At 35.8% G+C, this 60,948-nt stretch overlaps 3 protein-coding genes across 9 annotated transcripts; 2 read left to right on the forward strand and 1 right to left on the reverse strand.

Annotated features, from left to right (window-relative positions):
- Window positions 1–23,706: 23,706 nt before the first annotated feature.
- On the forward strand, window positions 23,707–28,845 carry Prps (phosphoribosyl pyrophosphate synthetase). 2 transcript variants are annotated; one of them, XM_090173214.1, is made up of 7 exons: window positions 23,707–23,959; window positions 24,289–24,340; window positions 24,766–24,949; window positions 25,025–25,123; window positions 25,476–25,774; window positions 25,831–25,990; window positions 27,468–28,845. In XM_090173214.1, exons 1-7 carry the CDS (start codon window positions 23,797–23,799, stop codon window positions 27,558–27,560), a joined length of 1,050 nt encoding a protein of 349 aa, XP_090029340.1. In that variant the 5' UTR covers window positions 23,707–23,796; the 3' UTR covers window positions 27,561–28,845. The 2 variants fall into 2 exon arrangements, with proteins under 2 accessions (XP_090029340.1, XP_090029339.1); XM_090173213.1 differs by lacking the exon at window positions 27,468–28,845 and adding an exon at window positions 26,791–26,885 and having other exon boundaries at window positions 23,716–23,959.
- Window positions 28,846–29,071: 226 nt separating this feature from the next.
- Window positions 29,072–32,542, reverse strand: Ube3a (ubiquitin protein ligase E3A). The gene is made up of 8 exons (XM_090173212.1): window positions 32,355–32,542; window positions 30,667–32,275; window positions 30,441–30,585; window positions 30,175–30,380; window positions 29,946–30,113; window positions 29,655–29,884; window positions 29,451–29,594; window positions 29,072–29,395 (listed from the first exon to the last, which is right to left on the reverse strand). Exons 1-8 carry the CDS (start codon window positions 32,408–32,410, stop codon window positions 29,275–29,277), a joined length of 2,679 nt encoding a protein of 892 aa, XP_090029338.1. The 5' UTR covers window positions 32,411–32,542; the 3' UTR covers window positions 29,072–29,274.
- Window positions 32,543–32,658: 116 nt separating this feature from the next.
- Window positions 32,659–45,163, forward strand: syd (JNK-interacting protein syd). 6 transcript variants are annotated; one of them, XM_090173207.1, is made up of 24 exons: window positions 32,659–32,896; window positions 33,259–33,306; window positions 33,390–33,838; window positions 33,905–33,975; window positions 34,034–34,530; window positions 34,602–34,693; window positions 36,721–36,762; window positions 37,633–37,650; window positions 38,354–38,411; window positions 38,529–38,585; window positions 38,698–38,842; window positions 38,938–39,128; window positions 40,079–40,249; window positions 40,414–40,711; window positions 40,900–41,061; window positions 41,124–41,307; window positions 41,375–41,906; window positions 41,972–42,039; window positions 42,098–42,246; window positions 42,315–42,486; window positions 42,559–42,672; window positions 42,740–42,928; window positions 42,994–43,161; window positions 43,234–45,163. In XM_090173207.1, the coding sequence occupies exons 3-24, from the start codon at window positions 33,403–33,405 to the stop codon at window positions 43,365–43,367; spliced, it is 3,948 nt and encodes a 1,315-aa protein (XP_090029333.1). In that variant the 5' UTR covers window positions 32,659–32,896; window positions 33,259–33,306; window positions 33,390–33,402; the 3' UTR covers window positions 43,368–45,163. The 6 variants fall into 6 exon arrangements, with proteins under 6 accessions (XP_090029333.1, XP_090029335.1, XP_090029336.1 ...); XM_090173206.1 differs by having other exon boundaries at window positions 32,660–32,896; window positions 33,387–33,838; XM_090173208.1 differs by having other exon boundaries at window positions 32,660–32,896; window positions 33,387–33,838; window positions 38,941–39,128.
- Window positions 45,164–60,948: the final 15,785 nt, after the last annotated feature.

A 60,948-nucleotide genomic window follows, 5' to 3' on the forward strand; every position in this document is an offset into this window, starting at 1 on the left:
TACTTAATTTTAATCTACATTTCGATAGAGCGTAGGTTATTTAACCATTTGATTATGTCTTTAAAGGAGAGAAGGGGGAGGGGAATGGCTAAGTCTAAGAACTGCTCTTGTATCGAGTATAAATCCTCCTAGATCGCGTTGAAAGAGGTTCCGAAATGACTGACAAATCGAAGTGTTAAATTAGTGAAGCCTAAAGAAGAGAACCACCGAAACTTCTATAGTGTGAATGATACTTTACAAGATAAAATTAAGAATTAGAACTATCAAACAGGTCATATTGTATAGAATCACAATTATACTCATAACACAAAGAATACTTGAGAGCTCGAATTTGATCTAACGAATTTCCAATCAGCAAAGGGGATAATGTGCGTTATAAAAATCTAAGACAAGCTTAAAGAGACGAGGATGACTATTTGTATACTTTTGTGGCGGAGGACCTCGTTTTTCCCCAAAAAATGTAAGTTGTATGGCGATAACGAGCCAGTCGTTGGCAAGCCAACCGCTGACGAACCAAACGCTAAGGAACCAACCGCTGAGGAAACCGAACAAGAACAAACTGTTGAATATATTACCTATGTATATATTTTTCTATTTAATTTAACCTATGTATATGTAAAGATTTTTTATACTTAATTTAAACTATATGTATATGTAAAGATTTTTTATATTTAATTTAACCTATGTATATGTAAAGATTTTTTATATTTAATTTAACCTATATGTATATGTAAAGATTTTTATATTTAATTTAAACTATATGTATATGTAAAGATTTTTATATTTAATTTAAACTATATGTAAAGATTTTTATATTTAATTTAAACTATATGTATATGTAAAGATTTTTTATATTTAATTTAACCTATATGTATATGTAAAGATTTTTATACTTAATTTAACCTATATGTATATGTAAAGATTTTTATACTTAATTTAATCTATGTGTATATGTAAAGAGGGGTTATACTATCACCGTGTCGGTCTGTCCTGCGAACGCGTTCGCATTATCCGTGCAAAGGTTAATCATTGCGTACGCAGTTTCTCGAAATTTCTGCGTTCGCAGTTTCTCGAAGGGTTGGAAAAACCACCGTGTGACGGTGAGCGTTAACGGATTGATTTGCAGTTGGGTTTGGTTGTTCTATTTTTCGTCAACGCTCACCGTCGCGAGAGTTTTAATTCAGTTTGATTGGACATTTCGTTATTGTAATGTTTATGTGTAGGTTGTGAATGTTGAGTTCGTGTTGTGCTGGTTGTGGGTGTTGAGTTTGTGTTATGATTGTTGAGTTCGTGTTACGACGGTTGTGGGTATTGAGTTTGTTGTGTTTGTATAGGCGTTTTCTCTCCAACTTTTTCTTAATGACTTTGGGACGGACTGAGTGCTAAGTGTTATGCAACCTCTCAACGTCCAATGGCAGTTTTTCCACCAAATGTACATGGTACTCGTCTCAGAATCAATTTTTGGTGCCGGCCGGGAATCGAACCCGGGTCTGCCTCGTGCAAGAGATGTTACTCTAACCACTCAGCCACCAACGCTTGTTATTTACGGTGTTTTTCTAAAAAACAGCTTTGGCGAATGTCCTTTACAAAGTTATAACGTTAGGTACTATAATTTATTCTACAACATTTTAAATATTTATAAATTATATTAATCTTATATTTAATTAAATATTTATAAATTATATTAATCTTATATTTAATTAAATATTTATAAATTATATTAATCTTATATTTAATTAAATATTTATAAATTATATTAATCTTATATTTAATTAAATATTTATAAATTATATTAATCTTATATTTAATTAAATATTTATAAATTATATTAATCTTATATTTAATTAAATATTTATAAATTATATTAATCTTATATTTAATTAAATATTTATAAATTATATTAATCTTATATTTAATTAAATATTTATAAATTATATTAATCTTATATTTAATTAAATATTTATAAATTATATTAATCTTATATTTAATTAAATATTTATAAATTATATTAATCTTATATTTAATTAAATATTTATAAATTATATTAATCTTATATTTAATTAAATATTTATAAATTATATTAATCTTATATTTAATTAAATATTTATAAATTATATTAATCTTATATTTAATTAAATATTTATAAATTATATTAATCTTATATTTAATTAAATATTTATAAATTATATTAATCTTATATTTAATTAAATATTTATAAATTATATTAATCTTATATTTAATTAAATATTTATAAATTATATTAATCTTATATTTAATTAAATATTTATAAATTATATTAATCTTATATTTAATTAAATATTTATAAATTATATTAATCTTATATTTAATTAAATATTTATAAATTATATTAATCTTATATTTAATTAAATATTTATAAATTATATTAATCTTATATTTAATTAAATATTTATAAATTATATTAATCTTATATTTAATTAAATATTTATAAATTATATTAATCTTATATTTAATTAAATATTTATAAATTATATTAATCTTATATTTAATTAAATATTTATAAATTATATTAATCTTATATTTAATTAAATATTTATAAATTATATTAATCTTATATTTAATTAAATATTTATAAATTATATTAATCTTATATTTAATTAAATATTTATAAATTATATTAATCTTATATTTAAATAAATATTTATAAATTATATTAATCTTATATTTAATTAAATATTTATAAATTATATTAATCTTATATTTAATTAAATATTTATAAATTATATTAATCTTATATTTATAAATTATATTAATCTTATATTTATAAATTATATTAATCTTATATTTATAAATTATATTAATCTTATATTTATAAATTATATTAATCTTATATTTATAAATTATATTAATCTTATATTTATAAATTATATTAATCTTATATTTATAAATTATATTAATCTTATATTTATAAATTATATTAATCTTATATTTATAAATTATATTAATCTTATATTTATAAATTATATTAATCTTATATTTATAAATTATATTAATCTTATATTTATAAATTATATTAATCTTATATTTATAAATTATATTAATCTTATATTTATAAATTATATTAATCTTATATTTATAAATTATATTAATCTTATATTTATAAATTATATTAATCTTATATTTATAAATTATATTAATCTTATATTTATAAATTATATTAATCTTATATTTATAAATTATATTAATCTTATATTTATAAATTATATTAATCTTATATTTATAAATTATATTAATCTTATATTTATAAATTATATTAATCTTATATTTATAAATTATATTAATCTTATATTTATAAATTATATTAATCTTATATGTATGAATTATATTAATCTTATATTTAATTAAATATTTATAAATTATATTAATCTTATATTTAATTAAATATTTATAAATTATATTAATCTTATATTTAATTAAATATTTATAAATTATATTAATCTTATATTTAATTAAATATTTATAAATTATATTAATCTTATATTTAATTAAATATTTATAAATTATATTAATCTTATATTTAATTAAATATTTATAAATTATATTAATCTTATATTTAATTAAATATTTATAAATTATATTAATCTTATATTTAATTAAATATTTATAAATTATATTAATCTTATATTTAATTAAATATTTATAAATTATATTAATCTTATATTTAATTAAATATTTATAAATTATATTAATCTTATATTTAATTAAATATTTATAAATTATATTAATCTTATATTTAATTAAATATTTATAAATTATATTAATCTTATATTTAATTAAATATTTATAAATTATATTAATCTTATATTTAATTAAATATTTATAAATTATATTAATCTTATATTTAATTAAATATTTATAAATTATATTAATCTTATATTTAATTAAATATTTATAAATTATATTAATCTTATATTTAATTAAATATTTATAAATTATATTAATCTTATATTTAATTAAATATTTATAAATTATATTAATCTTATATTTAATTAAATATTTATAAATTATATTAATCTTATATTTAATTAAATATTTATAAATTATATTAATCTTATATTTAATTAAATATTTATAAATTATATTAATCTTATATTTAATTAAATATTTATAAATTATATTAATCTTATATTTAATTAAATATTTATAAATTATATTAATCTTATATTTAATTAAATATTTATAAATTATATTAATCTTATATTTAAATAAATATTTATAAATTATATTAATCTTATATTTAATTAAATATTTATAAATTATATTAATCTTATATTTAATTAAATATTTATAAATTATATTAATCTTATATTTATAAATTATATTAATCTTATATTTATAAATTATATTAATCTTATATTTATAAATTATATTAATCTTATATTTATAAATTATATTAATCTTATATTTATAAATTATATTAATCTTATATTTATAAATTATATTAATCTTATATTTATAAATTATATTAATCTTATATTTATAAATTATATTAATCTTATATTTATAAATTATATTAATCTTATATTTATAAATTATATTAATCTTATATTTATAAATTATATTAATCTTATATTTATAAATTATATTAATCTTATATTTATAAATTATATTAATCTTATATTTATAAATTATATTAATCTTATATTTATAAATTATATTAATCTTATATTTATAAATTATATTAATCTTATATTTATAAATTATATTAATCTTATATTTATAAATTATATTAATCTTATATTTATAAATTATATTAATCTTATATTTATAAATTATATTAATCTTATATTTATAAATTATATTAATCTTATATTTATAAATTATATTAATCTTATATTTATAAATTATATTAATCTTATATTTATAAATTATATTAATCTTATATTTATGAATTATATTAATCTTATATTTAATTAAATATTTATAAATTATATTAATCTTATATTTAATTAAATATTTATAAATTATATTAATCTTATATTTAATTAAATATTTATAAATTATATTAATCTTATATTTAATTAAATATTTATAAATTATATTAATCTTATATTTATTTAAATATTTATAAATTATATTAATCTTATATTTAATTAATTATTTATAAATTATATTAATCTTATATTTAATTAAACATTTTAGTATATTAATGTAAAATTTGATCGTTATTTTTATTTTTTGATACTCTAATATTTTAAACTGGATATAGTATAACGTTACTTCTGCGTATTTCGAATGTGCGTGACGTGGAGGGTATTTTCACGTTTTATTAGGATCAGTTTTTTTAATTTTAAATATCTTTCGTTTTATTTGTATTTTATTTCGTTTTTTCAGTTGTTTATTTTTATCGAGTTGTATACATCGTGCGCTTAAACTTATGTTGGTCTGGTTTTTAACTGGGTCGTCATTACTTCGTTATTTATTTTAAACGTTTTCTCGACTGATTAAGATGTTTAATTTGAAATAAAATGAGCGTTAAAGATGCGGCAAGTATTTCGTAAGCGAGAAAAATACAAATACCCTCTGTAGATATTTCTTTCATTAAAATTGGCTTCGTATTATATTTAACTGATAAACTTGTACCGTAAAGAGGGTTAAATTCAATTGTGCATTGTTTTAGTACGTCTAACTCGCTGTTGTAACTACTTAATTTATAATATTCTGAATAAATTATACTCGGTTGTTTCGTCTCAATTATTTTAATTATAATTAAAATTTTATACCGGGCGGGATTGAACCGGGATTAAGTTTTTAGTAAATAACTCGGAATTGCGGAGATATATCTCTAAGAGTCATCTCGAAAAATTAATACCGCTAGGGACAATTCTTCCGAGGAGAGGTATATTTTGGCTTGCCAACTTGTTAATTTTTGTGAACGTGTTAAAGTCTAAATATTGTACGTATGAAAATCTAAAGGTCAAATCTTGTTTGAGGTTATTTTTTCCATGAAAATGTCCATTTTTGGAAGAACCTTTACCGTGTGTACGTCGTGTTATTTAGCTTATCCGGTTTCACAATAATAACGTCGAAAATTCCTGTTTGTTAATGGTAAGGTGTCGCACTTCTTGCTATAATGAAATTTTCTATTGTTGGGTTTCTAAATTTTTGAAGGAATTTGTTGCTTGATTGCGTTATATTTTTCTTCCGGTTATTTTTTCTTTGAAGCCTGATCGATGGAGTTAATATTATATATTTTCTATTAAGTATTTTCGTTTTGAAGGCTGATCGATAGGGTTAATATTAAATATTTTTATAGGTTATTTTTGCTCTGAAGCGTGATCGATTGAGTTATTTTCTATTTTTCTATTTGTTATTTTTGCTCTGAAGTCTGATTGATTGGGTTATTATCATGAATTTTTCTATGAATTATTTTTGCTCTGAAGTCTGATTGGGTTATTATTATTTATTTTTCTATTAATTATTTTTGCTCAGAAGCCTGATTGATTGGGTTGTTATTATATATTTTTCTATCGGTAATTTTGGCTCCGAAATTTTGTCGATTGGGCTTTTGTATTTTAATTTGTTGATTGTGTTGAGCTTTTGGGCGGTATTGTTAGCATTAAATTATTGTTATTTGTGTGAAATGGTTTAAAGTAGGTTTTTTTGTTGTTATTAAGGAATTGTTTTATGCCACGAGGTTGGTTTTATTGAATTTGGTGTAGTGCTTTTTAAATAATAGTTAGTAAATTTTGAATATTAGATGGCAGGAGACGAGGGTTTATCGAAAGAAGAACTAAGAAAGGGTATCGGTTTTACCCAGGTTATCTTCATCATGGGCGAGTGTTGAAATAAAATGAGCGTTAAACATGCGTCAAGTATTGCTTAAGTGAGAAAACTAATAACAAGTACCCTCTGTAGATATTTCTTTCATTGAAATTGGCTTCGTATTAATTGATAAACTTGTACTGTTAAGAGGGTTAAACTCAATTGTGCATTGTTTAAGTACGTCTAACTCACTGTTGTAACTACTTAGTTTATAATATTCTGAATAAATTAATTTCGGTTGTTTCGTCTCAATTATTTTTATTATAATTAAAATTTTATACCGGGTGGGATCGAACCAGGATTACGTTTTCAGTAAATAACTCTAAATTGCGGTGATATATCATTAAGGGTCATCTCGATAAATTAATTCTTCCGAGGAGAGGTATATTTTGGCTTGCCAACTTGTTTATATTTAATTTAACCTATTTTTTCTATTTAATATATTTTTTGTATTTAATTATACTACAGTTAAACTGTTTACTAACGTCTATTCATTTACACAATTGTCACGTATCCAGCTTTAGCCTTAAAATTCATTTTGGATGTGTTATTCAAAAATGATCTGAAAAATAGTCAATATCATAGGCTGTGTAACGTTTTAATCATTATATTGTAACGTCGGACTCGCGAAGAAAGATGATACTAGCCGTGGACAACTATACAGTATATTTTCAATGGCAAAATCGGTTTTTTCGAAGGTACCTAGCGGAAAAACAAATAATTTTTGTTCAATAATCCAAACGTATATTAGTTCACCGTGGTCGGTAGTACATAATTTGTAAATTTCAACAAAATTGGCCGAAAGTTTTTTTCCATAGGCCATGTCCGGGGTCTTTTTTGTTAAATTCTTAACAAAATTTCGTTAAAACACAAAAAGTAGTTCATTGTTACCTTTTAATAACGCTTAGAAAAAGGATAATTATTCAAAACTCCCGCGGAAACTATATCAAAGTAATAATAAAGCGCCACCGTGTGGAGAACTATCAATCAAACCGGGTAAAAAATATAATATCTTCAATTTTTCGAACTTTAGTCAAATCTCGACGGGTAAAAAAAACACAAAATAACAGTATATAAGGCCGTTGCCGTCAATATAGAAGATTTAGTCTTTCTTAGTTCTTGGCTGTCAGACGAACTACTTCAGGGCGGGGTCCTGGTGTCGGTCAAAAGTTATGAGGTAACTTTGCGGTTTTAATTAGTTTGTTTGGTCTTCGGTCAAGAAAAGAGATAAATTGTGTTTCGCGTTTGGAACGTGAGTGAATGTACTTCAGTGTAAGAACAGTGCGTGTTTAAGACTGAAAGTGTTAAAGTAATTGTGAACTAACTCAAGTCAGCTGTAAGATAAAATTGATTGTTATTATATTTTGAATTGGAATAACCTAATTATACCCTTGAAATTATTAATTCAACCTGTGAGGGTAATTAAGTAGATTGGAAGTAATTAGTAGCGAACAGCTCTCAGCTGTTAATTAAGACAGAGTTTATAGTTAGGTAGTTTGAATTTAGTTAAAATTACTCAGTATAATTTATGATATTTACTTAAGTGTAAGTGTGTTTTGGTTTATTTTTCAATCACGATGAACTAAGACAAATCTAGTCTTAGACACTTGAGTACCAGTTCTGTACAATTACGTAGAAGGGATATATATTGTTGGGTTATTGATGAAAGTTAAATCTAGAACGTTCCATAGACTGTTCTGAATAAAAATAAACATTTATAATTTTACATAATTCTGGTTGCCATTTTATTTTCTAATCACTCGCCCACAACATTACAGTTCTGGCAATCCCGAATCAAATAAATTTTCGATATAACGGCGACGGGAAATTATTCTCGTAAATTTATCGCGCGGCCTTAGGGAATATTCTTTTAACAAAATTTCGATAAACTATCGTTTAATTAAAATCGGCCCGATTCCGTTAAAATTATAAACCAAAAAGCGAACGGTCGTTATAATACCCTCTGTAGATATTTCTTGCATTAAAATTTGCTTTGTATTATATTTAACTGATAAACTTGTTCTGTAAAAAGGGTTTAATTCAATTGTGCATTGATATAGTACGTCTAACTCACTGTTGTAACTACTTAACTTATGATATTCTGAATAAATTAAATTTGGTCGTTTCGTCTCAATTATTTTAAATGAAATAAAATTTTTATACCGGGCGGGATTGAACCGGGATTAAGGTTTTAGTAAATAACTTTGAAATGCGGAAATATCTTTAAGGGTCGTCTCGAGAAATTAATACCACTAGGGACAATTCTTCCGAGGAGAGGTATATTTTGGCTTGCCAACTTGTTAAAGCTGCTAAGCGGAGGGCTGTGAGTTCGAATCTCGGTGAAAATGGTTTTATAAAAATGGGATTTTCTGGTTAAATCCGGTAGGCGATCCTACCTTGTGGTCCCCCTTTTCCCTTCCTTCCCCGAATCGGTCCTATAGCTGGGAGCGGCGGCGGCGGCGTGACCGTCTCCAATACTTCTTTGCCACATGTAGAATTTTCTATGTACGCGGGATTCTACCAGACCGCAGGATAACTTTTTAATTCTAAGCTCGCTACCTATGCTATAATTAGACTATAGTTTTTAATAATTTTATATTTTTATTTTGAGGGACTACTATGAACTACTCGATCGCGAATTACGTTCTATGACTATAACTATACTAAAATGATACTACACGGTTTTAAGTTTTAAAGTTTACTATTTTATTTTTTTGCTCTATGGTTGGGACATTTTGTTGTCCCATTACTATCCGCTCGGACCGCTCCCAGATCTTCTTTCAATATGCCGTATATTTCTCGCACGAAACCCAAGTCATCCTTTTGGCGCGAAAATGGTGGTCAGCGCGCTCGGGAAAACCAGGGCGACTTTGGAAATTTTCCAAAGTGCACCTGTGTTTCCTTCTACAGAGTGCTTGCGAAAATTTGGGGTTTTTTTTAAATTGTCTGTGAACGGATATTGGAATTTTACAAATACAAAATATACAAAACTTGGAAAATACATTAAAAAAAATACTATTACAATACACAAAAAATACTATTACAATACACAAAAAATACTATTACAATACACAAAAAAATACTATTACAATACACTAAAAAAATATTACACATTAAAATTATTCATTTTATACACTATTATTATTAATTAACAATTAACACTTTGGCGCCTCATAGATAAAGGCGTCAGTTTTGGAAACTACGCGGCCAGAAATCTGGGTTCGAATCGCGGGGTCGCCAATTGAAAAAAAGTTAAAAATTTCCGTAATGTATTGAAAATGAATTGTAAATTAAAACATTACTTAAAAAAACACAATTTCCACATGACACGAGGCCACGTGTTTGGTAGAGAATCATAAAGGAAACGAAAAGTATCTCGCATAATAAGCTTGAACCAGGCCCAATGCCTTTTATGATAAATACCGCCAAAGAAAATGAAATAAATTAAAATAAAAGTTTCGCTCTGCTACCTTAAAATAATCTGTTTAAAAATACAGAATGATATAGGCATTTTTCGAAAATACGAACAACGAACAAAATAGTGCTGTTAAATACAAAGTGTTATAACGTAAATAAAAATTCAATGTTTTGTTGTATATAGCCAAATTGGGCTACTATAACGATAAGTTGAAAGACCTGTAGCTGGAATTTTGCCTTTTTAGTTCCACATCGAAATATATATCGAAGTGGGACTATTGCTATGGACGGAATGTCGTTAAGTGTTGTAGTTTGTTTGTTTATTTGTATTTTTGTTTGTCGTGGAAAGTGATGGAGCTGCGAAAAATAATTTATAGCACTGGCGACTCCAGGATTCGAATCCAGATAGCTGCTGGCCGCGTAATTTACAGAACCGACGCCTTTTCCCAATCGAGCCACGCAGTACACTTGAATTTCACGCTTGAACTTTTAGCCTTGAACACTTTTATAGTTTGTATTTGGCTAGTTGAGTTGTCGCAATTTCCGTTCCTTTTTCCGTGTTATTTTACGTATATTTACGGCGTTTAAGGACAAGTGAACCTCAAACTTCGCCTCCCCCCCAACCCAGTGGATTTACACGAAGGGTGACACGGGCTTGGCGGGAAGTTTGAATTACAGTGTGGGGCTACACAACTTTTCCCGATGGCCAGTTTCAGGTCTTTCAGGTAAATTGGGGCACAATTTCGACCCCCCTTTAATAACAATACGTTAAAGTTAACTCTTTAACTTAGGATGGTACTTTTTATATCAAACGATAGAACGCGCAGTGCCGTTAAGTTCCGCCCCCTCCGACCAACCCCCTTAAAGGGAGAGTGACCTAAAAAAACCAGTAGGTTTCATTCGATAGAACTCTTCGACACGCACCCAGTGCCGTTAATTTCCGCCCCCTTAAAGGAAGAGTGACCGAAAAAAACAAGTTGGTCTCATTCGATAGAACTCTTTGACGCGCACGCAGTGCCGTTAATTTCCGCCCCCTCCGACTAACCCCCTTAAAGGGAGAGTGATCGAAAAAAAACAAATTAATAAATTCATGGGTATTTTTTTTATGAATTTGCGAATTTACATGACTTTTGGTGCCTAAACTACCCAAATGTTTGATATAAATTTCCTAAAATAAACCAATTTTAATCCCAGTTTAAGAATTTCTTTAAATCATATTTCCACTAATTTCAATAATTTAAAGGAATTATGTTCGTCGTGTTTTGCTTACCTATTTCACCTTTGATACTTTCCGTCTATCTAACGATAAGAAATCACATGGCCTCAACATCTTTTGTATTGGCTAATTTGGTTTACCCACCCGGATATCCTGAGGGTGGGCGGTGGCCACTCTTTAACATAGAATGGTAAATTATATATCAAACGATAGGAAATCACATGGCCTTAACAGCTTTTGTATTGGTTTGCCCACCCGCGTATCCAGAGGGTGGGCGGTGCGCACTCTTTAACATAGATTAATAAATTATATATCAAACAATAGGAAATCACATGGGCTCAACAGCTTTTGTATTGCTTTGCCCACCCGCGTATCCTGAGGGTGGGTGGCGCCCAAGTTTTAATCCTTCAACTTAGGATGGTATTTTATATATCGAACGATAGGAAATCACATGGCCTCAACAGCTTTTGTATTGGTTTGCCCACCCGCGTATCCTGAGGGTGGGCGGTGCCCACTCTTTAACATATGATGGTAAATTATATATCAAACAATAGGAAATCACATGGGCTCAACAGCTTTTGTATTGCTTTGCCCACCCGCGTATCCTGAGGGTGGGTGGCGCCCAAGTTTTAATCCTTCAACTTTGGATGGTATTTTATATATCGAACGATAGGAAATCACATGGCCTCAACAGCTTTTGTATTGGTTTGCCCACCCGCGTATCCTGAGGGTGGGCGGTGCCCACTCTTTAACATATGATGGTAAATTATATATCAAACAATAGCAAATCGCATGGGCTCAACAGCTTTTATATCAGTTTTCCCACCGGGGTCTCCTGATGGTGGGCGGCATCCACTCTTTAACTTAGGATGGCAATTTATATATCAAACGATAAGAAATCACGTAGCCTCAACAGTTTTTGTATTAGTTTGCCTACCTGTGTTTACTAACAAGGAGACGACCTGAGGTGTTACACACCGATTTTGTTCAAACTCGGGGGATTGGTAGACCTTCATGTAACTTGAAAAATCCTAAAGGGAATTTATTCAATGGGCAACGGTTTTACCATGGCAACGAAAAATGTTTTTGACAACATAAAATGGAAATTTTCCCATTGAAAATAACATAGGATTTGGACCGATTCCTGTGAAAGATTTTAAAAAATTAAAAAAATTTAAAATACCAAAATTATAAAAAAAAAATTTAAAATTGACGAAAAAAATCCAAATTGATCTCATTTTGATCAATTTGAACCAAATGGGTGAAAATGAACCGATATGGCTTAAATAGGAAAAATTTCAATTTTATGTTGTCAAAAACATTTTTCGTTGCCATGGCAAAACCGTTACCCATTGAATAAATTCCCTTTAGGATTTTTCAAGTTACATGAAGGTCTACCAATCCCTCGAGTTTGAACGAAATCGGTGTGTAACACCTCGGGTCGTCTCCTTGTAAATGTGTATGGGTTTGCCCACTCGAATACACTGATTTGGAACTAATATTACGGCTTGGGCCGACTTGTTTACTTTGGCGCCTGCTATAACCAATATCATTTCCCGCGGAGTCTTGTTTCGTTTTATTCTAACCAACGACGTCACCAAGACTCACCAGTGCTTCCACTTGTAGGGAGTTTCTCCTTTTGTAGGGAATTTTCAACTTTAAAAATTAGAAAAGGGATTTTTATTTGAAAAAAGGGAATTTCCCATTTTTCTGGAAAACAATGTAACTTTAAGTTACCACTATTATGAGTGGAATATAGTTCATTGAAAATAAATATAGTCTAGTCTTTTCTCTAACTTGAATGCTTTTTTGACTAGTAAGGGAATCAGCTGCACAGTTCCTATAGCCAGGCTCCCCACCAGCAATAGGCACAAGTAGGCACGTGCCTACATTGGGGGCCTCTACATTTTTGAAACGGTGCCTATTATAACCCTCAATATTTTTAGTTACTAGTTTGTAAAATAAGATTTGATATTTCCATTTTTAGCCTACTGAGAGTAATATAACAGATAGGAAACGAAGAAAATCGAAAGTTAATTTTATCGAAATGTACTATAATTAGAGTACGGTTTGGCACGCTGTCCGTGATTATAGATTTTCCCCTTGAAAAAACTTTTTCTTTTGAATTGACTGATAAGAGATGGTGACGCCGGGAGGGGGAAATACGTCATGCTAGGCCGCAAAGTGCAGGGACACCTGTCTTTTTGCCTCGGTGTCAGTGAGAAGCTACAATACACACAACAAAGACATTTAGTTTCTTGGAATTTGACGACGTCAGTGAAGAGGACCGGAGGGGGGGATTGCCAAAACTGGATTTTTCTCTTTCTCGTCCCAGCAGAGGTAAAGCCCAAGCCTATTGCTTTGATAGGAAGGGGTTATTCTTTCAAATATTGAGGAATTTGGGTTTCCCCTTTTTCCCTCTTTTGCGAAGTCACGTGATTTCAGTGACCATCGAACGGGGTCCGTCAGTGATTAGGGCCTCGCGTTTCGTCAATCGTCATTTCGTTTTCGTCTCCTGAGCAAGATAGTTCTCAATTTCGAGTCTCTTTTGGCCAGAATTTAACTAGATTTAATAGTTGATTTTTCAACAGCCTTTTTCAAGGCTAATAAGCTATTGTAGCTTAATTTTCCAAAGAGCCTTTTTCAAGGCTAATAAGCTATTGTAGCTTAATTTTCCAAAGAGCCTTTTTCAAGGCTAATAAGCTATTTGTAGCTTAATTTTCCAAAGAGCCTTTTTCAAGGCTAATAAGCTATTTGTAGCTTAATTTTCCAAACAGCCTTTTTCAAGGCTAATAAGCTATTGTAGCTTAATTTTCCAAACAGCCTTTTTCAAGGCTAATAAGCTATTGTAGCTTAATTTTCCAAACAGCCTTTTTCAAGGCTAATAAGCTATTTGTAGCTTAATTTTCCAAACAGCCTTTTTCAAGGCTAATAAGCTATTGTAGCTTAATTTTCCAAACAGCCTTTTTCAAGGCTAATAAGCTATTTGTAGCTTAATTTTCCAAACAGCCTTTTTCAAGGCTAATAAGCTATTGTAGCTTAATTTTCCAAACAGCCTTTTTCAAGGCTAATAAGCTATTGTAGCTTAATTTTCCAAACAGCCTTTTTCAAGGCTAATAAGCTATTGTAGCTTAATTTTCCAAACAGCCTTTTTCAAGGCTAATAAGCTATTGTAGCTTAATTTTCCAAACAGCCTTTTTCAAGGCTAATAAGCTATTGTAGCTTAATTTTCCAAACAGCATTTTTCAAGGCTAATAAGCTATTTGTAGCTTAATTTTCCAAACAGCCTTTTTCAAGGCTAATTTGCTATTTATAGCTGATTTTCCCACTGCCTTTTTGAAACCTAATTAGCTATTAAATTTTCATATACTATAGCTCTGCTTTATCCAAACAGTCTTTTCGAGACTACTAAGCTATTACAAGCTTCGTTTAGAATAGGTTTTAAATTAAGTTTTAAAATATGAGCACCCGAAAGTTTTTATCTGGGGCCCAAAAACGCCAGAAGCGCAAGAGAGAAGATGGTGTTGTTAGTAGTCAGAAAGGCGCAATGGAACGTTTTTTGAAATCGTCAGGCAAGAGTCATAATGATAGTCCCGGGGAAAGCTTGGGAAATAAAGAGGGTTTAGAATTCGAAGGTGGTAATATTTCTGAGGTTCTTCCAAACGTCAGTTCTGCTTTAGACATTGCACTAAGTAATGAAGCTGAAATTATTAGAAACACTACTATATCTGCCGATGTGCAAGATTTAACTAATTTAACAGAAGTTCTCTTACACGAATTGGATATTAGTTTAGATAAAGATTGCCTTCCAGTTCAGCCTAAACTCAATCCTTTTCCTAAAACTTTAATGGGTGGTAAAAATCGTGGTTTCATTTCTTCTTGGTACGACAAATATCGAATGCTTCAGTATTCAGTTGCAAAAATGCAGTTTACTGCTTTTGTTGCCGTCATTTTCTAGGCAGTAGAAATACTGGATTTGTGAACGGATTTTCGGATTGGAAAAAATTCGAAGAACATTTCACTTCGAATAAATCTTCCCACCAACTAGCCTATAGAATGTATTTAGACTACACTGAATTAAAATCTCGTGGATCAATAGCGTGTCAGGTTAATGGCCACCATAGACTTGACGTAATTAGAAATAGAGAGGCATTATCTGCACACGTGGAAGTCATAATTTTATGTTCTCAACAAGATTTATCACTTCAGGGGAATACATTTGCCGATAAAATTGGAAACAGAGGAAATTTTATTGAAATTTTAGAACTTCTGAAAAGAAAATGTCCTGATTTGAAAGCCAAATGCGAGAGTATGCCCAATAATGCAAAATATATTCACAGCACTGTATAAAATGAAATAATTGACATTTGTGCAAATTTAGTAAGGAAAATGATTGTCGAAGAGGTCATCGAATCCGATGGGTTTTACTCTGTAATTGCCGATGAAACCCGAGACAATGCAGGGGTGGAGCAGCTAAGCGTTTGTATTCGATATACTAGAATAGAAATAGGTGTTGTAGAAAGATTTCTAGGTTTCACTGATTTACATAAGTTCGATTCTGAGAATATCAGCTTGGCAATTATAAATCTTTTGACAGAGGGTGGTTTAAAACTGGAGAATTGCGTTGGACAGACATATGACGGGGCAAGTGTAATGAGCGGACACGTAAAAGGAGTGAGGGTGAAAGTAGAAGAGGCAGTAGGCGCACATTGTCCGTACGTGCATTGCTACGCGCACCGCTTAAATTTAGTTTTAGTTGACTGTTGCTCCAAAATATTGGCAGTTAGGGAACTACTTGGTTTGGTTCAGGCCATATACAATTTTCAAAGCAATTCGGTTATTATATAGAAGCGAATATTTTGAAAACTCCCAAAAAGATCTGGGCTATGAGATACTTAAAATGCCACAAAGCTGCGACACTCGGTGGTGGAGTAAAAAAAGGTGTTAGTTATTTTAGAAATAGACTCGATTCCGCAGTTTTAACGTTAGAGAATCTAATTGAAAACGGAAAACCAGAGGAAGCTGCTGAGTGTCGTGGGTATATATCCCAATTACATAACTTTAACAACTTAATATTAATTGTCACACTAGACGAAGTATTAGGCGTAACGAATTCCCTGTCGGAATACTTGCAAAGTTCGAAAGTTATTTTAACGGAAGCCGTTGCCATTTGCCAAGCTACCGTTAAGACCTTAGAAGAATGTAGGAACTCGGAACGTTTTGATTTAATTTGGGTAGAAGCTACTAAAATCGCAGAATCTGCTTTTATTGCAATACCTGATCGTAACAGCGAACCGATAGCTTTACGGAAACGTAAAATAATCCCTAACAAGAGATTAAAACATAGTGTAGTAACGAGTACAACGGGTAGCAGGGAAACGGAAGCAAAAACCCTGATTGACCAGTTGAGGTCCACCTATTTCGAATTAGTTGATAAATTTATTTCAGAAATGAAAATTCGACTATTGGAAAACTCTGGCTTATTCAAAGGTATAATGGCGTCTGACCCTAACTCGGAAAACGTTCTTAACGAAAACGATATCGTAACCCATTGTAACACTTATAATCGGTTTCAATTCGACCTGAATTCGTTAAAAAGCCAAATTAAAATAGCCAGAAATTTAATTATCCCCAAGAAATTTACCAGCGTAATCGACTGCTTCCACTATTTAATTAAAATTGAAACACGTCTACGGACAACTATGGGATAATTTAGGCTTTCAAATCTGGCTACACTGTCGATAAATCGTGATTTGTCGAATTGTTTAAAAGAAAACCCAAAGTTAGTAGTCGACGAATTTGGAAAAAAAACTAATCGAAGAGTGTCATTCCTTTATTAAAATGCCTTTAAAAAATTCAATGGGAAAATAGAAATCATGTCCAAATTTAAAACATTTAAATAAAACAAATCCTTGAAACTCGGGAATTTTTTAAATAAACATTATAGATGGGGCCTCTAATTCAGGCTGGGCCTACGTGCATAAAATCCCTGGCGGGGCTACTGCCTATAGCTACTAAACACGTTGTCATTAATTAACCTACACCTGAATCTCATATCCGTCACATTGTTTCGGCGAGCTGTAGCCGTAGCCCCTTTTCAAGCCACGTGGTCTTTAATAATAAAATACATTTATTTAACTCATATTATGTTAGAAATCAGTAGGGAAATTTCTAACATCAAAAGGGAAAAAAAAATGATTTTTTTTGGTTACCTAATCCGGAATTTCAAATTTCGCATAGTGGAAGCACTGGACGTCACCCGACTAGGGGAAACCAAAGATAATTTAAACTCGTACCCTAGATTCGAATACTGAGAGCTTTCCTATTGACGGTTTAGTTACGAAGCGTTTACCCTTTTCCGGCACGTGACCTCAGAAAAATCGGGCTCCATCGGTTGCGGCAAGGATTCTATAAAGAATCCTTGATTGCGGTAAGGCGCAAACCATGGACTAAGAAATTAGTGTTAATGAGTCCATGCGCAAACCATGGAGCGAATTTTTTCTGAGTTCCAGCGGCAAGTGGGTAAACGATAACGGCAACGCGCGAGAGAGTTATTTCGAATCTAGGGTACGAGTTTAAATTATCTTTGGGGAAACGCACCCTCCCGCGCGGTTGCCGAAAACTAGTTTCCCGCCACTTTTATATGCGCCAAACTTATAGTTCCGCTTGTAAAAACCTTGGGAAGTTGGGATTATATAATTTCTTATTTAATCGTGTCACCAATAGAAGGCGCTTACCGCAGTTTTTACGTCACGACTGCTAGATCTTGCATGCATGATTTACGAACCTTGGGTCTTGCTGGTACAAGAGCTCCGTGTAAAATCGGGGGTCTATTTTATTTCATAAGTCTATGCCGGGGGGGGGGGGCAGAATAACGAGAATGAATATTGGTGTATATAGCAATGAGCCTTCACACCAAGCGCACCAGATTCAAAATAAAACAAATGGAAAAATTAACAAACACTAAAAGCGAACAATGCAATAAAATGAACACACAAAACAAAAATTAAAATACGCGACAAATCGAAGAGCAAAACAAACAAAAAAAAAGAAACGAGATAATAATAGTCCGCAGAAAGTTATCAAGTTCGAACAGCGTTGCGAAGTATAGCGCAAGTGGCGGAAATAACGTCTGAAAAGCCGGCGTGGACCGCTTTCAACACACCCGTCAGAGAGACGGGAAGAGCCCTCTTATGGAGACTACTAAGGAGACCTCGCCATGCTGCAACTTGGGATGGACAGGCGAAGAGAATGTGCTCCGCGGTATCTACCGCCCCGCACTTCGAGCAAGAATCCAAGCTACTCAAATTAAAGCGGAAGAGAGTTGCTTTCGTGGGAAGGCGTCCGCAGCCGAGACGCGCCAAAAGAGTGTCATCCCGCCTGGGGAGCTGACGCCGCATAATCTCGCGAGAGCCCGGATTAGGCTTCGCTTCCCTGAGCGCGTAGGAGGTGGCGCGGGTCTGCCAGGAATCCCACCAAGCACTGGTTACCACTTTTCAATTCGGAGAGCGTTGCCGGGAGGAAAAAGTCCACCTTGGAGGGACGCGGAAGACTGGTGACGTCCGCGAGACCGTCCGCCGTTTCATTGCCCACTACGCCGACGTGAGCCGGACACCACAAAAGAGTCACTGGGTAGGAGTACCCGTCGCCTAAGTCATGAAAAGCGGTGATTACCGGATCATTTGAACGCGAATGTAACATCGTGAGCGCGCTTTTGGAGTCGGAGCAGAGGACTATTGAACTTTCCAGATGAGCGGAAGCGTATGAAAGTGCCAATTGAAAGGCCAACAGCTCTATCCTGTTTATGGGATGGCCAGGATCCACCAGAGACCGAGCACCAACCCCGAGAGAAGGAATGGCGAAGGCGGCACCCCCGACTCCCGAGTCCGGGGCGAGAGACCCGTCAGTGTAAATAACCGTCGCGTCTTTGGCGTAGATGTCGAGCGTCGCGAGGAACAACTGTCGTAGCGCGTCCGAGCAGAGGTCACCTTTGCGAGTAGTTAGCCAACGGGAGATGACCGTCACCTTGGGAGGTTCCCAGGGAGGAGTTGACGTGGGAGGAAGATGACCCCTGGAGGAATCAAAGAGCCAGGAGAGATTGTGTTCCCTAGCCAAGTTCCACGCCCGGAGAAGAAAAGGAAGCCGATCCGGGGCGAAGCGATGTTCAATGACCTCCAGTTGAGCCAGGTTGTCCCGCAGAAGAGCGGGATAAAACGTCGGGGTATCCGCTGCGCCACATGGAGCAAGAGTATGGAGGTCCAAAAGAGTGCGACGAAAACTCAGCGGTGGAATTGCGGCCTCAGCTTCCATTAGGACAATGGGTGTAGACCGTGGCACACCAAGGATGACCCGTAGAGCAGCGTTTTGGACTTTGTCCAAAGAGGCGAGCAGAGGAGCGGCTGCGGACGCATAGAGGGGGCTGGAATAATCCAACCGGTCACTGAGACAGTACGCAGAAGATTGAGGCGCTTGAGAGAAGAGAAGGCTAGAGCCTCGACGTGAGGCTTCCATGTGAGTCGGTCGTCGAAAATACCACCGAGGTACCTATACGAGTGGACTTTGGTTAAGGGAGTGCCATCGAGACTGAGAGTGAGATTGCCTGGGATGGTAGTCTCCTTGGAGAAAAGCATAAACTGGCACTTGAGTCGCTGAAAGTTGAGCCCCCAGCGTGCACCGTACTCCGCGATGTGATCAAGCGATTGCTGCATGGAGCCGTATAAGGAGCGAAGGGCTTGGCCACAGACCCAGGCCGCAATATCGTCGGCGAGTTCCCCTTGGGAAACATGTCTCTGGCATAGTTGTGGGATCCCGTCCAACATTACAGTGAAGAGGATGGGGCTGATCGAGCTGCCCTGAGGAACGCCTCTCGTGACGAGGTAAGTGGCTGAGAGCGTACCATTGACCCTGACCTGATAGGTCCTATCCTTGAGGAAGTCTTCCACCCAACGAAGAAGATTGCCGGTAAGACCCCGGTGTTGGAGTTTGTAGAGCAGCGCCTGCTGGTGAACACTGCCAAAAGCGTCTTTCAGATCTAAGAAGACCGCAAGGCAGTGATTGTTCGTAGCGAGAGCGCCTTGGGTTGCCATAGCAAGGCGGATCGCATTGTCGGTCGCTCGACGCCCACGTCGAAAACCCGATTGCTCTGCAGGCAGAACAGCGTTCTGGTCTAGGAACCAGACCAGTCGTCCTAAAACCAGCTTCTCGTAAATTTTGCCGAGATTAGGAAGCAGAGAGATAGCGCGGTAGGACGCGGCATCGAGGGAGGGCTTCCCAGGTTTCAGAATGGGGTGCAAGACAGCATGTTTCCAACGAGAAGGCATGATGCCCTCCGCCCAAAGGCTATTATAGAGCTCAAGGAGTGCCGTTCGAAAAGCCGGGGAGGTGTTGCGAAGGCCGGAGAGGGCCTCGTATAACTCCGCTTCCGAGAAAGGGACATTGTATCTCGCCGGTGGCTGCTCCAAAAGTGGTTCAGGCTGGTATTTTTGTTCCGGGCCGAGCGTTGGCTGAGGATGGATATCCGCTCTAACAGACTGTGCGAGGCACTCTGCGACTTGGGCTTGATCCGTTTCCACCTTGTCTCCTGTGTTCAACGTAATTAGCTTCCGTGGACGCGTGCCGGTCGTGAACCACCGAACTTGAGACCAGACCTGGGTCAAAGGAGTGTGAGCATGTAGTTTATTGCAATAAGTTCTCCAACTGGTACGCTTCGTCTATCTAGTTAGTTTTTTGAAAAGGGCCCTTTCACGTTTGTAAGCGACCTGATCCAATGAATGACTCGAGCGTTGGGCCCTGCGTCGAGCTGCTTTGACAGTCTTGGCCTGCTTCGAGCATGCGGCGTCTCACCAAGGAGGCTGGCGGGTGGGCTGCGGAACCACTTCCCCGCTTAACCGGAATCGTTGCCAGGGCCACTTGAAATATAATAGTTTCAGCCGACTGAGTTGTCAAGGGGCCAGTTGATAGGGAGTCATCCAAAAGAATGCGAAAGCGTTTCCAGTCAGCCGCAGGGTAGTGCCAGTGAGCTGGGCCAGTATGACCGCTATTTGCTTGAGCTTGAACACCCATGTGAATAGGAAGGTGGTCACTGGTGGACCAAGGGAGATGGATAGCCAGGTCGGTACTCGCAAAAGCAAGATCTAGTGCACCATCAGGACCCTTAGTTGGGCGACGAGTCGACTCACCGCTGTTGAGGAGGACCAGATTGTCATGGTCTTCCAGCCAAGTCTGGACGAGGCGGCCCTGTGCGTCTGTCTTGTAGCTGCCCCAGAGAATGTTATGGCCATTGAAATCGCCTAAGATTAAGACAGGAGTGGTTACATCCCGAAGGAGAAGGTCGAAAAACGCCTTAGTGGCTTTACTATGAGGATCATAGATGTTGAAGAGGGTGAACCATCCAACGGAGGAGTGAATCTTCAAGGCTAGAGATTCCACACCGACACAGGCTGGAGAGGGTAGACGGACTACCGGAAGAGACTTGTCGACGAGAGTCGCAACACCACCACGAACTCCGGAAGGCGAAGGGTGATGGACAACCCTGTCCACACGAAAGGGTTCATAACAGCCGAAATGAAGATTGACTGTATCCGTTGGAGATAGAAAAGTTTCTTGAAGCGCGATAATAGTGGGGTGTAAGTCACCGAGAAGGTCAATGAGATCCGGTAATCGAGAACGAACGCCATTGACGTTCCACTGGAGGACGCTAATCATCTCCAGTAGGATGTGAAGTGAAGGCATCCTGAGTGGTAGTGCCCTGACCATAAGGGGGCAATTTGCTGTTGAACTTGTCCACAAATCCGGCGGTAAGAGAAGCCGCAAGGGATTTCAAGACCGACCGTTTGTCCTGGGTGCCCTGGATCTTTTCGTAGGTTTCCACAACGGCAGCCACTATGTGCGCCACCATCAGAGAAATTTCACCAGCTGAAAAAAGACCCAGAGGCGCAGCCGTCTGAACCTCTGGAGCGGACGCAGCCGACGGTGGAGGCCTGCGTGGGGTTTTACTCCTGTGGCGTGACACTACGTGGGCGTATGACTTTTGACGGACGATTGCTCGTGCCTCTCTGAAGGAGACATCCTCTGTGCGGCGGACTTGTAGTACTTTCTGCTCCCGTTTCAGAGAAGGACACTCTGAAGCCTTAGAGCTGTGGGCGCCTTTACAGTTGACACAATATGCCGTCGCTTCACACCTCTGAGTAGGATCATAGACATGATCCTTTCCGCACGTGGCGCAGATCTCGTGAGCCACCTGGGTTCTGCAAGCTGAAGAAATGTGCCCGTAGTGCCGGCACTTGTAACACTGTAGTGGACGAGGGGTGTAATCTAGAACCCCAAAAGCCATGCCATACACGAAGATTTTCCTCGGAACGGATTCCTTGGGAAAGCCGATAAGAAACGTATTGGAACGGCCACCTAGACGGCGGACCGACTTGACCGCTTGCTGCCTGGAGTGTAAGGCCTCCTCAATATCCGCCTTGGTAATGTCCGTCGGGACATGAATAATCTGCCGTAGAGCCACTTCCGATGCCGTCTGGGATCCCGCCACTCCAAATTTGAAATCTCCGAAAGCGGTCGCTGATTTGATAGCCACAGCCTGCTCCTCAGTTTTCGGGAAAACCAGCAGGTCCCCCTGTGGGAGGGGCTGGAAAGTGACCCCTTCGCCGAAAGCACCAACGGTATACACGTGAATTTGTTTTGTACCCAGGCTTGAGAATTTCTCCCCTTCTAAAGACGGCTTCAGGCGGAGGGGGGGAGACACCGGCGAGGGGGAGCCCCGGGCGCCGAAACGTCCTGGAATTCATGGTGGGGGGGGGCATGTACATAGGAATGTTCCCCAACGCTCGGCGAACGCGAACGCTTGGCGTGGTTGATCGGCCGGAAGAGTCATCTTCGGCCAACTCCATACCTTGAGAAACGCCGGCAAATTCCGAGGAAGAAGCCATAGTCCCAAAAGTGGGCGACTAAAACAGGACGGGGAAAGCTAAAAAAAAAAAAAACTAGGGAAGGTAAAAGAAAGACGAAGACAAAAAAGACATGTCCTTCCGCACCAAAAATAACCCGCGCATGAGGAGTATTATATGCCTTCGCTACGATTTTTTTTTTTTTTCAAAATAAGAAAGATATTTATTTGGTGCCTATGACAGCGGGGTCTTCACACTGACATTTCGGTTAAACCACTAGATGTCGTCATCTGGAAATATTATGCATTTTATTGTTTGGTGTTTGACGTCAATCCAATCCAATCATATTGAGTAATTTTTCTGACGTCTTTTATCATTGGTTGATAAACTTTATCGTCTCTCTTTCGTTTCTCGTCCGATGTGGAATTATCAACTGTGCCGTGTTTTCTCCTTGCCCTTTCTTTCTTGATGCATGATCTTCTAGAATTAAACTCAGTTGATTTAGATTTTTCCCGTTTGCCATTAAGAAATACCGATAGAGTTCCTCAAGACAATAACGTAATGCCAAACATAAAAGTTTTTAGTGGTAGTTCGCATCAGGATTTGGCGCAGAAAATCGTAGATAGACTAGGTAAGCAAAGGCTTGTATTCAATTAAAACAATGCAGATTACAGTGGTCCAAAACGTGTTCGGAGACGAGACCCTTGATACTTGTTACAGATCGTTTAGCTATTTTATACGTGATTACTTTGTTATATAAGGACGGTGTATACGTTACTCAGGCTTACGAAACAACATAAACGTGAATTATTTGTAAGTGGTGGACATAAATGGAATTTAGTATGATAAATTTTGTTTACAAAATTTGTATTAGTCTTTCATGCTCAGCAGGGAAGTTTCCAGGCACATTTCTTATTACTAGGCAATTTTTTTTAAAATGCTTCGGCTTTTTTTTTTTAGGAATTGACTTGGGGAAAGTTGTCCTGAAGAAATTTTCTAATCAGGAGACATGGTAAGGATTATTATACCTTAATAACACTATACGTTTCATTGGCCATTATTTTAAAATAAATGACTTAAGTTGTCTCATTTACACGAGACGGTTATATGATAAGAGTATGATTTCAATTGTTAGGGCTTTAGTGTCATCATTACCTTGATTAATTTTTTGACTTTTCCTTTAAATTGTACTTTGACTTGTTAAATGTTTTAGTTTTTTGTACAATAAATTATACCCAAGTATTAAAGATATTGTAAAATAGTGAAGAGTCAGATAAAAATTGATGTGCAAACATTTTGTACAAAAGTGTGAAATGAAATGAAGTATTCAGAGAATAGTCATTTGTTTTAATGGCTGTTGGAAATGTAGTGAGAATTAGGCTTTAACTAATATACTTATTAACTAAACAATATGGTGTAATACAATATTATCATTAGTGTGGAAGTTGGAGAATCAGTCAGAGGTGAAGATGTGTATATCGTTCAAAGTGGTTGTGGTGAAGTTAATGACAATCTTATGGAGTTGCTAATTATGATCAATGCATGTAAAATTGCATCTGCATCAAGAGTTACCGCAGTTATACCTTGTTTTCCTTACGCCAGGCAAGATAAGAAAGATAAGGTATAGCTTTATGTTCAACAAAATTATTTATTGTAAATTTATTGTATTATAAAATATTTCTATTTTTTTTAACAGAGCAGAGCTCCAATTTCAGCCAAATTGGTGGCAAATATGTTATCTGTGGCAGGAGCCGATCATATAATCACTATGGACCTGCATGCTTCCCAAATACAGGTTAAATTCTTTTTAATTATAGTAATTGACTACTTTCCAGATTTTCTTTTCATCACTAAGGCCCTTTAAGCTATCGTCTCTATAGATATTTTAACTGTGCCCTTTGTCATTTCCTCCATTATACAACTTTTCTGAATTATGATTACACTGCTCAGCCATCTTTCTTTACTCTATAATCAATTTATGCAAGTTAACCCATTTCCAACTTCAATCTTTTATCATCCCTGGATTCCCTGCCATCGTTGCCAATGCTTACTTTTATAAGCCTTATGACCTCACTGTCTATAGCCTCTGTTAAGAGACAGTTTTTGGAATATCTTTTCATGTATTTACTTTTATTAATTTTATGCAGGGTTTCTTTGATATTCCTGTTGACAACTTATATGCGGAACCAGCTGTACTTAAATGGATAAGAGAAAACATTCCAGAGTGGCGGAATAGCATTATAGTTTCACCCGATGCGGGTGGTGCCAAAAGAGTTACATCAATTGCTGATCGTTTGAATGTAGAGTTTGCTCTTATTCACAAAGAAAGAAAGAAAGCTAACGAAGTTGCTGCTATGGTTTTGGTTGGTGATGTTAAAGATCGAATAGCCATCCTTGTAGATGATATGGCTGACACATGTGGAACTATATGCCACGCTGCTGAGAAGTAAGTACCCTTATGAAATAACCATATTGAAACATGCTAAATGTTTGAAATTCTAGATTAATGGAAGCAGGTGCTCAGAAAGTTTACTCTATATTAACCCATGGCATCTTTTCTGGCCCAGCCATTTCAAGAATTAACAACGCTTGCTTTGAAGCTGTAGTTGTAACTAACACAATTCCACAAGAACAGCACATGAAGGATTGCCCTCGAATACAGGTTTGTTTGCGGCAATCTTTTTTTCTTGCTATACATCATTTTACATATTTCTGTGTTTGTTTGAGGAAATTTTGTCCGCCTCCTTTATTAATGCATGTGCTTTAATGATTTTTTTTTGAAAAATTTACATCCTTTACGCAAAATATTCTACGCATGAAGGTACCCTTTAAACTCAATTCAGCTCACAAAATATATGAGGATATTCCATACTTTTAAGACAGAAGCAGGATTTGCTTCGTTAATCACCAGTATTACATTATTTTGAAGTTAGTTTATTGCAAATAGCATTATTCAACTTATGGTAAGAACAAATACCAAAGGCAGTCATGGTTTCCTACTTTAAATCAAAGTGCCCTAACAACCATAGCTGTTGCTAACTCTTTGGATGCTAATAGATATTTAAGGAAGATCTGCTTCTCTCCTATTTTTATTTGTTTGAAATAGTGCAAATTCCTGAAAAGTTCTTAGCCGTTTGGGAGGTTTAAAGCATTTCAGTTTGACTGGTTTGTTTTAATTAAGACTGTATACAAAAATATGGCTCACATTGCTGAAATATCATCTGTCTAGACCCTAATTAGACAATCTATAGCATGCTTTTTCTTCAAAATACATTGCATATTGTCTCGCCTATATTAAGTGTTTACCTATCAAATATTTGTTTAATTGTGTATGTCAACCCAGATACCCTGATTTGAAGTTTTTGTTAGTCTAAGATTTAAAACTTTTGCATTAAAGCTAGAATTTTAGCTCCCTTCCCAAACGAAGCAAATCCTGAGAGACAGTTGTCTTTTATCTTTCAGTGCATCGATGTGTCGATGATTCTTGCTGAAGCAATTCGCAGAACTCATAATGGGGAATCCGTCTCTTATCTCTTCAGTAACGTACCTATGTAGTCAGGCACCTATTTGTACCGCCCTATTTTCTGGCATGGTTACCTAGTACATAAAAAATATGTACTGTAAAAATTCTTAGGAAAAAAGCTATTTTTTGCATATTTACTCTCCAAAAAATAACATGCCTATAGCACGTCAATTTTATATAAAAACACTTTCCGGTGCAGCAAAATTGTGGCTAACTGTTTTTCGTTAAAATTTCAATTAAAATTAACTCAGCATGACCAGAAATGTAATTGAATGATTAGTTTCTAGTAATTTTAATCCACTCAATGTCTGGATTGTGATTATAAAATTTTTAATGGCTGCCTTAACAATATGTTAAATGAAGTGTCTTTTAAATTAATTGAAAACACTGATCAGTGTTGCTCACTGAAAATATAAAGGTCTTTTAAATTCGCATCAGTTTGCTAGATGTTTAAATTACTGCATGATCAATATTTAAAACAACCATTGAAGAAAGAAATTTTGACTTGAAAAGCATTGATGTGGAAGAGTATTTTTTATATAAATATATGATTCCCTGGGAATTGTAATTCGGACTGTGTTTACCCTTTCTCCCTCATGGTAAATTGTACCAACAGTGTCTGGAAGTTACTCGCTTTTTCAGCGAAGCTATTAGACGAAATCATAATGGCGAACCATTGGGTCCTATTTTAACTGATATACCCTTCTAGTTCTAGAAAACTGTTTTACAATTTTGATTTGTTTTGCTGTGCATTTGCAGTTACAATTCTGTTCATAACCATAAATGAAACTAAACAAGCAGGATATATACTTCATTTTCTTAGTATAAAATAAAAACAAGTTTTTAAAACTTTCCTAAACATGAAAATTTGCATTCTTGGGGTGTTTGGTTTGGAGATTGGCCATCCGTGTAAGTGAAAGTTTCTAGTCTGATTACCCATTGTGGCCCACATCCCAAGTTGAGGCTTAAAAATTTCAACGAAAATATAGATGAGGAATTGAAACTAGCACTCAGTAAGTTTTAGAACAACTCCTAATAAAATTTCAGCTAAACTAACTTCGTAAGAGATAGTATGGATCACTGCCAACTATCATTAGAAAGCCATCAATGAGTCTTAATATATTAAATATTCATTAAAAGTATTATGCAGATTGTAAGTTATTTAAAAAATCAGGTATTTCTTAATTTGCTCTTTCTAGGAGAGTAGTATCCTAGACAACGTAAGTTTTGAATTTCCTTGATTTATCAATAAATCGCAATCTTCTTTACCTCTTTTGTTTATTAATAGCATTAATCCTTTCTTAAAGTTCAATTTTGCCCTTGGAACTTCTGGTTACTAATATTTAAAAAACACACTAAAGTCATAATATTTCACGAGGAAATTCACCATAACTTATACTGACATAGTTTCTGTTTCTCAACTCTCATTTTCTTTAAAAATACCAAAACACAATTGGCACGTGAACAAATTTCATTAGAATCCAATATATAGTGCCAAAATAATTTGGTATACAGTTACCTTAGCTTTTATTTTAAAGTATATATCCTGTTTAAAGAAGAAAAAAATTGCGATAATTATATGAAATTAGCTGAAAATGGGTGTATTATAATATTGCCTTCTGTAGTACCTGACATAAATTGAGATTATTGACAGTCAAAATTAACTTTAAGGAACTAGTCAAGTTTCGCTGTTACTGTAATTAGTTTTTATAGAAAATTTGCACCCTTTCATTCCTCCAGTAAATTTAATCAGTAAGAAATGATTATAAAAGTTCTACTTAATGTGTAAAAATCATTCCATTCTGTACTATAGCCTGTTACATAATTGAAAACTAGGATAAAATGTAAATTGAAAGTAAAAAAATGTAAAATTCTAATATTATTTGACAATTAAAGTTCCCCATGGGTTTTTATGTAAAATGACCAAGAATTTTTGTATTTTCTTTGGCATAAAAGGTGCCCAGACCCTGTTTTAAAAATTTTAACTTGATGCAAAGTTTTCTTTCAATGTTTTATTTAACACAAACTAGCAACTACATGTACATAATAATATCATAGTAAACAGTAAATTAGTCAGTTTGGCTTAAACAGAAAATGACAATATGCTTAAATGTTAAGCATCAAAAATGAAAACAAACCTTAAGTTTTTTGAGCTATTGCATTGAAACAAAACCTTAGCCTCTCCTTAACTCAAATGTATTAGAATGGAGAAACAATAACTCAAATTGGCGCAAAAAATTTACATTTTCCTTTTTTATTACAACTTCTATATACATTATATAAAGTTTTAATATTACATAGTGCGCATAGAAGTTGCAATAGAAAGGAATTATAACTTCTAGGTACACTATGTAAACTTAAATTTAACCTTTTCTGACGTTTTATTTATCTTATATCCTAAGCCCTATATTAAGTTAACCTTATTACAACATTCCAAATCCTTTGGAATAATTAATAGCCTTTAGTAAACGTTCCTGTAATTTTTCTTTGTCACTGTATTCGGGTAGTAAAAGAACGTTGAAACAGGTATGCGCAGTTGGTAGCCTTAAAAAATAATTTTAATATTTTGCTTAAGAGTTAGTAATTTCGCAAGAATTACCTATCAGAATCGGGACCGCTTCGAGCTATAACCAACTTCAATTTAGCAAGTCCACCAACAGGTGCCCGATCACTGCCGGTGGCGAATTGCAACAACTTTCGTTTTTGTTCTAAGGAAAAGCTGTGAACTAATTCCCAAAATGATCTGTAAACAGGTATAAAATTATAATTGAGTATTTTCAAGGTGTTTTGAGGTGGGACCCACTTTATTATCAGTGTATCTGCAATATATCCACCGTCATACTCAGTAGAATCTTCCAAAGCAGCAAAATCAAAATTTTGACTGCCACAGACTAGCAATTCAATTTCTTCGGGGCGAAAGAGAGCTTTTAAAGGACTATCATCTGTGACCATTTGAAAACCCCTTCGAAATGCTCGGAACTGTCTTTCCACAGACTTATTTAATAAAAAATCGGCGTACATTTCTACAAATTCCTATGAAAGAAGTGCAAGAGGTTGACTTTTGGACAATAGCAACCTTTATGCAGAATTATACTTGTCTATTTTCTTTATTGACTGTGATTTTATCACCATTTTCTTTCAAGTCATAATGCAATACAGTTCCAAATATATCTTGATGAGTTATTTGAAAAGTTTGCATAAAAACATCCTCTATGTCATCTTTGTCATAAAGTAGTAACTGTTCCAGTCCTCTGGCCAAGATCTATAAAAAATCCAATTTGAGACGCCTACCCAACTAATTATTATTATTACAAAAGTCTTACAGGATTCCAGTTGTTCAAATCGTAGCACATTCCCTTCTTTCCCAGTAGTTTTTTGTAAACCACCATTGAGAAATGCACATCAAGTATTACATTGTTGTATATTGCTAAACCTAGGATTATGCCCACAAGAGTAAACTGAGCATCACTTTCAAAAGATGTTGGATTGAACCAATAATTTTGTGTTTCAGGGTTTATAGTGAACATGGCTGAAATTAAATCTTGTATAATATCAAGTGTTCATTGAATCCTAGATTCTGTTGAGTTACCAAAATCAGGATTGAACAATTCTTCAATTATAAGCTGAAAAAACTCCTTGGATATTCCTCCTTCGTCAATGCCCTGCTCATCTTCGAATTCCACTACTAACTGTTTCTTTAAATTTGTAGGATTTTCCATCGCCGCTACTTCCAACTAAATTGAAGAAAGGTAAAATATTTAACATTGATATTGTTGTACAATTGTGTAACTAGGCTAATTTTGGTAGAAATATACCCCCACTAAGGCGTCATCAATGAGATGATCTCTTCTTACACGTAGACGCAAATATGGATTAGGTGGATCTCCACCATGCATGAAACTTTGCAAGACTGACATTCTTCGTTCACTGTACATGGTAATACGATTGTCATAGTATAGTCCCAAAGCTTTTACAGCAGGAGTCAGAATGAAGGCATGATTCATAAATGAAAACTTTCCAGAGTCAGTCTTATAGCAAGAGAAATCGCGGTCCATCTCAATCTGGTCACTTAATGGCTCATTATAAAAATCTTCAAAAGTAATAACGGGTTTGCGACACTTTAAAAGAGCAATTCCTAACTCCTGAAATAAGCTATCTTCTTTAACTTGTTTCGGTTCCTTCGTGTCTACTCCCGAAGCTCCGTGGAAAACGTCAGAAAAACTATCATCTGTACCAACACCATCGTCTAAAATTTCATCAGAGTCCATCACTCCTCCGTAAATACTTGCGCAATACAAGATCTTCATGACTTTGGTAGAGGCTACAATGATTTCTTCATCATTCAGCGAATATTCCTTAGTGAAGCGACCAGTGATGACACGAAGTGTGATCAAGTGATGGAGTATATCAACTTTTTGTTTCAGTTTTTCAGGTGGATACTTTGACCAAACTCTAGCTAGCTTTGCTTGCGCTGGTAAAGGCAAAAGTGTAAACGCTTTGCAATAAGCAGGCAGTGCTACTTCTAGATACTCTGGGCAGTCAAACATGGGTATTTCTAAGATGATAAGAAATACATTAACAAGATCTGGGTCATTCTGAAGACTTTTGTTATAACGCAAGTTAATTTCTAGATGTTGAAATAACATTATGATAGAGTTGATAAGAGCATTTTGAAATTTGTAACCAGGTAAAGAAAAGAGGGAAGTGAATATACGTTGTACAGATTCTATATCAAGAGTAACTTCATCATTTTTCAACGGTTTTGGTTCTTTAATAGGTTCTTGGTCTTCCTTCGAGTCTTCATCTTTATCTTGATCAATTTCCATTGCTCTAATATCTTCTTTAGTTAAATTTTCTTTGGGTTTAAAATAGGAAGAGGGAGTAGGACTATCACTTTTTCGGTGGAAGCTGAGTTTCAATAAATCAAAGTTGGAGAAAACATGGAAGATAGTTGAAGATAGCGATAAATAAGAATCTTCTTCTCGGCAGCGTAATATTAATTTACTAAGAAATTCTTCATTCAGGTAGTTATTTTTATCCATAGCTTCGCCGCTACTTGCGCTTGATGATTGGGATAAATTTTGATTATTTGACAAGGAATCACCCATGTTTAACCTAGATTTTTCATTCTCCAAGTGATTCTTGTTAGGTTTAACCGTGTTTCCTTCAGTCTGAATGTTTAAGAAATCGCTTGTGCCTTCGATAGGACTGTCTACCAAAGCCTTGTCTGCTTTTGAAAGAATTCCCTCGCAGAGGGTTGCATGGCACAGAAAGAGCTGTAAGGCTTCGGCAGCTGCTTCATCTTTAGACAAAGCTCTTTTGCCACTTGCTGCACAAGCATTATTTGTGCAGGCTTTGTTGCCACAACCCTCCGTTAGTTGGAGGAAAAATAAGCCAATTAGCTTTTTAGCAACGGCTCGTTTCCTAATAATAAATTTATAAATTGGTTGAAAATTTATTTGAAAACATTTGGGTAAAATTTGTTTGAAATACAAAGGCTTACCTTGCAACTGTATCAGCTGCATTAATATTGGACTGATCGTCTCTAAGTGAATTCATAGGCTTTTGTAAGTGTTGTTACCTTTAGTAAATGTCCTTTATAAAGTTGTTATGTGATAAAATTTAATATTTAGTTCATATTTTAAGCATCAGTTGCGTTAAGCCTGTGCTTTGCAATTAAATTCCAGTGAGAAGACTTGAATAAAAACTAATTTCATTGGTTGAATTTATTTGGGGTTAAGCATTTGGCCAATCAAGGAACTGAAAATCAATGACACTGTTGACCCCAAATGACCCAAGTCCGACGAGGGTCATATTTTAGATCAATTTACGTCATGAGTCATACGGTTGATAAGTGGTTTTAGGCTCTAAGTTCTTTAAAATTTTATAATTTAGACAATTTTATTTTTAAATTAAACATGTACAGTTTATAAAATTAAAATGAAAGTATATTTGCGAATTTGGGCGCTTATACTGTACAATAAATTCATAGCATAACGGTGAAATTCACCCTAATACAGAAATGGAATTTTTCAAAATACATTGGTAGGCCAAGGCTGTTGGTTTTGTCTTTCTTTTAATCTTATTGTTATAATTAAGCCTTACTCGTAATACAGCTTCCACTTTAATCTAACTTTTTTCTCACATAAGTTTACTCACATTCATAATAATAATATTATAATTTTGTTAATATTTGTCAAGAGATGAACCTTTTGACAATAGTTATCATAGATCAAATCAAGCTATAAATGGATATTAATCGCAGCAAGTCATTAGCTTTACCCAAAGATTTTACTGAATTACTTTAGGCAAATAAAAAGTTTTGAATTGCTTCTAGCAATGAGAAATATTTAGAGCACATCAAAAATCCTTTTCATGGTTGAGTTAACAACAATTTTTCCTCTTAGCCGAAATGTTTGAGTGATCACCGAGTGACGTTACCTTGCTTTAGAAATGTAAGCAGTAATCTCAGATACTTGACCATCTTCTTAAGTCGCTTTGTTTAAAAAAAAAAACAAATGTATTGCTTTTTTAGTAGAATTTTTAAGAAAATGGATTCGGACTTGGGCCTACCTATGGCTGAAACTATTTATGGGACTAGCAATGATGACAATCATGTTATGACAGAGCGAGTCCGAAACTTGGCTGGCAGCATTTATCAAGAATTTGAACGAATGATAAGTCGTTATGATGAAGATGTTGTTAAAGAACTCATGCCGTTGGTTGTTAGTGTATTGGAAAGCCTTGATTTGGCTTGCATGGAAAACCAAGAACATGAAGTTGAGTTAGAGCTATTGCGTGAAGATAATGAACAGTTAGTCACCCAATATGAAAGGGAAAAACAACTTAGGAAAGCATCGGAACAAAAACTGTTTGAAATGGAATATTCCGTTGAAGATGAGAAAACTGATCTACAGGGAAAAGTTGAAAGTATGGAGAGCATTGTTAGAATGTTGGAGCTCAAAGCAAAGAATGCTAGTGATCATGGTAATGTTTTCTTTTTGCATTGAATATTTCTGAAGTATACCAACAATTTAATCTAATTTTAAACAGCTACAAGGTTAGAGGAGAAAGAATCGGAAATGAAAAAAGAATATAACAAACTCCATGAAAGATATACAGAAGTGAGTCTTAAGTCAAGTTTTAAAAATTCAATAGAAATATAATTTTTTTAACTTGTAGCTATTTAAAACACATATGGATTATATGGAACGGTCTAAAATCCTATTTGGCAGCGAACGCTTTGACAGTTTAACAAATAAAGGAAAAATCAACTTAGCATTTCCCTCATTACGCTCTACATCAATCTACTCAGACAAAGCTCCAGAGACACCTGTGAAATCCTTGACTAGTCCTATGGAATTCTCTAGTTTGGCTTCTCCAAATCGAAGTACAGACTCCAATACTAGTCTCAAAAGTGAATTGCAACACGATGCAACTTCTCCAATGAACCCTCCAGATAGTCTCAGTATTAGGGACATTGAACAAGCATCCACCTTAGAAAAAGGTCAATTAACTGATCGTGTAGCCCAACGTGACCGAGGAACTGGTATGGGAGGCTGGGTGGATGGTTTTGGATCTGATTTATCCGAAACCATAGGAACAACGCCTGTTCTGGAGGATGTCGAAGATTTTTCAGAAAGCAGCTTTGGACCAGAACGTTCTACAGTTGTTCAAAAGTCAGTGTAAAAAGTTATCTTATTTTTATTTACTTATTAAATTTTTTGTTCAATTTCTTCTCTTGAAATAGAGAGCAGAGGAGGCCTAATACTTTATATCAAGAGCTCAGCTTCCAAGACTCTGATGTTCTTGGTGAGGTTGATGAGGGTGCTGACATCACTGGTATGAGAATGTTTTTGTTTCATTTTAAACTAACAATATTGCATCATTGCATAAATAGATTAAATCTAGATTTGCTTACAACCATTGGTCTTAGCTGCTTTAACTAATATCTAGACAGAATTGTCTTAAAATTGTTTGAATCTCAATGATATTATTATAACAGTTTTCTCATTTGGATATTACGATATCATAAGAAACTTTAGTTGGGTATAAAAACTTTGAAAGTCCTAAGGTGTGCCACCAGTAATTTTTATGGATGGGCTCTGGTCCAAACCTATGGTTCATTTGTATCTGCTGTTGTATTTATCCTCATAAGAATGCGAAAGTGAGCTGTTGCTCACTAAAGTTTTGTTCCTAATGTACTTGATTTCTTATACTCATCTGAAGTTAGGGATCATACGGGGAACTCTAACCTGACCCATAAAGATGGGTATCCCCGGCTTCTCATTCGCAACCCTGACCGGGTTGAGGTGATCAATTTTGCAAGTTGGATTTAGAAATAATTAAATAAAGTCTTGGGATTTTGCAAAATTTTAATAAAACATTTTTTCCTTCCAATTACATTATTACACTGTAATGTATAATCGCAACTTGTTCAATTGTTCAGTGACAAAACACAGTATAATTCTTCCACATTGAAAGAATGATTACATTCAAAATCTGATATTTCCTATTATCTTGAATGTGCATGAAATAAATCCCATCTCCGAACTGAGGCGGTTTTTCAAGGTTTCTCTCTCCGTCCCTGACCCCAACTAAAATCTTACCATTCTTATCTGAATATTTTATTGAAGCTCTGAACCTACCCCTCATTCCATTGAAATGTTTATTAATGGAAATTTTACAAGGTGCTACGCTGCCCTTAAGACCAAACCATGCCTGTCTGCAAAATGCAGGCTTATTTTAAGCTTTAGTCGAATATACTAAACCAGTAGGAATGCAAAGTCAGTTTTATGACTACCTGTTGAGTAGTTATTTTCCATCACGGAATATCTGGTTAGTGTATTTCTCCAAACTTACAATACACCCTGATGTGGCTACAAAGCATGGGCTGACCCAAGGGGCAACGCAGTGCCCTTTATATTGGCATGCTTATAAAGAGCTATTACTTAGGTAGTGTTTCATGTAACAGAATATTAGTATTATTATGCTGTTACATTAAACGATTGTATGACTATATGTTTATAATAGATTTTCCCAAAGTATTGTACTTACATCTTGCATTACTATGATTGACAAGTACTTTGCTTGGATATGTTTTCTTTTGCTGATGGCAGCATTCAGTGACTAGCTTTCAGTAAAATATTTGGTAAAGAATCATACTTATAGAGCATTCATATTAAAAGGCATATCTTATCAAGGGTTCAAGACTGGGGTGGTTACAACATTAAAAGACGCCGTTTATATTTTCCTGCCACTAGGATAAAAAATACTTACCTTTTTTAGTTATCTCTCATTATTTATTTCTTTAATTTTTAGAAACATTTTGGGGGAAATATTATAAAATTTTGTGATATATAGGAAAAATTTTATCTTTAATAAATAAAATTTTATCAAATGCCGCATAATTAAATTAAGGAGGATATGTTCACCCTGGAGAATATGCGTCTTCTGGTTAGTGAAATATTACCAATTAATTGTGCGCTCTTAATTTCTTTCAACTTGTTATTAGTTACGGAACAATCACGGTTAAGGAAATATAGTTAGCGAAAGGCTTTTGCAGTGTTGTTCTGTTTCATTTTGCATGTTTTTTATTTTACACTAAGCACTGCCTGAAAAACAATGCCTTTTTACACTCTTTTATATTTCTATGAGATTAAATCATAAACGCCACATCCAAGCTGGCCCTTTTAAATAAAAATTTAAGCGGATATTTGCGAAATACCATTAGCTACTATATTTGAGGCCTATTTTTCAAATCTACATTTCAAGTGTTATATCTTTAGAAAGTTCAAAAATTGTAGGGCATGCTAGTGAAAAAATGTTTGAATGCGCTTTTTTCTCTTTCCATTTTTTATTTATTTTAGACAGTGATTCTGAAACTGAAAATGAGTCGAAAGGCGGACGTGGTAGGCTTTTGGCTTTTAACTTTTTGTTTAATTTTTTAGCCTATAATTAAAAATAAGTTTACATTTTTAAAAATTAGTTACTATTTTAGTATTTTTATTCTGTTCTTGTTCAAACCTATCCTAATTTGCATCTACACAGTCTCACTAACATTCTCTAACTATAGCCTATTAACTTTGCATAACTGCAAAAGCCATTAACAATATTAATTTGGTATTTTGTTATATTTTTTGTACCGTAGTGTTTGATGTCTTATTAACTCAATTTGACAACTAATCAAAGTGTTTAATTTTATTTCAAATATCATTACTGGTACTTTTTAACCAAAGCTAATAACAGTGCTTATATTTTGCTACATTACTCAACTTTTGAGGGATTTTCAAAATTTAACTTGTTTTAAATGCATTTATTAATTTAATTCTTTGGATAACAATTTTTAAAGATCATGCAAAAGTATTTTTTTCTTCAAAGTCCTTCAAATGTTGATTTCAGTATATGCGTTTGCCATCACAATAATCTTGAATATATTTTGAGATTTTTGTGATTTCAACAGTATATTGTCAGATATTCTTGATTTTTTATTATTTGGTCTTTGCATATTAAATGTTTTTAAAATGTGTAAATAGAACTTTAAGTAATTTAATCCTTAAAAATAATATTTAGTGAAGCATGACGTAGTTTAACTTTTTTGAATTATGTTTACACATTTTAATATGTTACTAAACTTGGGTTTTTTTAACTACTTTATGTGGGTTTTGTGTTTTTATTATAATTTAATATGGAGGATGATTTTTTTATGGGTTCTTACGCTAATTCGTGTCTTTCCTTTCCTTATTTCCTTCTGTTGCTGCCCACGATATCCTGATACCTAGTTACTGACAACTTTTTTGGTAAGAATTGCTGCTTCCTATCATTTGTTTTTGAAACATTGGCCAATATAAAGCTTTAATAGCTCACCTAGTTTTAACGACTTTTCGTTGCGTTCCTTTAGCCATTATTTAAAAATAGGCTTGGCATGGTATAGAGTAGATCAACCGTATTCACAGATATATATTTTGCTTTTCACTCTTAAAAACAAAACTATTGTACTGGAACTCCTCAAACTTAGGCCTAGCTGCTTAAGCTATATTTCAAAAGCTAATAATTTTACAGAACACTTCTTTTTATAAGAAATATGCAAATTCACATGTCTTTGATTTAAAACTCTTACCAGAACATGATGGAAAAGCAAGATTTATGTCTAGGAAAGAATTCACTTGGTTTATTTAAATTTATATTACTTATTTTTCATAAATAATCTTAAGTGTATTGAAAAAATTTTTGATTATTAGTTTATCTACACCAAGTTAACTCTACCGAAAAAGTGACATGACTTATGTCATTTTTACTTTGAATTGATAAAATACTATATATTTTATTAAAAGTTTATGCAATGTTAGTTTTTCATTAATGAATTTTGTTATGACCCTGCTTGTGTCTTTCATGACGTTACAACTTGTTCCCTGACAAAATTACCCCGAAATGTAACATTGCTTAAGCTAGTTTTATTTTTGTGTATATTTATAATTCTAATATTTTTTCTACAATTAATAGGAATGGGAAAAGAAGTTGAAAATCTTATTATGGAAAACAACGAATTGCTGGCTACAAAGTGCGTCTGCAGTGCTTTGTTTTTACTTCAACTATTTTTGTGCTGAATTGCATGAAGTTTTCTTCCCAGTCCAATATTTCTAAAAAAAAATTAATTTTCCCACCTATACCTTCCTAGGAATGCGTTGAACATAGTCAAGGATGATCTTATTGCTAAAGTAGATGAGCTAACAAGGTATGATCATGTGGCTTTTCGTATTTGAATAACAAACTAATTGTTTATGCGCATCAGCCTTTGTAAATGAAGCTTGTATGACTTTAACGCTTTTTGATATTTTTAATCACAGTGAGCTTGAAATTATGCGCGAGGAAATAAAATCTTTGCAAGCTGTAAAAGAGAAACTGAAGCAACGAGTTGTTGAGTTGGAGGAAGAGGTTCGAAAAACAAAGGAGGATTCCGAGAAAGCCAAAGCTAACAAATCGGATGATGAGGTTTATTTTAGTTTTATCAAGCTTTTTTAAATTGTTGCTTAGGAAATTCTAACGACCATTTGCTTTTCATCTTGCATTTTGACTCTTTGTGTAAGGAGGATGTACCTATGGCTCAGCGCAAGCGTTTTACTCGTGTTGAAATGGCTCGTGTATTGATGGAAAGAAATCAGTACAAAGAACGACTGATGGAGCTGCAAGAAGCAGTGAGGTGGACCGAGATGATTCGCGCATCTCGCAACGACACCACTATTGAAAGCAAGAAGAATAAGTCTTCCATCTGGAAATTGTAATTATACCGTTCTTCATACTTATTGCCAAGCTAACTCTCCAGGTCAAAAATGCTAAATCTTCAAAACAAATAATTGAAGCTGACAATTTTGGTCAAAAAAAAATTTTTTCTCCTGGTTTGGTAAGATATATGCAACGTTAACAACCTTAAATATCCAGCTTTAGGTCGCGTGTATTATGCATAGTCCCATTAATCATTATTCAAATACTGGGTAACCTGCTGAAATTCTTGTTATTGGTCTAACAGCTTGTTAATCACATTGTGCAAAAAAAAAATACACTATTAATAATGCTGGAAAGAGGTTTCTTCATAGGTTCCCTAACAGTGATTCGTTCTCATTTCTATGGCCTAATATTTTTATTTGCTGTGTATGAAGCATTGATTTTCAGAATGAGTTTTAATTTTTTATTTTTAACTTAAATTTGGATGTTTTTAATTGGTTTTTTTGCATGATGTGATAACAGTTATTTCACCTTTAATTAGTTTATTGACTTACTTCCGGTATAAATAACTAACTGCTTGAAAATTTATAATATGCATGCTTAGCTAATATCAGTCATTTAAGATGAATTTCATGTGATTGCACCCTCATTTATTTCAGTTTATTGTAGAATTAAGTCTTTGGTTTGATTATTAATCAAAGATAGACTTTGGTGAAGTTATAAAACAACGTAACTTTCATTGAATCAAAAATTAAGTTTAAATGACAATTTGGATTTTTTCTTGGTTTTGACACCATTTTAGTTCAAAACATAAATGGTCGCTTTTGGTTGTTTCCTAGAAAAAACCAAACTGAAAAGTAAATTTCCAATTTGAATTATAAATTGCTTGATTTTTTTAGCTCAGTTAATATATAGCATGCCAGTTAAACTATTTCCCTATAGGAAAATGGTTTATTTTTTGTTTCTTTGTTTTATGGTTTTGTATTTTCTTCTCTCTCTGTGCAGTTTTAGCAACTTGTTTAGTTCTCCTGAACGACCGCAGAGGAAACCTATGTCAAATTATATTAACGTGCAATTCAATGCACCTACCTCCAATGTAACTCCAGCTTTGGAATCAATGCGGAAGAAACGTCTGGGAGATCGTCACAGGGGCTTTGACTTTTTAGATAGTGACCTGTAAGTTTTAAACGTTATTATGCCCAGTTGACTAGTTTTATGGGGTTCTAGTTAGCGAAGGCATACTAATTTTTAAATATGGATTTGCCTAATACTAAGAAGAGCTTGTTTGATTAAAAGTCAATTTAGGCGTAAAGATTTTCTTTTGCTTTATCCATGCTCAGCGCATCAGAGCGTCTACAACAACAAAGAGCAAAGGAGCGACGGGAACAGTATAAACAAGTCCGAGCTCATGTTCGAAAGGATGATGGACGGATGCAAGCTTACGGTTGGAGTTTACCAACTAAAACAAGCAGCCACTCGCTGCAACCTTCTGCATCCAGTTCTTCGTCTAAAGTTCTTGCAATAGGTGCACCAACTGGTGGTGCTATGACAGTCGCTAAACCAAGTAACACCTCTCAAGTGCCTGTCCCAGTTCCTGTGTATTGTAGACCTTTACTAGAGAAAGATCCTGGAATGAAGGTACGTTACTTAATTTTAGAGCCTTACTTGTCTTTTATAGCTTGATCAGCTTGTAATTGCTTTTTGTTTGTTTTATTGCGCTATGTTTTCAAAATCCAAAGGATTGTGCGGTAATTATGCATAGATTGAATGTTACATTTAATCTTATTTTGCAAATGTATTAAGTTGGTATTACTTATTTTTATCAGATTTGGTGTGCAGCAGGGGTCAATATGACTGGTGGACGAACTTTAGACGGAGGTGAGATTGTCGGAGCAAGTGTATTTTATTCAAGCCCTCCAGCTAAATTATCATCTACGAAAGATGGAGAAAATCTTTCAGAAGTGGATAAATTGGATCAAGAACTGAGGGTTAGTTTTAAATGATAAATTGTAAGTTCTTTGTTAAACATTGTTATTCATAAATATTTTAGGAAAGTGAGCAAGACCGAAAAGAACACGAAGAAATAGAGCAGAATTTATCATCTCTTGTCTGGATCTGCACCAGTACTCATACTAATAGCAAAGTTACCGTTATAGACGCAAACAATCCCGGTGATATTCTAGACTGCTTTCCAATTTGCTCCTCTCATTTACTTTGCATAGCTAGCGTTCCTGGTAAATATCTTTGACCACCATCAAATTGGAAAATTATCTTGGTTTATTCTGTCAATTTTAATTTCAGGTGCAAAGGAAACTGATTATCCCGTTGATGAAGATTTCAAAAATATTGCTTCTCAACCACAAACGGAGGCTGAAGCTGAAAAACCAGAGTCTGACAAAACAAATACATTGAAAGAAACTACCGAAGAGAACAAGGATGAAGCTAAAGATGAAACAGACGAGGGTGGCATGAAAATTGGGAACATCACGTTTGTAAGCTGTGCCACCGGTGGAACCAGTAGACCCCCTTCACCTCCATCTAACCAGGATGGATCAGGGTCAAAAGAAGCTACTGGGGAAGGAGATACTTTTTCCCCAACGTCGCAACAAAAATGGGTTGTAATAAAAGAACCAACCGATCTTGTGAAAGATGGAGTGTCTGAGTTGCCAAAGGATAATCCCTTAGCTTACAATGAGGTTGAAAAAATGTCCAGCGTCTTGCCCACTATGTGGCTTGGGTCTCAAAGTGGTAGTATTTACGTCCATTCATCCTCTGCCCAGTGGAAACGCTGCATACATTCAGTCAAGCTTAAGGATTCCGTGCTTAATATTGTGTTAGTTTTAAAAAAAAAATTGTCTTTGTGTAGTTTGTTATGTTAATGTTATTTTTTTTCTAAAGGCATGTAAAAGGTCGTGTTTTCGCTGCACTCGCTGATGGCACTGTAGCAGTTTTTCATAGAGCTCAAGGTTTGCTTGATAAGGTTAAATTCAAAATTGTTTCATTAATAACAAGCCTACTTTGTAGATGGTCAATGGGATTTAACGAATTACCATATAATTGACCTTGGAAAACCTCACCACTCCATCCGCTGCATGTCAGTTGTTCATGGCAAAGTATGGTGTGGTTACAGAAATCGAATACACGTTATTAACCCTAAACAACTCTCAGTTGAAGTATGTCTTCACTTTTGGTTTCTCAATAATTAGATGGTATAAATATACATGTATTATTAAATTGCCAGAAATCATTCGATGCTCATCCGAGAAAAGAAAGCCAGGTTAGGCAAATGGCCTGGGCTGGAGATGGAGTCTGGGTTTCTATAAGACTTGATAGCACTTTAAGATTATATCATGCCCATACACATCAACATTTACAAGATGTTGACATCGAACCATACGTTAGCAAAATGCTTGGTATATATTATTATATCCTTTAGGATAGCCTACAGCGTTATTTCAAGCTTTAAATTTTACTTATTTATTCAGGTACTGGAAAGCTCGGTTTTTCATTTGTTCGTATTACAGCATTATTAATTTCTTGCAACCGCTTATGGATGGGTACAGGAAATGGTGTTATAATTTCTGTGCCTCTTTCTGAAGGTGCTTTTGTTATTTTTCTGATTCGCAAAATAAGGAATTTTGTGTAACACGTACTTCTTATTACAAGGCAACAAACCGAGTGTTCCTAGCTCAAGTGGCAGTGGCGGTAAGACGCCTGGTGGGGTTGTGAGAGTCTACGCTGATAGCAAAGATAGCGTCACTCCCGGAAGTTTCATTCCATATTGTTCTATGGCTCAAGCTCAGTTGTCTTTCCATGGCCACAGAGACGCTGTCAAATTCTTCGTTTCAGTTCCCGGTTTGTAACTTTAGCTCTGCATGCTTAAGAAAACAGATACAAAATAATTGACATAAAACCTTTAGGAGAGGGGGGAATACCTGCACCATCTGTTGTTATGGGAGAAGAAGGAAAGCCTTCAATTTCTGCTCAGACGCCGGTTCACACATCAAAATCCGAAGGGAAGAAGGAGAAGAAACCGAAATTCATGCTTGTTCTTTCAGGAGGGGAAGGCTACATTGATTTCCGTATTGGTGTGTATCAAATACCTAAATTGACTCTTTAACAACAAAAAAGTTTGATTAATAATTGGAACGTTAAACAAGGTGATGGAGAAGAGGAAGATCCAGATGTGGGTAATGTTCCGCTTCCAACAGCAATTGACAAAAAACCAACTTCGGGACTATCTAAAGGTGAACGAAGCCATCTTATAGTGTGGCAAGTAGCTAATTGCGATTGAACTTAAAATTTAATATGTATAACAAATTACATGCTTAAGCCTATACGCCGCCTCTCAAAAGTTGACAGTGAGCATTTTTTGAAAACAAAAGCGCAGTGTTAATAAATGTACGTCTAAATAGTACGCATTGTATAAACTAAAAAAAAAGAACTTTGAGATAAAAACAGAAACCCGAATGTAAAGATCTCTCATTTGTATACTACATATTTATTGACTTTAAACACTGGAAATATTCCGTGTATTCTTGTAAATGGTTTTCTCTTCCACTCTCCCATATTCAACCTGGCGTAAACATTTTCAAAAATGTTTTACGCGTAATTAGAAATAATATACTATATAATAAGAGAGATTATTTTTTAAGTTATTACTATTCTTGTTAATAGTCATGTGTTTTCTAAGTAAAATTAACTTTAATTTGCTGTAATTTGCAGTAATGTTGTAAACACTTAAGGTTTCTGTTTAAATTTGAACAGTTTTGACAGCTGTAAAGGTTTCTAAACTTTTTTTATGACTGAAACAGTTAATGATTTAGACCACATTTTTGAAAAAGTTTATATACCCATTTATAAGGCAGTTATTACCTTAAAATTGTATAAATTATTTATAATTTTGATTAACAACCATTAATTTAAATTGCAACTTATGCAGTAATTAATTAATGCTAAAGTATGTTCCATGGTCAAAGATGAGTGTTTGCACAGTTTATCATTTTTCAGTTCATACCATCTTTACCACCCAATATCAGTTTCTTGTGAATTTTCGTTTGTCACTAACTGGCAAGTAGAAAGAGCATTTTTGTTTTTTGGGTTAACCGAACATACTATACTGTTGATTAATTCACGCAGCAAAGGTAGTCTTAACAAAAATAGTCCATAGGGAGGACATCACTTTCATACTCTTTAAGGTGGCTGTTTTTTGTATACATTTTTAATACCACGTGAAATATTTTAAATAGGTTTATTTTTCATGGAATATTTTTTCCCCCTATTTAATTAATGCAAATTTTTGCATATTTATATATGTTTTTCTTTATGAAAACAGTAGACTGAAAATCGTTACTTAAGATTAACCCAATTTCCGACTTTTTTTTAATGTGAAAAACAGGTCAGAAATTGCATTTCAATTAAATAATCATTTTGTATAAATTTGCCGATTTGGTCACATTTTAAAGGTTTAGTTGTGTTCACTTTTGATAAATGAGTGTTTTTAGTTTATAGGTTATTTTATGTAAACTTTTTTGCTTATGTTGTTTCAAGCCTGTTTTTCACTTAAAAATATGACAGCAAAATGGGGCAAAAAAAGATTATAAGTAAAATGTGTCAAATATAGTTTTTGATACTTAGCTTTTAGGCATTGGTTTTTAATTTCCTAAAAATCAAGCTTTTGGCATTATTGAAACCAACTGTAAAAATGTACAGTACTGTTGTATCTTTACGTTGTACATGTTTATTTTTTTTTAAGTTTAGGTTAAATGCAATACATATGTTTTTGCATACTTTTGAGCTTCAAGAAGGGGAGTGAATATTTTAATTTGTTTATTTTGAAAACTGAAAAAATACTTTAGAAATTCACCAAGATTGATAAAATAATAGTCTAGTCAGATTTGAAAAACCTTTTAATTTGCTTGTGATATTTCGGATTAAGGTTTTTCCTAAAATCTGTTTTATTTACCTGGCTTGTGTCTTAAATCCATTTGCCGCTTATTTTAGTTTTTTACAAAGCTATTAACTGAGGGATATTATATAATATAATTTAAAATTTACGCGTAAGAATATCTGTATTTCGTGACTAAGAATTTGGTAATAAACGTTATTTATAAATATTACCCTAATACTTTGTTTCGCAAAATAAAAGTTAAGCTGCGGAATTTTGAACTATTATAGCACCTTTTTTGTTTGTTTTGCTTTCGGTTAATTAGTGGTCAAGAATTACAAAAATATCAAAATTACTTTACGCAAGTAATTTTTTTAAAAGATATGATTAAAATAAAAATGCGTAATTAAATGGTCAAAATCAGCAGTTTCTTTTATTTTGGTGAAGGTCAAGGATTACAAAAAAATATTATTTTGCGGAAACGATGTTTTAAGATAACATTTAAATAAAAAGAAATTAAGAAAAAGGTCAAAATTGCCATTTTGCCTAGACCAGATAGAAAATTAGTTATGGTATTGTTCTATCTGTATTAATTCCCTCTAACCTGACAGTGCCACACCATTGTTCATAATCAAAAAGGGAGTTTTCATCCCCCTAATAAAAATGCTAAGTATAATCATGGACTAATTAATGTTGTTAATTAGTCCATGGTATAATGTTCCATAACGTTTTACACGGTACATTGTTACCCATTGTGACATGGCTTTGTAAATTGAAGAACAAATAAGTATCTGGTGTAATTAATACCGATGGAACAATACCATAACTAATTTTCTTTTCGGTGCCGCTACTGAAAAATTGGTTTCGCGGGACCCACTCGGAGCTAAATACATCGCATTTTAAATTGGGGGACAAAATCTCCCTCTTTCTCTAATATCAACGCCGTAGAGCGAACTAATACGAATCGAATGACGTATCAATAAAATTTTCATCAAGAGCCGTTGAGGAACAATAGGCTTCTTTCGGAGCTAGCGCCGAGATGTAATCACCAACACCACCACCACCGACAATATCAAGAGTTAAAATAACGGCCTCAATCCCTCTTTAGCTAGAGGGGATGAGGCTAACAATTCCTCTATAACTAGAGGGGATTAGGCTTAAAAAGAATATGGCATTGCCGCACGGGTATAATGTTATGAGAGGTTTTGGAAATTGTGGACAACAACGACATTCGAACCATAACAATAGCCTCACTCAATATACATAACGACATTCGAACTATAACAATAGTCTCACTCGATATACATATCGACAACCACTAACGACATTCGAACCATAACAATAGTCTCACTTGATATCAGTGTTGCCAATGTTCGAAAGTTAAAAATCCCACAGTTTCGGCGAAAAACCGCCCAAAAGCCACAACCCCTATATATTCACATAGAAATCTCATAGGTAACTAGAATGCTGCCGTGTAACTGGCAAATGGGCCAAACGCCGTGGTAGACGATAGCCAGATCTCAGCCAATCAGAGCTCAAAGAGTGGTTCTGCCAAGAATTTAATGTCACCAGAGAGAATGACGTCACCTATCTCCCGCTCATTGAGTTGGGAATAATAATATCTAGAGCCCCAGTTCAAATTTTCCCCATAGGCTTTAACACAGCATTAGTGAAGATAGGAACGAAAATCATGGGAGGGTTATCAACTACGACAAAAGCCACCTATGAGCGAAAAATTCAACTATTTAAATGAAAAATTCTTCGATGGACCCTGCGACTTTGTGAACTATTATAATTTAAAGCTAAAAAACAAAACAACAAAGTTTCTTGGTAAATCATATTTCATTTTGAAATAATTTAGAGTATTTTAAAAGATTAAATTGCACTAAAACAAAAAAAGGATTTAAAAAATGAATACAAATAAATAATAATGAACATAAATAAATAAATGATGATTATAAATAAATAATAATGAATATAAATAAATAAATAATGAATATAAATAAATAAATAATGAATATAAATAAATAAATAATGATTATAAATAAATAAATAATGAAAATAAATAAATAAATAATGAATATAAATAAATAATGATTATAAATAAATAAATAATGAATATAAATAAATAAATAATGATTATAAATAAATAAATAATGAATATAAATAAATAAATAATGAATATAAATAATAAAGAATATACACTAACTATTACCGTTAAGCAAGTTTTTATGGGAAGGGGAAACCGAAGATCTCGGGGGAAAACCCCTTTAACCAGTGGGGAGAGAACTTACAAACTTTACGCAAAAGGAGTGGTTTCGGATTTTCACCCAGGGCCGCTAGCTGGCATAGAACCCGGCGCCTCCTGCTGCGAGGCGAAAGTGCTAACCACTCCGCCACCCCACCTTCTACTATACGTATTCTGTAAAAAGTTATCTAAGTAATGGTCTAATAATTTATTTTCTTCTTAAATAGTACCATGCCAGCTCTAAAATTGGTATTTAAGAAAAGTGAAGGTGTTGCGGTGTTTGTAAGCATTTTAAAAGTGGTGTTTTTCTTGAAGTATTCCACTGTAAAATGATCACCGCAAACTGCATCTGTTGCGTTTGGAACCCTATCTGATCTTCCAATGGCTTTGAGCTATTTTTGCAACAAAGGATTCACTTTACCTGGAAACCTTATTGTAATTTTGAATAATTTAGAATAAAAATGTCTTCTATTTTTTTGGATTATTAGTGCTGCTCCTACTTATGTCAAGAAACTTTTTTGTTTCTTCCATTATTTTCGCAAGACGAAACTGCGCATTTCCTACCTATTATGCTTAAAATTTCACTCAAAATCTATTACAAAATAGTAAAGAACTCACAAAAGAAACCTATATTGTGTTAATAAAGAGTTTAAAAAAACGCGTTTTCAAATTTTTTCTTAAAAACGCGTCGCTTTCCCTCTTCAGTTCAAAAGTTAAAATTATAATAGTTCACAAAGTCGCTAATAGGTGGCGGCAGGGGCTATCGAAGAATTTTTCATTTAAATAGTTGAATTTTTCGCTCATAGGTGGCTTTTGTCGTAGTTGATAACCCTCCCATGATTTTCGTTCCTATCTTCACTAATGCTGTGTTAAAGCCTATGGGGAAAATTTGAACTGGGGCTCTAGATAGTATTATTCCCAACTCAATGCTCCCGCTATAGTAGCGGATCCAAGGATGATTATTATCCCCTTGGCGGAACCACTCTACGGCCTCTCATTGGCTGAAGGATCAAGGCGAACTGGCGTCAAGCTCGGCCGTAGGCGGCAGCATTCTAGTTACCTATGAGATTTCTATGTATATTCACGAAAACTCCTCGGAAAACAGGTACAATTTTTTGGGACAAATTAAATTAGTTTTTTTTGTTTTGTATTTTATTTATTTTTATTTTTTTAATGTCATATTTAAAGAACTAGTTTACTTTATCCTCCTTGCTTATCCATTTTATTCATTATACATTTTTTAATTGTGGAGATTGAAATGTCGGGGTTCTGGCTTAAAGTTAGTGCAATTGATATAATTAGCCTTTTCAGTTTACATAGAGCCACGTATGCGAGAAGCTCATGAACTGCTGCTGGATTTTCGTCTGCTAAGCAGATAATTTTTCAATAAAGCGTCTGCTTAGCAGACGAAAATCCAACAGTTTATGAGCTTCTTGCATTTGCCACTACGTGGCTCTATTGTAAACTGAAAAGGCTAATTGGCCTCAAAGCTAGAACTCAAAATGCAATATGCATTCCACAGTAACGTGGTCGTGATGATACTTTAAGCCTCTGAATGCGCCCCCCCCCCACACCCATTTGACCCTTGCTCCTCTTCAAATTGGACAATGTACAGCTTCGTTTTTCTCTACTCCCAAGTTGTTTAGGAAATAAGACTGTGGACGAATTCCAAGAAATGCGAAGGCCAGCTGCAATGAATTTTGTTCATTCAGGACCACCCACGCAGTAGTTTTTATAAAAAGTTTGACATTAATTGTTCCCAAACAAAAGTGCACTTACGAATTAAAAAAGAAAGCGTAGGGGCATGGACTAATTAATGTATACACAGGGACGGTCCGCATAGGAAATTTAGCGGCTAGCGATTGCTAAATGTGCCCTCGAGCGGCGATTGTGCGAACTAACGACAAACTGAGTCAAGGGGGATGGAAACGGGAGGAAAGGTTTAAGGGTACAAAAAAAAAAGCAGTCGCCTTGCCGGCGATGTTGTAAGCTCCACGTGCGTTTGGTAAATGAATTCATTTATATTAACAATTAAATTGATTGATATTAATTTTTCGGCCCATACATTCGAGACGTTATTCTCAATTTCTCCAGACCAAAAGAAAATTAAAAAAGTGGATTTAAGTGATTCCGATAATGGTAAATCAAAGATTTTTTTGGACAAGGCTTAGAAAAATATGAATAGGAAAGGTATAAAGAAATCTTTCGTGTGTTCTTTATGACAATACTTCGAATCACTTTTACACGAAGGGTAAACACACAGCTTTTTCCTCATAATTAATTTGTAAAACTACTTAAATAAATTAAAGCTCTTAAATCATACACCTTATTCAAATGAACGAAAAAAACCGTTTGTTTTTCAAATCATAAGCAGACGCCAACATCGATAGACTCCAAGACTTGCAGATAGAGGGCAGCATCGTTTTTCCGTTTGATAGCGTTTTGACTCGGCTAAACTTTGCTTAAGGGGGGAGGAAAAGAGGGAACAGCATTAACAAGACTTAGTCGCCGATTTTATGAGAGAGTGGCGTTGTGCGGACCGTCCCTGTGTATACATTAATTAGTCCATGGTAGGGGCATAATAGTCACGGCCTTTATTTTTTACCACTCGACGGAACGCTACCGCCATCTATCGGAAGTGGCTCTACGGCGGATTATTCATGTCCCAACGGACATTACCAAAGCGAATATTGAGGAGGCCTTACACTCCAGTCAGCAAGCGGTCAAGTCGGTCCGCCGTCTTGGTGGGCGTTCCAATACGTTTCTCGTCGGCTTTCCCAAGGAATCCGTTCCGAGAAAAATCTTCATGTATGGCATGACTTTTGGGATTCTAGATTACACCCCTCGCCCACTACAGTGTTACAAGTGCCGGCACTACCTTAGAAATCTCATAGGTAACTAGAATGCTGCCGCCTACGGCCGAGCTTGACACCAGTTCGCCTTGAACCTTCAGCCAATGAGAGGCCGTAGAGTGGTTCCGCCAAGGAGGATAATAATCCTCCTTGGATCCGCTACTATAGCGGGAGATAGGGGACGTCATTCTCTCTGGTGACATTAAATTCTTGGCAGAACCACTCTTTGAGCTCTGATTGGCTGAGATCTGGCTATCACCTGCCACGGCGTTTGGCCCATTTGCCAGTTACACGGCAGCATTCTAGTTACCTATGAGATTTCTATGGGCACTACGGGCACATTGCTTCAGCTTGCAGAACCCAGGTAGCTCACGAGATCTGCGCCACATGTGGGAAGGATCACGTTTATGATCCTACTCAGAGGTGTGAAGCGACGGCATATTGTGTCAGCTGTAAAGGCGCCCACAGCTCTAAGTCTTCAGAGTGCCCTTTTCTGAAACGGGAGCAGAAAGTACTACAAGTCCGCCGCACAGAGGATGTCTCCTTCAGAGAGGCACGAGCAATCGTCCGTCAAAAGTCATACGCCCACGTAGTGTCACGCCACAGGAGTAAAACCCCACGCAGGCCTCCACCGTCGGCTGCGTCCGCTCCAGAGGTTCAGACGGCCGCGCCTCTGGGTCTTTTTTCAGCTGGTGATATTTCTCTGATGGTGGCGCACATCGTAGCCGCCGTTGTGGAAACCTACGAAAAGATCCAGGGCACCCAGGACAAACGGTCGGTTTTGAAATCCCTTGCGGCTTCTCTTACCGCCGGATTCGTGGACAAGTTCAACAGCAAATTGCCCCCTCATGGTCAGGGCTCTACCACTCAGGATACCTTAACTTCACATCCTACTGGAGATGATTAGCGTCCTCCAGTGGAATGTCAACGGCGTTCGTTCTCGATTACAGGATCTCATTGACCTTCTACGTGACTTACACCCCACTATTATCGCGCTTCAAGAAACTTTTCTCTCTCCAACGGATACAGTCATTTCGGCTGTTATGAACCCTTTCGTGCGGACAGGGTAGTCCATCGCCCTTCGCCTTCCGGGGTTCGTGGTGGTGTTGCGACTCTCGTCGACAAGTCTCTTCCGGTAGTCCGTCTACCCTCTCCAGCCTGTCTCGGTGTGGAATCTCTAGCCTTGAAGATTCACTCCTCCGTTGGATGATTCACCCTTTTCAACATCTATGATCCTCAGAGTAAAGCCACTAAGACTTTTTTCGACCTTCTCCTTCGGGATGTAACCACTCCCGTCTTAATCTTAGGCGATTTCAATGCCCATAACATTATCTGGGGCAGCTACAAGACAGACGCACAGGGCCGCCTCGTCCAGACTGGGCTGGAAGACCACGACAATCTGGTCCTCCTCAACAGCGGTGAGTCTACTCGTCGCCCAACAACGATTCCGGTTAGGCGGGGAAGTGGTTCCGCAGCCCCCCGCCAGCCTCCTTGGTGGGATGCCGCATGCTCGGAGCAGGCCAAGACTGTCAAAGCGGCTCGACGCAGGGCGCAACGATCGAGTCATTCGTTGGATCAGGTCGCTTACAAACGTGAAAGGGCCCTTTTCAAAAAACTAACTAGAGAGACGAAGCGTAACAGTTGGAGAACTTATTGCAATAAACCACATGCTCACACTCCTTTGACTCAGGTCTGGTCTCAAGTTCGGTGGTTCAAGACCGGCACGCGTCCATGGAAGCTCATTACTTTGAACAATGGAGACAAGATGGAAACGGATCAAGCCCAAGTCGCAGAGGGCCTCGCGCAGTCTGATAGAGCGGATACCCATCCTCAGCCAACGCTCGGCCCGGAACAAAAATACCAGCCTGAACCACTTTTGGAGCAGCCACCGGCGAGATACAATGTCCCTTTCTCGGAAGCGGAGTTATACGAGGTCCTCTCCGTCCTTCGCAACACCTCCCCGGGGAAGGACAACATCATCATAAAGAACTCGACTCCGGCTTTCCGAACGGCACTCCTAGCGCTCTATAACAGCCTTTGGGCGGAGGGCATCATGCCTTCTCGTTGGAAACATGCTGTCTTGCACCCCATTCTGAAGCCTGGGAAGCCCTCCCCCGATGCCGCGTCTTACTGCGCTATCTCTCTGCTTCCTAATTTCGGCAAAATTTACGAGAAGCTGGTTCTAGGCAGACTGGTCTGGTTCCTAGACCAGGACGCTGTTCTGCCTGCAGAGCAATCGGGTTTTAGACGTGGGCGTCGAGCGACTGACAATGCGATCCGCCTTGCTATGGCAGCCCAAGGTGCTCTCGCTACGAACAATCACTGCCTTGCTGTCTTTTTAGATCTGAAAGACGCTTTTGGTAGTGTTCACCACCAGGCGCTGCTCTACAAACTCCAACGCCGGGGTCTTACCAGCAATCTTCTTCGTTGGGTGGAAGACTTCCTCAAGGATAGGACCTATCAGGTCAGGGTCAATGGTGCGCTCTCAGCCACTTACCTCGTCACGAGAGGCGTTCCTCAGGGCAGCTCGATCAGCCCCATCCTCTTCACTGTAATGTTGGACGGGATCCCACAACTATGCCAGAGACATGTTTCCCAAGGGGAACACGCCGACGATATTGCGGCCTGGGTCTGTGGCCAAGCCCTTCGCGCCTTATACGGCTCCATGCAGCAATCGCTTGATCACATCGCGGAGTACGGTGCACGCTGGAGTCTCAACTTTCAGCGACTCAAGTGCCAGTTTATGCTTTTCTCAAAAGCGACTAACATCCCAGGCGATCTCACTCTCAGTCTCGATGGCACTCCCTTAACCAAAGTCAACTCGTATAGGTACCTTGGTGGTATTTTCGATGACAGACTCACATGGAAGCCTCACGTCGAGGCTCTAGCCTCGTCTTCTCTCAAGCGCCTCAATCTTCTGCGAACTGTCTCAGCGACCGGTTGGGGTGCCAGTAGGGGCGTGCTAAGGCTTTTGTACACCCACCTCATTCGCTCCAGGCTGGATTATTCCAGCCCCCTCTATGCGTCCGCAGCCGCTCCTCTGCTCGCCTCTATGGACAAAGTCCAAAACGCTGCTCTACGGGTCATCCTTGGTGTGCCACGGTCTACACACATTGTCCTGATGGAAGCTGAGGCCGCAATTCCACCGCTGAGTTTTCGTCGCACTCTTTTGAACCTTCATACACTTGCTCCATGTGGCGCAGCGGATACCCCGGCCTTTTATCCCGCTCTTCTGCGGGACAACCTGGCTCAACTAGAAGTCTTGAACATCGCTTCACCCCGGATCGGCTTCCTTTCTGCTCCGGGCGTGGAACTTGGCTAGGGAACACAATCTCTCCTGGCTCTTTCATTCCTCCAGGGGTCATCTTACTCCCAGGTCCACTCCTCCTTGGGAACCTCCCAAGGTGACGGTCATCTCCCGTTGGCTAACTACCCGCAAAGGTGACCTCTGCTCGGACGCACTGCGACAGATGTTCCTTGCGACGCTCGACATCTACGCCAAAGACGCGACGCGACGGTTATTTACACTGACGGGTCTCTCGCCATTCCTTCTCTCGGGGTCGGTGCTTGGTCTTTGGTAGATCCCGGCCATCCCATCAACAGGATAGAGCTGTTGGCCATTCAATTGGCACTTTCATATGCTTCCGCTCATCTTGCAAGTTCTATAGTGCTCTGCTCCGACTCCAAAAGCGCGCTTACGATGTTACATTCACATTCAAATGATCCGGTAATCACCGCTATTCATGACTTATGCGACGGGTACTCCTACTCAGTGACTCTTTTGTGGTGTCCAGCTCACGTCGGAGTAGCGGGCAATGAAACGGCGGACGGTCTCGCGGACGTCACCAGTCTTCCGCGCCCCTCCAAGGTGGACTTTTTCCTCCCGCCTACGCTCTCCGAATTGAAATCTGTGTGTAATAAAGTGGTTACCAGTGCTTGGTGGGATTCCTGGCAGACCCGAGCCACCTCCTACGCGCTCAGGGAGGCGAAGCCTAATCCGGGCTCTCGCGAGATTATGGGGCTTCAGCTCCCCAGGCGGGATGACACTCTTTTGGCGCGTCTCGGCTGCGGACGCCTTTCCACGAAAGCAACTCTCTTCCGCTTTAATTTGAGTAGCTCGGATTCTTGTTCGAAGTGCTGGGTGGTAGATACCGCGGAGCACATTCTCTTCGCCTGTCCATCCCAAGTTGCAGCACGGCGAGGTCTTCTTCGTAGTTTAAATACGAGGGCTCTTCCCGTCTCTCTGACGGGTGTGTTGAAAGCGGTCCACGCCGGATTTTCAGACGTTATTTCCGCCACTTGCGCTATACTTCGCAACGCTGTTCGGACTTGATAACTTTCTTCGGACTATTATTATCTCGTTTCTATTTTTGTTTTTTTATTCTATTTGTTTGTGTGTTCATTTTATTCAGGGGGTAGAAACGTACGCGAAATGCGTTGTCTCATGCGATTCCCTAGTGGGAGAGGTGGGGGTGGAAGTTTAGTCTGAAAAGTTTCAGCGGGTTCGTCTGCTTCGATATATGGACCTCGTGTCCTCGTTCAGGCCTCGGACTAAAAATGGATCACGCTTATTGTCAAAAGAAACAACCCAAATCTAAAAAACCGAGTGGTTAGTATTACAATTTTAATGAACATCGATGTAGTCATAAATTGTTTGTCTTAAATATAATTTCAGTGGTAAACTTTAAAAAACTCTTCAAAATTAATATCTTTGCCCAATGAAGAGATTGAATCTCCTGATTAACCTTTTGTAAAAATAAGTTTTAAATGGTTACTTTCAAATGTTTTCCTATATTTTTATTCTTTTTAAACAGCTTTGCTTAGAAAAACATTAAGGCTAGAGGTCGGCGGAACGAATAAATTAACCGGCAAAATTTCGATTAACCATAAAAAGTTTGGTTAACTGTTTTTTATGAACATTTTATAGGAATAAACAACGATTTAACATGCAAAAATAATCGTTTTTGTCGTATTTTTTTGGATAATTTGCGGTTTTGAATAAAAATAAATAATTAGATAATTTCTAATTCAAACGCCGATCTCTAATTAAGGCAAATCCAATTAAAAATGATGACAAATGAAGCATTCCATTAGGCCTACTTGTCAATATTTACAATTGAAGGCACCAGCGTTATTAATAAACTTCGCTACAATTTCAATTTAACCCAACTTATGATTAAAGATGATTTGTGATAGTTCTTACAACTCTTGAATTGGCAAGATTTTCCCATATTTAGTTTACACCTTGGTAAAATAAAATTCCAATCAGTAAAATAAAGAAAATTTACGCTTCAAATGATCAAACTTGGTCGAAACCTCGGGCCTCGTCCTCCAGTCCCGATTTTTTTTGTTTAGACTGCCAGCAGTCAGCACCGACCTGGGATACGAGATTTAAAACTGAACCGAACTGAATTTTTCAGACTTTTTAGCCCCACGCTATTACATTGCCCCCCGCAACTAGGGAATCGTATGGTTAGACGGGAGCCCGTAGGAATCTCGCTGCATTTCCAATCTAGGGTACGTAGTCTAGATTATCTTTGTTTTATTGCACTGTTCGCTATTAGTGATTGTTAATTTTCCATTTGTTTTATTTTGAATCTGGTGCGCTTGGTGTGAAGGCTCATTGCTATATACACCAACTTATATCCATTCTCGTTATTCTCAGCTTCCAAAACTAGTGAGATTCTTTTTGTACTTGCCTTATTCTAATGCAGTAACAGAGCGGCTGTTTAGTAGTTTAAAATCTAGTAAAACTGAAAAAAAGGAACCGATAAGGGAATTATACCATTTGGGGCCTCCTTAAACTTAAATATGGAATGAAAATCGTCATCATTTAGTCCACATTTGGGAAAAAATAATAATTTCTGCGGCGCACGCGATTTTAACATAAGTGCCGTCGGTTAGAATTTAGCGGGAAAAACGGTTTTCGAAAACGGGAAAAATTAATTTATCCGCTCCAAAAAAAGGGAAAAATAAAGTCGCCCGTGTGGAAACACTGAGAATCGCACATGTTAAATTCTATGGGTTAGCACTTTGGCTAGGGCTTTTGCAACAGGCCCTTAGTTTACATTCGAAACACGAAAGAACAAACCAGAAAGTGGGCGCATCATCCATCCTAGCTTAGCCTTCTATAGATGATTTCTTTTCGCCTGTTCTCAGAGAAAAAGTGTACTCTTTTTAACGTAAAACGTTTTATTCTCCTATTCGCTTGTTCCGTAGTATTAGGGCTACTCTTTTTACTCCTCCTTCTGAAAAGGTCTGCTAGCCAGAATTTAAAAGGCCACAGGGCCCAGGCAGCCATTTAGGAAAAACGTTTTTACCCCCACTCGAACTATTCGCCACCACAGAATCGGAGTAAAATGACGTCATAGCGTTACTCTTCTTACCCTACTACTTTTTTTAAAATGGATTGTTTTAATTTAAAACATTTAGGATATCAACATGATCAGCCATATAGCAAATTTTCAAAAACAATTCCAAAAAATGAAGGTAAATCTTGTTATATTATCTAATATGGTATCTAAAAACCAAGGCCTAACAAGTTACTTTTCTCTTTTATAAATTAAAATTATTAAGGGGAATATTCATTTAATATACAAAAAAAAATATACATAAATACATTTTCGTACCTAAAATTCAAATTTAAAGAAGCCGACCATGTTGAGAAAAAAATCTGTAACAAAAAGGAAATCATCAAACGCAACGGTTCGTATTGCTAAGAAATATTTAAAGGGGGCCTTGGAAATAACTCATTTTCGTTCCTAGAGTTCAGGTAAACCAAAATCGCAGAGCCTCAATGCTACAGATAAGGGCAATTCCCCTCCAGCCAACTTCTATATTCCAAGTTCCAAGAGCCTTTTGAAAATCCAAACATTATCTCTTTATATAAAATACGAGAGGTCACGTGATTACGTTAGATTCATCGTGCAGTATTTTTGTTTTTGTTGAGCTCGCGCGAAAACGCACGAGATCCTCTACACGGAAATATTACGAAGCGCGCACTCCAAAAAATAACACTTTTTTTTACAAGTATGAGAATATACTTTTTAAAGAAAGAGCTATTCGTGTTTCCGCTCTCTCCGCCTCCTAAGTTGTATTTTATTTCATACCATATTGTTCTCTAATTGTACACTTGAATATACAGGGTGTCCACTAAAAATGAACCAGGGCGCATATCTCAAAATCTGTTAGGTAGGAATTTGAAATTTTCAGGTCGCATAGAGCGTGTAGGGGGAACACCTACTATGAAAATGTCGATGACCTTGAACCATGTCTTCAAGGTCATCCAAAAATTGTCTCGAGAACCGTAAGTGTTAGAAAGTTGGTTCCAATTAGAAAAGTATTCTACGTCACGTTTTATGTCGAAATAGTTTTGACCCGATCGGATTTGATCAATAGGAAGTCGATAAAATCTTTACTAAAATCACAAAGGTCGTAAAAGGAAAATTGCAAGAAAGCGCTAATAACTCGAAAACCATTCGTGTTACATTATTGAAATTTGCTAGACAAACTCATCATGAGGGGGGTCTTTAAAAATTGTAAAATTGGATCCAAGGTCGTGAAAAAATTATCTCGCGATCCATTGGGTTTAGAAACCAGGTTTCAATTAGAAAAGTGCGTATCACCATATTCTCGTCCAAGTAGCTTTGAACCATGTCTTCAAAGGCATTCGAAAATGACCTTAAGGAATAACTTGAAATTGAATTAATCTTTAATTTAAAAATTAAAGATCGAACCAATAATTTTACGAGAAAGAATTAGAAATGTTGCAGAATACAATGAACGCAGTTGTTACAAGTGCACAAGCGTGTGTAGTTACAGACGGTAAAGGTTTCGAACATTTTTTGTAAAGAGTTCTTGAAATTAATTCCAATTATTTACTTCGTTTAAAAAATTATTTTTCTGGTATTTTGGTTTTTTTTTTGGGTTTTCTTAAACGATTAAAGTATTTTCGTTCTCAAACTAATTCAGTTTCAAGTTATTTCTCAAGGTCATTTTCGAATGTCCTTGGAGACATTGTTCAAAGCTACTTGTACGAGAATGTGGTGAAACGCACTTTTCTAATTGAAACCTAGTTTCAAAACCCAATGGATCGCGAGATAATTTTACAAACTTTAAAGAATCCCACCATGATGAGTTTGTCTAGCAAATTTCGATAATGTATCACTACTTGTTTTCGAGTTATTAGCGCTTTCTTGCAATTTTCCCTTTTACGACCTTTGTGATTTTAGTAAAACGTTTCTCGACTACCTACTAGTCAAATCCGACCGGGTTAAAGCTAATTAGACGTAAAACGTGACAGGGAATACTTTTCTAATTGGAACCAACTTTTTAACACTTACGGTTCTCGAGATAATTTTTGGATGACCTTGAAGACATGGTTCAAGGTCATCGACATTTTCATAGTAGGTGTTCCCCCTACACACTCTATGAGACCTGGAAATTTCAAATTCGTACCTAAAACGGATTTTGAGATATTCGCCCTGGTTCATTTTTTAGTGGACACCCTGTATTTGTTAACTATATCAATTTTGGTTACTTTTTTTAGCCGGGCAACCTATATATTGTTCTTAAATAAATTAATAAATGAAGCTTTATCGACTTTTGCATTTTGGTTGAGCGGATATGTTTCGCGGAAATTGTTATTTTTTTATTGTTTGATTAAATTATGTTGTAACCAAGGAGCATAATTACCAACTAACTTTCAAAACTCCCTTTCTCCTCATCATAAAAGAATAGAGACCAGGTGGCTATTTTCGGTCCATTTGTTTCAACTCACCTGCCATTTCGCTCTCTCTCTCTCCGTTGCAACATAGAAAGAGAGGAGCCGTCCATAATTACTAGTAAAGGTCAGCAACCGACCGAGGGGCTAACCAGTGAGAAGTTGCCTGTACACCGATTACGTAATCATTAATGAGTACAGATGATTTCACATTATTACGCAATGAGTACAGATGATTTCACATTATTACGCAATGAGTACAGATGATTTCACATTATTACGCAATGAGTACAGATGATTACGATGAGTACAGAATGATTACAATGAGTACATAATGATTACGATGAGTACACAGGCAACCCAAAACTTTAAAATTGTTACAGATGAGTAATTGAGTACGGGAGAATTCCAATGAATACGCGTGATTACAGATGAGTACGCGTGATTTCCGAGGTGATTTCCTAATGAATACGGTTGATTACAGATGAGTGCGAAGATTACAAATGATTACGGGATTACGAATGAGTACAAAAGATTACAGAAGATTACGTAATCATTACAGTTAGGGTTTACACCGATTACGGGAAGTGGTTAACCTCTGGCAACCAACCCATCATGGTCAGAGCCAGCAGGATAAAGCTGGTTCCAAAGAAGCTTACCCCTCAGAGAGAGTTGGGGATACTTATCCGCAGAAGAGGAAATTATCGTCTACAACAAGGGACTCATTCAAGACCGCGCTGAGGAAAGAAAGAAAGGGACAACAGAAAAACCGGAGGAAGAGAGGTAGCCGCCGGCGGTGGGGCAAAATGAACCAGATTGAATAAAGTTTGACATCCATTTCCATCCCATAGACCGGGCAACCCCGAGAAGAAGCGGTATGACCACCACCACAAGAGACACAGTGCGCTGAAGACGTACAACCGGAAGGCTCATTGAAGGCCACCGCAACGGGGAAAAGAACGACAGTTCTTCAGGGAATGGTTGTACCGAAGGCACTGACGACATTTCAACGGTCGTTTTTAAAAAGGCGGTACAACAAAACGCTGACAAACTAAGACATAATATGGACATCCAATTCCGACGAAAAACCCAGAAGAACACGCTTACTCCTTGCACCAAGACAAATTAAAAAGTCACAAGAACGTTTTTTCTTAAATAAACTTATCAAAATATAAGCAAACGACGCAAAAGTTATATTAAAATGCAAGTATCATTATTTATAAAGTCAAATTTACGAATAACGACGAGGAAAAACTAATAGCGTCTACTTTAGCCGCTATCTATCTAGCTTTCAATGGGGAACCAAAGGGGGCCTAGCGATAGTTCATTCTGAAAAGAACAGCTTAAAGTTAAATATAGGTAGTGTGTTGTAAGCTCGAATCAAAACATAACATTCGAAAGCAGAACGATAACTGTTTATTAAAATGTAACACATGACTTTATATACAAATGATAAAACTCAACAATATAAGATAACGTTAGGTTTTTAAGGCAGAAATACGATTACATCACATGTCCCTTCAAAAGATCACGAACTAGTTATGGAGCAAGGGCCCGGCTATCATAACATCTTCCTTGATGGACTTGATTGGGTATTCTCAGAAATAACTGGACTAGGGGCTAACGATGTCGAAAGGGATGAGCAATCTACTTGCTCTGGCTGAATTTGACTTGGTAGATGCCGCGGATGGAGTCGGTTCCGACGGAGTTTTTTCCGTTTCCACGATATATGATCTCGGATACTTGGTCTTACGGAGAACCGTTCCGTAGCCACGTATATCTGGTATCCAAACGTGGTCGCCAGCTCGCAAGGGACTCAGGTCACGAACTCCATGACGATCATCGTAATTGCGCTTCTGAGTTTGACGACGACTTCCTTCCCACGACGAAATGATAGGCGTCATTAGTTTTAATGACTGCCCCAGTACTGGAAGTGACGTGCGGATTTTACGACCCATAAGCAGTTCCACCGGACTGAAGCCGTTACCAAGCGGTGTAGCTTGAAGAGCGACGTAAGCAGCGGTCTCCTTCTTCAACGACGTCTTTACTATCTTGATGAACCCGTTGCTTTGTGCAAATCTCGGACTGGACGAGACGTGTGAAAATCCCCAATCTTTAGCTAAAACTCCGACGAAAATACAGGTTGGAATTGGGGACTATTATCAG

This window comes from Leiobunum rupestre, chromosome 4 (assembly GCF_980474605.1).
Source record: "Leiobunum rupestre chromosome 4, qqLeiRupe1.1.hap1, whole genome shotgun sequence".
Taxonomy (NCBI): domain Eukaryota; kingdom Metazoa; phylum Arthropoda; class Arachnida; order Opiliones; family Sclerosomatidae; genus Leiobunum; species Leiobunum rupestre.

Excerpts from the sequence above, each read along its gene's own strand:
- Prps (XM_090173214.1), top strand. The coding sequence starts at position 23,797 with ATGCATGATCTTCTAGAATTAAACTCAGTTGATTTAGATTTTTCCCGT. Across the intron at positions 24,341-24,765 it reads TTTTCTAATCAGGAGACATG|TGTGGAAGTTGGAGAATCAG; the intron begins GTAAGGATTATT and ends TATTATCATTAG. Across the intron at positions 25,124-25,475 it reads TGCATGCTTCCCAAATACAG|GGTTTCTTTGATATTCCTGT; the intron begins GTTAAATTCTTT and ends AATTTTATGCAG.
- Ube3a (XM_090173212.1), bottom strand. The coding sequence starts at position 32,410 with ATGAATTCACTTAGAGACGATCAGTCCAATATTAATGCAGCTGATACA. Across the intron at positions 29,885-29,945 it reads TCAATAAAGAAAATAGACAA|GAATTTGTAGAAATGTACGC; the intron begins GTATAATTCTGC and ends CTTCTTTCATAG. Across the intron at positions 29,396-29,450 it reads AGCGGTCCCGATTCTGATAG|GCTACCAACTGCGCATACCT; the intron begins GTAATTCTTGCG and ends TTATTTTTTAAG.
- syd (XM_090173207.1), top strand. The coding sequence starts at position 33,403 with ATGGATTCGGACTTGGGCCTACCTATGGCTGAAACTATTTATGGGACT. Across the intron at positions 34,531-34,601 it reads CGTTCTACAGTTGTTCAAAA|AGAGCAGAGGAGGCCTAATA; the intron begins GTCAGTGTAAAA and ends CTCTTGAAATAG. Across the intron at positions 34,694-36,720 it reads TGAGGGTGCTGACATCACTG|ACAGTGATTCTGAAACTGAA; the intron begins GTATGAGAATGT and ends TATTTATTTTAG.